Genomic DNA, 72,089 nt, shown 5'->3' on the forward strand with positions numbered 1-72,089 from the left:
CGTAATGTAATCAGTTTGTGACATCATGAACAGTGGATGACCGCAAATAGTATGTTACTTGACAATGACGTGATATAGTATATTACTCAGTAATGAAGCGCTGTGACTGAACTGACCTTTTATTAACACTCAGGCCGTGATCAGCGGCATCAGAGGTACAAAATTATTTGAACAACATAATACACATACGTATAAATATAGATTAGATACAAAAACATCTTTGCCGAGCATGCATGCATATTTATACAGATGCACTAGGGTAGAAATATATGTGCAATTCGATAAGGGGGAAAGGAACTTGATAGGTTTAAACAATGCCATGGTGATTTTACAGAATTTGGATAATTTTCTCAATGTTCCTAATCGTGAATTATTGAAAAGTAAATTCATTTTATACATATTGGTTTCGACGAAGGAGTATCTGTAAAAAAATGTTTTCTTTCGTTTTCTAAAGATGGACAAAAAATAAATAATGGAATTCATCACCTTTGTCAGATAGTTTACAAAGTGGACATATTTTTTCGTTTAAAGCTATTTTTCTCAATCTCCCAGTTTCAATATATAGATTATTGTTACAAGTTCTTAAATTCGCCAAACGTTTTCCTGCAGTATACTGAAGTAATATTCAAAATTTGGCATTTTTATGATACTGTACATTATGCCTTTTGAGGACACTGATGATCAATGTCTTTTATTTTTTCATGGACTAAATGTTCCAGATAAGTAGGATATTTAAAACGTTGTCAAAACAAGATGTCCAAGTTTGTCCAAAGCTCGTTTGAAATATGTAATCCATTTATATTTACATTTTCAAATAGGTCGTCATTAAATAATAACTTGCATAATAGAAAGGATAACTTAGATGATTTCCCGGATAGTTATTTTGCCCCATTTTGTCCCATGTACCACGAAAGTTGAAGTCCTTATTCGTAAAGATAAAATATCATATGGCTTCAACTTACCAACTCACCAGCATTACAAATTGCAAACATACACGTGTACAAATATCGGAAAGTTCTTAATTCAATTGGATCATATATTCGGTCATCCATTTTGAACAAGTTTTGCTCTCACGAAACATGACCCCCTGGGATGAATCTGTCCAGATTTAATCTTTTTGTCAGTTTGTTTGCTGTTTGACGCCGCACTCAGCAATACCCTGGCTGTATGACTGTTGAGTTTTGATTATTACCCCAAGGACAGCCTTGAAAGTGGAGATGGGGGCAGTCGTCTAAGGCGTCGCGATTCGCAGTGCAGAGTTGCGTCCCTTGGGCACGCCAGAAACCTATGATTGTAGGTTCGAATCCCGGTTCGCCCCGATTCTATTTCGAGGTTTGTCAGCAGCACACCTGTGCTCGTGGGTTTCACCGAAGTGGTAAACGTCTGAGACCTGCAACACTTCGGGCTTTCCTCCCACATTAAGCTGACACGCCGTGATATAACTGGAATACTGTTAAAAGCGGCGTTTAACCCAACTCACTCACTCAAAGTGGGGATGATGTTATCCATACGTTGCTTTAGATTGTACAGTCAAACACGGTGAATAGGTTTTTTGGATTGTCTTCGGTTTAGTAACGTTTGTTGCTTGAACGCGTGCTGGAATGTTTTACAAAAGCTTTTAAAAGTCGACGACAAAGGTAAGTTCTCAGAAACATGTTCCATCACCAGACAAAGACTTGGAGTAAATAAGTGCATTAATCAAATAGTTTTAGACGGCACCTCAGAGAATGCACGGTCATTTTTAAACCAGATGACGTTGACATTAGACTGTGTTTACGAGAAGCATTTGGTATATTGTTAAACGTTTCAGCTCACCAATCTGTCATTAGTGGAAGTTATGGTAGTGAGTGAGTGAGTTAAAATTTAACGTCGCATCGGCATTATTTCAGCCATATAGCGACGAGACCAAGGTAATATATTTTTATTTAAAGTATTATTTAAAAACAAGTTGCGAAACATATTTGAGCATTCTATATTTAGAAACAAATTATGAAACATATTTGAGCATAACAATATTATATATACAGTTTTAAAACACGGGCTATAGCTATAGGCCACCAGTAACCAAAGCTTGGCCACCTCGCTGGGGATCATGGGGACTTACAGTACCTCTGCTTCCTGCATGATACCCCAGCAGGATTTACGTCATCACTTTAACCACTGGTGTTTGTGCACGATGCTAGCCGATATTAAAAAATACTCATCAATGACTTGGCTTAAAAACACTGGTTGATGATAGTTACATTATGACAGGTTTATGTGTAACACATGGGGGACAATATTTCTACGGTATTTTAACCTCCTGGACAGAGGAAGTAATAGTATCATGCATTTATGTGATAAACGTGGATTACAGTGATAATGTAGATGTCATGATATCGAGCCTCAATGCTGGTGCAACTGGTGAAAGGAGGAATTTGCTTTAAAGACGTCAAGCACTTGAGATAAATGATGTCCCCTTCAGCAGTAATATGTGAGTGAGAAGGGTTTAACACTACTGTGAGCACTGGTCGAACATGTCACGGCTGTGGGAGCATGTTGGCAATCGTTCCTCGGGGCTTCGTTGTGATTAGACATCATAGTGCCTCATGTGTTAATCAATCAATTATTAATGTAAGGATGTTATTATATTCTCTTCAAAATATAAACTATACATCAGGATTGCAACTTGGTTTATTTTTCGAGTTTCAATTTCATAAATATTACAAATGGTGGAATGCATAGGTAAATTATTGCTGTACAATACAGGTGCAAAGGGGTAGGTGGAAAGTCAGTAACGATAATGGCCTCCTCGAGCTGCTATCACCTCATGGCAGCGACTGCCCAAAGATCCGATCAAAGTCCGAATAACAGCCCGGGGGATCTTCTGTCACTCCTGCTCTAGCGCCACAAAGAGTTCCTGAAGTGCCTGCATGCTGCATGCTTTTCAACTAAGTGCATTTTAGGTGAAATGGGGACAAGTTTTCTCAGAAAATTCTAAACTATGTTTGATAGAGTTATCGTCCTTTTTCAACTAGACGTTAAAAGATGGTACTTGTTGTTACCCTGTCTGGCGCTCGGCATTAAGGGGCTAAAACAAGGACTGGTCAGCACCGAGTCAGTATACTGTGTCTGAGTGGGGTATTCATGTTAAACTGCGGCATGGTATCTCAGTGAGCTAGCACTATAAATCGGCATCAGTCCGGACTAGTACATGCAGCCACACAAACACACACACGTACATGCACGTCGCTATGTAAGTGCAATAATCTTGGACGCGACGCTAAATCCCATTTCACCTCACCTCACCTCACCCACAGGAGTCCGTATCTAAAAATAGACGCCCTCATGCATATTCATGACCATCTCCACACGCGAGCCCGAAGGGCGAGAAGGAATGCAACAGAAAACTACTGCAGGGCCCGACTCGATTTTTCAACAAATTACTACGAACGATAGATTATACCCACACTGACACTACAGTTACCGATTGCTTTTCTAACTTGTGAACGGCATTTTCGCCAGTTTGGTACGTTAAAAACACCCACCTATACATCACAATTTAATTAAAATATATACAGGCATCGGACACGAAGCTGAGTCCGTCTTTCATACTTGCACGACTTCCGGAATGATACGGACTGAATGAAGACAAGGGAGCTAATCCCAACGCTATTTACCGCACGTGCTCACTGGATCCGATCTCACAACTGTTAACCGACGACTTGAAGATGAACTTGGAGCAGAAAGAAGCTTTGGATATCGCCCTATCCGGCCACAATCTGCTTATAACGGGACAGTGCGGCACCGGAAAAACGTATACGCTGAGGTGAGAAATTCATTGCATATTCTTTTGCTTGTAACGAATATTGAATACTAAGACCCTCTGTTTTCGTGCATTGCGAACAAAGCCCGCCAAATATACGGCCTTCTAAATTCTAGAACGCCGTGTTTTGTAAAATCGAGTAGAAGGTAAGTATTAATTTCAGTACATTGCAATGTTTCATTAGTATAGCATGCACTAGTGACATACACTTATCTTTCTTCATATTTCTTCATATATTTGAACCATCATAAACAAAACAAACACACATTTTGAATATATTTATATAATTCCAAAAATGAAACATACACAAAGAAAACAACAAAACACTTTGATTGTAGCTGAAGGCCTGTTTCATTGTATTATAATGACTTGTCATGAATGACTCTACATCTACATAAGAAGTAATCATAAACATGAAATATGTCACAAAATATAAAAAAATATTGAGACAATGTCAGAAAATATGGTATTAACTTATTGCAAGGGACGGAATAAATTTCAAAATAAACATTTTCTACATACAACAAAATTGAGCAAGCACCCTGAGATCTAAAAAAATGTTAAATTTTCACAACCTACTTTACTAGTTTACAACCCTCTCATTATACCTAAATCATAAATATGCCTAGCGGCATAAATGTGTCTAAATATTAGGAGATAACATTGATTTTGTTATACATCAAGTGCATAGCTGCACATAACAAACAGTAAGATGAGCTGGTAGTTAGGTTCTAAAATTATTTAATAATTTATTTATTGTAGTCGTTAAGTATATATATTTACTAGCTACCTACTGTTTGTAACGGTGTACATGGTGTAAAAGTGTAATATGACGACTAACTAGCTACAATTGTACGATACATGTACTACAATGGTAATGTCAGTGAGCATGAGAAATGTGGCTACTGTTAACAATCCATAGTTGTATCATGATATAATATTTATACTAAGTTTTCCTATATGCTGACTAATTCCCCCAAGAAAACCAGCACGCCATTTGGGCGGTTTTGTTCATCACGTAACAGTCCATAATAGTTGGTACAGTCCATGCAGAAAATAGAATACTCACTGGCAATTATAATACATAAACAATATTAGTAATGATGGAAAAACTGACATTACTTGTGGACCAAAATGACTGATAAAAACACAGATACTTAGATATGTTAGTGGACTAGCATTGTTCATTGCACAAAGATTATTGATAAAACAGACACTAGCTACAGTTTTTAATACTGAAATGGCTTTGTTGAAGTCGCACAAAAAATATGTGAAACTCCCCAGATATTTGTTATAGTCAAAAGTAGTCAACTGGCTTTATGGTCCAATGATAACTGATAAAACTGCAGGTATTTGCACTACATTTTATAATAATGAACTGGCATTGTTCATAACTCATAAAACAATAGATACTAGCTACAGGTCATAATACTCAGCTGGGATTGTTCAGCGCACAAAATAACTGTTAATTAAGTGGAAAGTAATAAACAGGTATTAGCTACAGTTATAATACTCAACTTACATTGTTGAAGTCACAAAAACAAAAATAAAAAACCCATATATTTGTTATAGTCAACTGGTATTAAAAATAAGATATAAAACTACAGTACATGTTACATCTTATAATACTGAACTGGCATTTTTATGGCACCAAAAAAACTGATCAAACAACAGGTCCTAGTTACAGTTGATAATACTGAAGAGGAATTGTTCATGGCACAAACATAAGTGATAAATTGCTAGGGAATTCTTTTGAATATTAGTACTGAACTGATTACATGTATTTGAAGACATAAATGGACGATACTGGAACCATATACAGATATTTGCTACACCCAATAATACTGAAATGTCTGATTTCATTAAATGTCAAAGCACCTTTTACAAATTTTACATTTTAGCCTAAATGGTCATAAATTTGTGATTACTTCACAATGAAGAGTCCAATGTTAAAAACAAGTTAACAATACTGAACAGGCATTGAAGTGAATTTACAGTTATAGTATTGTCATAACAATACTTAACTTATATCAATACAATAAAAAACACTAAAAAATAACAAGACTAACATGTTAACATCGAACTGACTGTTCAGGAGATAAAAACACTTGACACTGATCCATGAGAAATAACAAAATGGAATGTCTTTTTCGTTCCAACCCGTTCTATCCACAATCTCAATCATGTGATTCAGATCATGAAGATAGCAATAAACAAGTTATCAACATAACACAAAAAAACTGTTCACAAACCAATATAAGACTATACACTTGCATGTGGCATATCATAGAGTAAACAATAATTTGGTTGGTACCAATGTCTATATCATTGTGGTAGGTGAGTATTCATGATAATAATTACAACCATTTTCTTTTCATGATCAACCTTATAATTGTCCGAGCACTTTGTGCCACTGGGTTTAACAGTCAGAGATTAGATTGTGGAGGCTCCCACAAATCTGGAGCCTCCACGCTCCCAGTTCAAATCTTTTCCAGTAAGGCCCAATCTTTGTGATTTCTGCATGATTAAAGACAGGTATTTACAGAAACATGATCAACCAGGCAAATGATCAACCAGGCAAATGTCATCTGGTTGCATTGTAGACATAAAATTTTGCCAATTATGTGACTACCGTAGATGTATCCATAGGAGAAAATGTGGTAAAATATTAGCCTAAAATGCCCCAAATTGGCCAGGTTCACAGCCAAAGTTGGTACAATCAGACAATTTTCAAGTAACCAAGCATACTCTTAAATTAAATATTAACCATTTTTCTCTCTGTTTCAATTATTTTTATCATAGTTCCAAACTCAGTGTTGGTGTGGGAATGATTAAACGGTTAACTTTGGAAGTGTCCACACTTCCACTTTCACCACTGATTGTCACTTCCTGTTTTGTTAAATTTCATGTAGTTTCCCTTTTTATAGCCCATATTGCAAAATAATCATGGCCAATTCATGATTGTAGTGTCACCCATACTTACTGCTTTATGCTGGATTCCCATTTCAAACCTTCACTTGCTTTTTTAAGGCATAATCAGGAAATATCTGCAGATAATGCTATGTCCAAGACTGTTTATGACTGGAACATGGAGGCTTCCAGGTGGAGCTTCGATGCTCCCAAAGTAGACCTCCTTAAAAACATTCCCACACCAACAATGATTTTGGAACTATGATAAATGCAATAGATAAAGAGTGAGAAATTGGTGAACTTTAGTGTAAGAGTATACTTGAAAATTATCTGACAGGGCTAACTTTAGCTTTAAAGTCAGGCAATATCTGCCAATTTGAACATGTTTTTGGCTGAATTTTACCACAATTTCTCCTTTCCAGTCTGATCTTGTCACATAATTGGTACAGTTTTTTGTTCACATTGCAACCTGATGGCATTTGCACGTTTTCCTTGAAGCTTCTGTAAATAATTGTCTTTATTCATGCAGAAATCAGAACAATACATAACTGCAGCATGAAGTTTCAGCTTGAAATGAGTCAGTTGGTCTTTGAGCACATTTTTCTCTTCTTAGACGGCCGTAAAGGCCCAGGTGTTGTAGCTCGAAACATGTGTGATTTTGATCCACTGTTACATTTGTTGGACACTGTACTTTGGCCTATACAGACAGCATTCACAGCAGGGCCATATTGAGACAGGGTTGGATTATTGTTCAAGCCATGGCACACACCTCGCTGTTGGCAAAAGAAATTCTCCACCAAGTCTGAATTGAAATAGCCTGGATTAATGGTAGCGCCATTTGGTATCAGATTTTCACACACAGATATGAAGCCAACCAAGGAGGAGTTAAAGTCATCTCTTGTCTCTCTTGTTAAGAGGTGTTTCTGATTTGGATGTTGAGTAGAACTTGTAATCTGATCTTCCCACCCATTGAAGAACTTTAAGGCTTGTCGGACATGTGTTAGTCTCTCGTCATGAAGGCTTTTGACGTGCCGTGTTGTATCATGAAACAAATCCACAAGGGGGCTGGTAATCTTCAATAGCTCAATAGTACTGTTAAGAGAATCACCATCAGGAAGAGACCTCTGATACAACTGCATCAGGTACAGCATGTTCTTGTCCAGTACATCTGTAGCTAACTTATTCCGCATCTTGTTGGCTGCTGTTAGTTCAATATGTTCTGTGGTTAGTTTATAATGTACCCGTAGTCCATTTTGGACATTGAATCTAAAGGCCCCTTCCCAGTGTTCCCAGATGATGTGCTCGGTGTTAAGCAGAAGGTAACGTCCTTTTGAAGACTTGAAGTTTAGTTTGCTGGACTCCAGGCCATTTCTGAGCTTTTTGAAGACATGTTTTATATCTTGACACACGGATATTTGGTGGTGATCAAAGGTATTCGTTGTCTGAAATAGGTCTTGTCGTAACAGTGATGGTTTGGTACCAAGAAGCATGGTCTGAAATGCCCTATTAGTGGAAGCTCCATCCAGCATGACATAATCAACGATGAAGTCGTGATCACCCAAGGCCTCTACAATCTTCCAAAAGTTGAAGTATATTTGATGTGACAACCCTGGGTTGGTACCAAAATAAGCTACTGGCCATCTAAAGCCATACAAGCCATGAAATACAAATTGCAGGACATGTGTTGCCATTTGTACACTCTTTTTCTTCTTGATGAGGATGTTTATGTTGTTACATAATGGCCCGACATCAACTGCACCAACAAGGGACCAGTCACTCCCACGACGGACAATCTGAAAAAGAATCCCATGAATGAGTGAATAGCAGAAACATTCTTCCTGGAACAAGTAAAATTCCTCTTTAGCATGATCATGGTTTCAAAAAAAAGCTCACTCAGTTGTTCAGAGAGTAATAATTGTAACTCATGTGTCATAAATAATTTCATTATCAAAGTTTTTTGGTTATATTGCAGTGTTCTAAAGTTCCAATCCCGCTTGGCTGTATCACTCAAACACTCTAGTTGTGCAGCCATTCCCCCTTGCAGTAATTGGCCAATGTGATTTCTGTGCTAATTATTGAAAATGGCACTGAAATTAAGAGAAAAGTAGCTTTGGGGTCTGTCATTTTATTCTTACCTGCAGATCATCTTGAATTTGCATTTCGTCCAGGAGCAAACCACCATGACGACCAAAACCCTCTATTCCATTCTTCTTGGCTTCTTCTTCCATCCAGGTAAGATGCTCCTCATTAATTCCTGGAGACTGCTTGACAGAATTCTTGTAATATTGAAGAAGGCGCTGGGATGGTAGGACAAGGACGCCACTTCCTTTGAAGTCGCTATAAGCCTTAGGAGATTTACAATACATAGATAGGCAGATCGTAATGACTTTTGGATCCCATCTCCGACGATGTACATCCAATCCTGTTCTTGCATTTTGAACCTGAGATTCCAGTAGTATTTTGAAGTTTGATGGCGCATTTGGTAGTTCTGATTCTAATATTTTTAACAAATCTTCATGATCTTGTGGAACCAAGTTAATAGTTGGTAGGAGGTCACTGGTTTGATCACAGTTTGCTTCACATGGTTCAGGCAGAGGAGGAGTGTGACATGGGGTCTTCTGACTTTCAGTTTTCACCTTGTGTGCTTGTGCATTGTTAACGATACACTTGGCCCTCTTTAAATATCTGTTACATTTGGCACATCTTTCACCAACAGACAGACAGTCAAGTACAATGTTACAAGATTTGGACCTGATGTGAAACGTGTGGGAATTTTCATCATGAACAAGGGACCAAGATTCCTTCACTATGAATGATGGTTTATATGAAGAACTGTCATCCACCACATTCCCTTTGCACAGTCTGAATTGTTGTGTGGCATAAACAAGGTCATTAATACTTTGATTGTTCCTGGATGGATTGCGTTCAATGCCATGATGCACATGATCTATGACATGACCTCTGATGACTAGTTGAAACTCTTCCTTAAATATGAATTCTGTATATTGGAACTTCCCATTGATTAAGGTCTGCAGAGGATACTTCAGGTGCAATTTCTGATTGTTGGATAAAACAGTGCATTCTTGTGGAAGTTTTACTAGATCACTACATGATTCTCTCGGCAGGTTATATCTGATTCCTAAATTGTATGTTACACATTGGATTCCATTTCTGTATTGTCGCCGTCTTTTTACATCTTGAAAAACTTTTGTGATTACATTAGAAAATTTGTCTTTACACAATAATCTCACACTTGAGTCTTTACTACAACTTTCTGAATAAAGATGATGTAGTTGATCAACTGATATGCAGCCTTCTTCTCTATATTCAACTGTTTTTGTTAACCTAAAAGCAAAGAGAAAAGTACAATGAAGCTTAATGAAAACTAATATAACTGTCAGACCTAAAGTAAAAAAATGTGTGTTTTAAGCAAAACTGAATGGCCACTGTGCATAACTAAACTTATTAAAAACATTGTTTAAATCAAGAGATTATTCAGAATGTCCTCCAGCATCACTGGTAGTATATACATTTAATGACCATGTGTCAATGTGTAATGTGATAGAAAGTTTGTTGAACTGCTGTTTGTTGAATATCTGTATGCACTGATATTATTTGCACATAAATATTCTAATTTGGGCTTTTATTTATACAAAAGAACATGAGCAACACTATGGTGTGTTAATACATTGTTAGCTCACCTTGACAAATTCAACATGAGTTTAGTGCCATGATGCTCTGATTACAAAACAAGTGCCATGGTTATGTAAAATGTCTTGTAAATGTTACAAGAGCTTTCTTTGTTAGAGGGGTGAGCTTCAGTCTTCAGTTTTTACATTAGTCTTAATTTTCAAATACAAAATCAGGTACAAACTTCAGGTTGAATACAGCTAAGAAAGAGATTTGAATTATTTTGAAAAACATTAACATTTTTGGTTTGGTTTGTATTTTCATTATCTGCATGAATGAAACTAAAGTTCTGTTTGCTTTACAGGAATATCATCAAGGCTCTCAAGTCAGCTGGACGGAAAGTGGGAATAACTGCTGTCACAGGTCTGGCCAGCAAACAGTACCAGGATTTGGGAGGAGAGACGCTGCATCACTGGGCTGGGCTGTTTGATGGAAGATTTTCCAAGGAGGAGGTCCTTACTAACGTACTCAACAATGATGCATATGGGAATTGCCTCAAAAACATAACCATTTCAGAAGTTCTCATCATTGATGAAATAGGAATGCTCAGCGCTAAACTGTTTGAGGTTCTTGAATATGTATGCAGTCATTGCCGCAGTAAAGAACATTGGTTTGGTGGCTTACAGATCATCGCTTGTGGAGATTTCAAGCAACTTCCTCCAGTTCCTGACCACTTTCATAATGATCCAGGACTTTTCTGCTTTCAGTCATGTGTGTTCAAACATATATTTCCTCACCACCTAAATTTCCAAGAAGTGGTTCGCCAGGCTGAAGCGGATTTGATTGTTGCCATCAATGAACTCTGTAATGGACGCCCATCGGAGGAAACTCATACTTTAATGAAGAATCTCAATAGACCACTCAACACAAACAAAAGACCAACCTTGCTCTTTGGGACAAATTTTGATGTCGAATATGAAAATCAGATGGCACTGCATGAAGATGGGGAAAACATAAGATGTTATAGAGCGCTGGACTCGGGTGAGACACTGTTGCTGCAGCGATGTCAAGCGAAGAAGAACTTACAGTTGAAAGTGGGAGCACCTGTTATCCTCATAAGAAATGTGAAACATTCTTTGGTGAATGGTTCAAAAGGAACTGTTCTTTCTTTCACAGACAAGGGTCCAGTTGTTGATTTTGATGGCCTATGTGTACTTGTTGAACCCCTCAACTTTGAAATTTATGACTCTAACCAAAAGAAAGTGCGAGCCAACAGAAAACAGATCCCTTTACGCCTTGCCTTTGCTTTGACAGTACATCGAGCTCAGGGTATGACCATCGACCCTCTCATAGTTGATTGTGAAAGCTATTTCCTTCCGGGACAACTTGGTGTAGCTGTAGGGAGATGCATCAGCAAAGAGGGTCTACAGGTGAAGAATTACAGGGAAGATGTTGCATCAAAACAACACACAGATGAAGTTTATCATTTCTATGATGCGCCCTTTTTTCCAACAATGACTGACCTAACATGCTGCAAGAAGGACAGAAACTACAATGAAATGAAGGAAACCGAAAGTGGAGATGATAGTGATGGTGACGATAGGGATGTGGATGATGCTGCTGAAGATGAAGCTGAACCATTAGTTGCGCAGGCACCTGCTGTAGAAGTTCCGGAACTGGCGGAAGATGATAAGACAAGAACTCATCTGCTGCTGGTTGACTTTTTGAAGACTGTATCAAAAAGAGATAAGCAGAAAATTATTCTGAATCCATTGGCAGCAAATCTTCAACAGCACTTTGTTGTTTTGGAACGTCAAGTCAATAAGCTCCTCAGTCAGCAGTCAGGTACGATTATTGACAAAGCTTCTCAGTGGCAGGAGGCCTGCACCAAGTTAACTACTTTTCTAAATTCTCCAGAGCACCTGTCATTGTGTAAAAACCTCAGTCATTGTGATGAAATAACTGTTGAGAAGAAAATATCCTCAAAGTTGACAATGTGGATTATTGAGCGAGAGGTGGAAAAACGAGCAAGCATTGTCACTTCTGAACAGAGAGAGAGTAATGTGGTCGATGTAGAAGATACGACAGAGGTAGCGAGGGCAAAGATCAGACATCTTGCGGGGGCTTGCATTCATGCAGTCAGGAAGCGCCTTCGTTCTTCAGTCATGACTAAACTGGATTCCTTGACTAAAAAGTGTCGTCATAAAGGTAGCATGGATTTCCGAAAACAGAAGCTTATATCTCAGCTGAGAGTGTCGGAAATGGAAGTGAAAGAACAAACAAAAGATCAATCCAGCCTGTCAGAAATAGACTTTAAACAAGGTCAATCAAGGGGTTTAATGTATGTTGCCGACAGTACCTTCAACTTCTTCTTAAAACTCCACAAATCTGTGCAGTCCAATATCACTGTGAACATACTCCATCTACGTCATGATGATATTCATCGTTGTACAAAGGAGGCAGTACTCTCTGATCCTGAACTATTCAGTGACCGGCTAAAACTGTTTGAAATTGATGACACCAAATCAGAAGATGATGACTATGTTCCAGTTTTTCATTCTCTTTTACACGACCTATTTGTTGATATTTGTGACCACTACTTGAAGATTAATCTTGTAGACTCTGTGAAATTATTTAAAGCATTATTGCCGAGGAAGAAGAAACAACCATTAAGATCAAAGATAGCTGCATTCTCTGATAAACCAGGCCCATCTACATCAAGGAAAAGGAAATCCGAGAATGACACTACACATTAGAATGAGAACTATTGATGTGTCAATTGAACCCGTGACAAAGTCTTTGTGAGAGGTTGTCAATGTGTAATGACTTTCATTTCTCTATGATGGTGTTCTCTTACAGATCATCGCTTGTGGAGATTTCAAGCAACTTCCTCCAGTTCCTGACCACTTTCATAATGATCCAGGACTTTTCTGCTTTCAGTCATGTGTGTTCAAACATGTATTTCCTCACCACCTAAATTTCCAAGATTTGATTGTTGCCATCAATGAACTCTGTAATGGACGCCCATCGGAGGAAACTCATACACTAATGAAGAATCTCAATAGACCACTCAACACAAACAAAAGACCAACCTTGCTCTTTGGGACAAATTTTGATGTAGAATATGAAAATCAGATGGCACTGCATGAAGATGGGGAAAACATAATATGATATAGAGCGCTGGACTCGGGTGAGACACTGTTGCTGCAGCGATGTCAAGCGAAGAAGAACTTACAGTTGAAAGTGGGAGCACCTGTTATCCTCATAAGAAATGTGAAACATTCTTTGGTGAATGGTTCAAAAGGAACTGTTCTTTCTTTCACAGACAAGGATCCAGTTGTTGATTTTGATGGCCTATGTGTACTTGTTGAACCCCTAAACTTTGAAATTTATGACTCTAACCAAAAGAAAGTGCGAGCCAACAGAAAACAGGATTTGGGAGGAGAGACGCTGCATCACTGGGCTGGGCTGTTTGATGGAAGATTTTCCAAGGAGGAGGTCCTTACTAACGTACTCAGCAATGATGCATATGGGAATTGCCTCAAAAACATAACCATTTCAGAAGTTCTCATCATTGATGAAATAGGAATGCTCAGCGCTAAACTGTTTGAGGTTCTTGAATATGTATGCAGTCATTGCCGCAGTAAAGAACATTGGTTTGGTGGCTAACAGATCATTGCTTGTGGAGATTTCAAGCAACTTCCTCCAGTTCCTGACCACTTTCATAATGATCCAGGACTTTTCTGCTTTCAGTCATGTGTGTTCAAACATATATTTCCTCACCACCTAAATTTCCAAGATTTGATTGTCGCCATCAATGAACTCTGTAATGGACGCCCATCGGAGGAAACTCATACACTAATGAAGAATCTCAATAGACCACTCAACACAAACAAAAGACCAACCTTGCTCTTTGGGACAAATTTTGATGTAGAATATGAAAATCAGATGGCACTGCATGAAGATGGGGAAAACATAATATGATATAGAGCGCTGGACTCGGGTGAGACACTGTTGCTGCAGCGATGTCAAGCGAAGAAGAACTTACAGTTGAAAGTGGGAGCACCTGTTATCCTCATAAGAAATGTGAAACATTCTTTGGTGAATGGTTCAAAAGGAACTGTTCTTTCTTTCACAGACAAGGGTCCAGTTGTTGATTTTGATGGCCTATGTGTACTTGTTGAACCCCTAAACTTTGAAATTTATGACTCTAACCAAAAGAAAGTGCGAGCCAACAGAAAACAGGATTTGGGAGGAGAGACGCTGCATCACTGGGCTGGGCTGTTTGATGGAAGATTTTCCAAGGAGGAGGTCCTTACTAACGTACTCAGCAATGATGCATATGGGAATTGCCTCAAAAACATAACCATTTCAGAAGTTCTCATCATTGATGAAATAGGAATGCTCAGCGCTAAACTGTTTGAGGTTCTTGAATATGTATGCAGTCATTGCCGCAGTAAAGAACATTGGTTTGGTGGCTAACAGATCATTGCTTGTGGAGATTTCAAGCAACTTCCTCCAGTTCCTGACCACTTTCATAATGATCCAGGACTTTTCTGCTTTCAGTCATGTGTGTTCAAACATATATTTCCTCACCACCTAAATTTCCAAGATTTGATTGTCGCCATCAATGAACTCTGTAATGGACGCCCATCGGAGGAAACTCATACACTAATGAAGAATCTCAATAGACCACTCAACACAAACAAAAGACCAACCTTGCTCTTTGGGACAAATTTTGATGTAGAATATGAAAATCAGATGGCACTGCATGAAGATGGGGAAAACATAATATGATATAGAGCGCTGGACTCGGGTGAGACACTGTTGCGGCAGCGATGTCAAGCGAAGAAGAACTTACAGTTGAAAGTGGGAGCACCTGTTATCCTCATAAGAAATGTGAAACATTCTTTGGTGAATGGTTCAAAAGGAACTGTTCTTTCTTTCACAGACAAGGGTCCAGTTGTTGATTTTGATGGCCTATGTGTACTTGTTGAACCCCTCAACTTTGAAATTTATGACTCTAACCAAAAGAAAGTGCGAGCCAACAGAAAACAGATCCCTTTACGCCTTGCCTTTGCTTTGACAGTACATCGAGCTCAGGGTATGACCATCGACCCTCTCATAGTTGATTGTGAAAGCTATTTCCTTCCGGGACAACTTGGTGTAGCTGTAGGGAGATGCATCAGCAAAGAGGGTCTACAGGTGAAGAATTACAGGGAAGATGTTGCATCAAAACAACACACAGATGAAGTTTATCATTTCTATGATGCGCCCTTTTTTCCAACAATGACTGACCTAACATGCTGCAAGAAGGACAGAAACTACAATGAAATGAAGGAAACCGAAAGTGGAGATGATAGTGATGGTGACGATAGGGATGTGGATGATGCTGCTGAAGATGAAGCTGAACCATTAGTTGCGCAGGCACCTGCTGTAGAAGTTCCGGAACTGGCGGAAGATGATAAGACAAGAACTCATCTGCTGCTGGTTGACTTTTTGAAGACTGTATCAAAAAGAGATAAGCAGAAAATTATTCTGAATCCATTGGCAGCAAATCTTCAACAGCACTTTGTTGTTTTGGAACATCAAGTCAATAAGCTCCTCATTCAGCGGTCAGGTACGATTATTGACAAAGCTTCTCAGTGGCAGGAGGCCATCACCAAGTTAACTACTTTTCTAAATTCTCCAGAGCACCTGTCATTGAGTAAAAACCTCAGTCATTGTGATGAAATAACTGTTGAGAAGAAAATATCCTCAAAGTTGACAATGTGGATTATTGAGTGAGAGGTGGAAAAACGAGCAAGCATTATCACTTCTGAACAAAGAGAGAGAAATGTGGTCGATGTTGAAAAAATAACTGTTGAGAAGAAAATATCCTCAAAGTTGACAATGTGGATTATTGAGTGAGAGGTGGAAAAACGAGCAAGCATTATCACTTCTGAACAAAGAGAGAGAAATGTGGTCGATGTTGAAAAAATAACTGTTGAGAAGAAAATATCCTCAAAGTTGACAATGTGGATTATTGAGTGAGAGGTGGAAAAAGAGCAAGCATTATCACTTCTGAACAAAGGAATGTGGTCGATGTTGAAGATACGACATGGTTGGAAAGAGGTGGAATTCAGATGGTGCAAGGTCAGGAGAGTGAGGAGGATGTGGAAGGATTTCATAGCCACAGGACCGCGCTTCTGTCTGGGCAACATGAGAGTTGTGTCCTGGAGCATTGTCTTGCAGGAGACGGACACCCTTGGTCAGCATGCCACACCTCTTAAGCTTGATAGCGTCCCGCTATTTCCGCAGCAGTGAAGCATAATAAGCTCCTGTAATTGTGGTACCCTTTGCCAAGAAATCCATCATCACTACTCTGTGCTGGTCCCAAAACACCGCGAGAATGAACTTGCCTGCAGAGGGTTGGACACGTGCCTTCTTTGGGGGTGGTTGACTCCACATGCTTCCATTGCATTGACTGAACTTTAGTCTAAGGATCATAGTGATAAACCCATGTTTCATCCTGTGTGATAAGTCTGTCAAAAAAGTTTGCCTGGGTTTTTTTGGCACATGTCCAAAAGATCCTTTGAGCAATTGACTCGTTCCTGCTTTTGGAAAGGTGTGAGCAACCTGGGAATCCATCGTGCAGACACCTTATGCATGTTCAAATTGTCATGGATTATTTTTCCACAGACCCTACACTGATCTTGACATCTTGTGCTTACTGGCGAACAGTTATACGTCGGTCTGCCAAAATGGCGGTCTCCACTTGATGGATAGCGTCCTCATCAATGGCTGAATGGGGGCGACCAGGAATGGCAGCTGTTTCCACAGATGTCCGACCACACTTGAACTGGCGATGCCAGTGTTTAACAACGTCATATGATTGGGCATCTTCCCCATAAGTTGCTTTCATTTCATCGAAAGTTTCTTTTGGTGTGCGACCTTTCAAATATAAAAACCTAATCACTGCTCTGTATTCTACTGGCTCCATTGTCACACCCTACTCGATCATAACACCTGTAGGGGGGCACGGGTGGCCCAGTCGTCTAAAGCGCCGCGATTCGCTGTGCAGAGTTGCGCCCCTTGGCACGCCAGAAACCTATTATTGTGGGTTCGAATCCCGGTTCGCCCCGATTGTGTTTCTAGGTTTGTCAGCACCATACCCGTGCTCGTGGGTTTCACCGAAGTGGTAAACGTCTGAGACCTGCATCACTTCGGGCTTTCCTCCCACATTAAGCTGACACGCTGCGATATAACTGGAATACTGTTAAAAGCGGCGTTAAACCCAACTCACTCACTCACTCATAACACCTGTAAAAGTGGTAAGATTAATAGTTTGGTGCTGCAAATTAAGACATAACCCATAGATACATGTATCATTACACATGTGAAATTTCAACCAAATATGATAACCCTAAGTGGTTAAGGGGAAATCTTTAATGAACACCCCTCGTAAGTACTGAATATAGATATATTTATTCAGGTGTAAATTATTCCCTCAGTTCGCCTTGTATTGTCAACTTTACATAAGAAATTAGCAATTGGGCTATAGCTTGGATAGTGTTGCATCAGCTTAATACATTTTTTGAATTTGGGATTTAAATAGAAATGCTGGTGAAGATATGTTTTCCAAAGATTGTTGTATCTCACAACATAGAAGCATATGATATTCATTCTCAACAAATACGTTTGTTTTCGTTGAACAAAATTAACATATTTGCAAAGTGGAATATTGCTATGTCTCAATAGTACTTAGTAATCAATTAGTAAGTTGAAATTATTACCAATCATGAATTATGCTTGATTAGGAAGTCTTGAATAGTCTAAATGTATGTTCTTCACTAGTATTTCACTGCTTTAGTCGTATTTATTACATTAACTGTGTACTGTTTTCATGATTGAAGAGTTATTCGCCCTCATATGGCTTAATATACAGGGTACCAATGTTGCAGCTAAAGTAATTTAATAATCCACTTTCTGTTCTCACACAAGCAGATAACTTGTTGTACATGTCACCTAGTATGTTCAGTATCTTTCCCATTAAGAATGTTTTCAGTTGATTTAATGCCACATCCATTATGATGATGTGATGTGTTTTCTCATTCAATTCATTGTTTATTATCGATAAGGGTGGTCGGGTAGCCTGGTGGTTAAAGCGTTCGCTCGTCACGCCTAAGACCCGGGTTTGATTCCCGACACGGGTACAATGTGTGAAGCCCATTTCTGGTGTACCCCGCCGTGATATTGCTGGAATATTGCAAAAAGCGGCATAAAATCAAACTCACTCACTCAATTATTATCAATAAAGATTCATAATTTGAACATTTTTTTTGACAGTGTATACATGAATAATAATTATGCACAATGCATGAAAGCGTAGCCCCACTGAAGAAGGATGCTATTATTAGTTGTGAAACAGACATAAATGTTTTGGCCAGATATGATGTATGATACTTTGATTAACGCAATTCACAACATTACTTAAGTCATGATCAAAGGCAGTATTTTTTGGAAATGATTACAAAATAACCATTATTGTATTCTTGAATAAACATTTGTCTGTTGAACTTTAATTTTTTGTTTGTTTCTTTGCAGTTTACATAAAATCTCAGAATACTGTATCTATACAGTCGGTTCAGCTAGTTTGACTTCAGTGCCGTTATGTTCTATTTGGACATGTAAATGTTGCATTGCATTGCCAGTAAGGAAAGTATGATAGTAAATTGGGCCAGCACAGACATTTAGCTTGTTTAAATACTACCTGGTATACAGTATACTGTAAAATAACAGATTTGCATGAATAATTTGTATAATAATGTGAAAGGGGAAACTTAATAAGGGTTAGTAAAGGGGTGTGTATATAGAGACAGAAAACATACATATTTTGGGTATTTATGTGAGAATAACACTGCTGACTTAAATGTTCAATTATTTCCAACTGTCAAGCTGTGAACGTAGCCTACTGTAGTTGTTGTGGCATGTTTTGTTCGGAACCACAACTCCATTTGAAAGAAGATATAGAAGATCTTATGAGCGTGAAAATAACGTCAGTCATTATTTGTTTCCAAAAGATCAACTCATACATTGTCATCGTATTGTATCGTGTAAAATATAGGAATCAAACAGGCCTGTCCGAGTCCCTGTGTGTATGTGTTACAGTGCTGTCGGGTAAGCACCTAAGCCTGATAAAACTGATTTTATTCCCAAAATTGAGACAAAATCCCAATCTTTTTGGATAAAATATTTAAATAGCATCTGGTTCATAGCATTATAACAATTTACAAGTATCTTTATGTGTAGAATTTGCGAAATCTCCAACTAAACGGGGGCAACCCCCCTGTTTTCGTGATCGCCGGAAGTGTCAAGATCAACGAAATATTGCCTGCTACTTCGTAGTTACTTCAAATAACTGGTCCATGTTGTATTATTTCAAAGAAGGAAACATTCATGGGTAGATAACTGATGTTCAATAATTTTTTGGATTTTTTTTTATTTGCGTAAGCGGCCTTTCTCGTAACCCCCCTTATCGCCACTAAGCAAAACCAAGTTCGACGTTCTATCAGATCGCGATTTTATCCATCCGATTTTCCTTTTTAGTGAAATAAACCTTGTTACAATACAAAAAGATATTGTCAGATGATTTTACTTGTAATTCATTTTTAACGCGAAAATATCAAAACGCAGCATTACCCGACACGGCTGTAAGTCAGTGGTACAGAGAAAAATATTCTTTGCGATTGAAACAAAATGATGTCTTGACATCACATGCAATACGCTAGTAGTGTATTGAAATGAATTCTAGTGTAACATTTTGTCACTTACCAACTAATGACATTAGTGTTTTCAACCATTTACAAGAAATAGACATCGATAACGTCATTTTCACATTACGCGGACTTTTCGTAGATCCAGTACAGAGTTGCCTCCCTTAGTAGCGGTGAATTATATATTTAAAAAAATATATCCAGATATTTGCTGTTGCCATCAATAATTCTTATGACATGAAAAAATAATTTATTTCATTTTGTAGAAGAATATATTTTTTAGATGTAAAATTCACTCACCTTCAAATTGTCTCTTCATTCAGTCCGTATCATTCCGGAAGTCGTGCAAGTATGAAAGACGGACTCAGCTTCGTGTCCGATGCTTGTATATATTTTAATTAAATTGTGATGTATAGGTGGGTGTTTTTAACGTACCAAACTGGCGAAAATGCCGTTCACAAGTTAGAAAAGCAATCGGTAACTGTAGTGTCAGTGTGGGTATAATCTATCGTTCGTAGTAATTTGTTGAAAAATCGAGTCGGGCCCTGCAGTAGTTTTCTGTTGCATTCCTTCTCGCCCTTCGGGCTCGCGTGTGGAGATGGTCATGAATATGCATGAGGGCGTCTATTTTTAGATACGGACTCCTGTGCCTCACCTCACCTATTTCAACTTACTGTGTGAAGTGGGGACGTTTTCTGAGTAACTACCTAAGTTACTTGAATAAAGAGATACCTTTATTTAAGGTATATTTAGAAGGGGCCTTCTGTGTGTATTAATTCAAATGGAAATAGTTTTTTACGTCCGATGACATTTTCCCAAAGACAGTTAACCATGATTCTATAACAAATGTTTTTTCCTGAATATGTAGACAGTTTAAAAATTATATAGATTAAATAAAACAAACATTTAATTTGTTGAATGAGCTGTGTGAGATTTGACGAGTCGCCACATCTCGCTGGCCCGTGGCAGTTGTACCAGGGTGACCTATAGTGACTCTGGGTAGAAGAGTGAATGTGACTTCTACAACTGTTCCCTCAACACATACAAACCATATATCGACCTACAAACAGTTCTTCATACAATAAAATGTCTTTTCCGTCTTATGAAGAGTTACAGTGACCAAGTTAGAGACTAATGTGGAGGCCCTGTATGTTACCAAAGAAGAACACAATCAGCTCCCGAAGCCCTGTATCATCATGGGCGATTTAAACGGTCATAATCCCCTATGGGGGAGTACTAATACCGTCTTATTTCATTAACTAGCTGTGTTTGTAAAACTATTGGAGCGCATGGTTAACAATCGATTAGTCTGATACTTGGAGACCAATAACCTCCTCAGTAAAATCTAGTGAGATTTCCGAAAAACCAGAAGTACCATTGACGATTTGGTGCATTTAGAATCATTTATTTAAAATCCCATTATCAACAAACAACATATTGTATCAATCTTTTTCGATCTAGAGAAGGCATATGATACAACGTGGAAACATGGTATTTTAAAAGATTTGCATGAATTTGGATTGAGGGGCAGATTACCTCAGTTTATATCTCAATTTTCAAACAACAGATAATTTCAAGTACGAGTGGGCTCTACCCTGTCTGATCATTTCAATCAAGATCAGGGCGTCCCTCAAGGCAGCTTATTATCAAACACACGTTTCTGCATCAAAATTAATTGTCTTACTAAAGTATTGAAGAATAGCGTTGATGGTTTACTTTTTGAGGACGATTTCAACATTTCTAGTGGTAAGAATATGAATACATTAGAAAGACAGCTAAAGCTCTGTCTTAACAAAATTCAAAAATGGGCGAACGAAAACGGCTTCAAATTTTCTAAATCCAAACGAAACTCTATTTGCTGTTGTCGTAAATACAAACAGAATAAGGATCCAGTTTTATTTTTAGATCAAGGTGATAGAAGCGGCCAAATTCCTGGACCCCACATTTGACCGTCATCTGACATTCTTACCACACATCAAATATCTAAAGGCAAAGTGCCTGAAGGCTCTCGACTTGTTGAAAGTCGTTTCAAATCCCGAGTGGGGAGGGGATCAGACCACCCTCCTTCACTTGTACAGATCGCTAATTGTCTCCAAACTGGACTTTGGTTCAATTGTCTATGGTGGAGCCTGCAAAAGCAATTTAGAAAAATGGGACACTATACACCATCAAGGCCTAAGGCTCTGTCTTGGAGCTTTTAGGACCTCTCCTGTGGACAGTTTGTATGTGGAGGCTGGTGAACCTTCACTCGAACAGCGTCGCATTAAACTTTCACTGCAATACATTACAAAATTGAATTCAAATAGATCAAATCCAGTATACAATTGCGTTTTCCACCCTCAGTATGAAAACCTGTTTCAAAATCTTCTCCAACTTGGAATCCGAATTTAACTACACATCACTGCAGCTAAAACAGATCTAAATATATTTTTAAATATATTATTACTGTTCCAAGTTGATACAGTGTATTCGTACTGTAATAATTCAGTCACGATTAAACACTAAGTTTGCCCACGGTTGAGCCTTTTTAAGACGTTCTGTGCCCCATTACGCATTTCCATTGGCCAAAACTTTTTAAGGGCAATATGAGCTATTACATCCATCCATATACGAGTGTGCTAACTATTCCGTCATTTCGACTTCTTGGAACAAAATGTATTCAAAATTTAAACATTTCTCATATGCATTTTTGGGGGACTGTCATAATTTAACCATTGAAAATTTAATAATGAAAATTGAAGAAAATTATAGACACGTGTTGACTTAGTGTTTTATAGTTGAAGGGAAGAATATAAACAAAGGCAATTAAACTATGGATTAAAAGGTCAGTAACTTCCTATTATATTTTGCAGAGAGGACAACCTCATGATATACATTGTTGGACAAGAACAGAAGTAGGACATGAAGGTCATGACACACTGCTCCAATGGAAATTCAAAGAATTGAATTTTGAAGATTCCAGCTTATGTTTTTGATAAGCTACATACACGATGTGAATGTGAGTATTCCACAGCATGGTGACAAAATGATAGAACATTTGATGGACCTTATTATTCGCCATGTTTGCTGGGAAGGATACATGAACATATTCAAAACGTAATAATGCACATGTAAGAAAGAAATGCACACGTGTTAACGTTGAAATAGTGTTACATAGTTGAAGAGGAATATGAATATTTCTAAATAAACCAAGGATTAATAGCGCAGTAACTTCTACTATCTCATTCTCAGAGGAGCACCTGATATACATTAATTGAGGAGTCCTATACATCTGTAAATCCTTCTGCTTGCAATGTACCTGATGCAGCATGACGATGTAGGTTATTGCCATGGGAATTATTCCGGACCAGATTTTTCGCGTTCTTCGCTCTGAAAGAGAATTAAAAATTGACTTTCACTTCTGATTAGTTCATTGGAGAATGAACCTTTATACAGTGAGGGCCAAACTGAATGAATATTGGAGCTTGGAGGTTTTTGCGGACAGATAGTGTTGTCTAGTAATTGTCTGCAATGGGTCCTTCATGATTAAATTGCTTCGTTAATTATTTGCTGAAAACAACTGACACGGCTGTATGAAGATATTCACTAGGTACGAGGCGACTTTTCAAGGTAGTCGTGTCCATTCACCCATAAAGGGTCTTCCCCGTATTGCATATATTTATTAGCACTGATTTATCTCAGGCTAATAGGTCAAACAGACACTGAATCTGTGACATCAATGCAAAACTGGTGAAACGTATTACTCTGTTTAGTTCACTGAGAGTGGAATAAAATACATGTCCTCTTAAAAGGTGAGTCAATTTAGAAAAAAATACGTACCAGTTTTACGAGTTTCGACCCTGGCACAGGGAAAGTTGGAATATCACCAGCTTGTCTCTTCAACGAACTGCTGCTCTGATGACAGTCTGATATATATAGGCATCATTAGAGAGTAATATAATTCCACCAGGACTATATTGTTCATCAATGTTTTCTTAATGTTATAGGTTTATAACGGTACATATAGTTAAATGAATGTGACCTGTAACTGTTACAGCCAACATAAGGATTTATATCGTCCAGTCCAATTTAGCAGGGACAAAGGAATTATTACATATTTCGGCTCACGTTCTTCAAATATTGTCGTCTACGATCTACATGCCTTTGGACTTTATACCTGTGATGATCCGGGGTAGAATACGTCTTCAGCAACCCATATGCATTTTAGCTGCAAAAGGCGACTAAGCTTGTCGTAAGAGACGACTAACGGGATCGGGTGGTCAGGCTCGTTGACTTGGTAGATGCATGTCATCGTATCCCAAATGCGTGGATCGATACTCAAGATTTCAATCACAGGATTGTCTGGTCCAGACTCGATTATTTACAGACCGCCGTCATATAGCTGGACTATTGCTGAGTGCGGCGTAAACAACATATAAATAAACAATAAACACTTTGGCCTTTAACTTAGGTTACGCTGACATGCCATGATATACTTAATGTACTAATGTGTACATTATCACACTTGTTTTGCTTTTGAACAATACCTTATTGAAGTCACAGTGTATCAACATATTGTTGGGACAACACGATAAGTAGCCTGCAATGACAGCCATACTGATAATCGCATTCCAAACTCTTGAACACATTCATTGGTTTTCCATTGGTTGCAGAGGAATGATGCTGAGGAATGATGCTGAGGAATGATTGCTGAGGAATGATGCTGAGGAATGATGCTTAGAGATGCAGACACCGATGACATCGGACAAGAAGGCCACGAGATAAGTTCATTCGACACGGTTTTCATGTCTCGCATTACTAATCCATTGTTACAAACCTGGTTCATGCAGACCGTTTTTGTACTTTGCAAAATCTTCACTGAGAGTTTGGATCAAACCCTCAGATTTGTCCAGAGCTGAAACAGAAAACAACAAACACATGATGCTGATCATGCATCGGCACTCCTGAAGAATTTGATCATCGCAATTATCTTCATAATGGCGTGTACAACACTTACTTTCCAAATAGATGGGTTCATCCTGTGTCTGCCACAGAGGCATTATCTGCTTCTCAGTGTCTTCAACAATGTCCTCCAGAATTTCCTTCGCTCCACTTATAAAACCTTTCTGTAATTTGAAAACAATTAACTGCACATCTTGAGAGCATTCCTATCCACGTTCACCATTTAAAGGTTTGGCACGTAAACGAAAAAGGACTTGACACTTTACCAGCCATACAAGTGAATATCCAGGTTAGAATAGCAATCCATGCTTGTCGTTAGAGGCAACTATACTTGTCGTCAGAGGCGACTATCGGGTTCGGGGGTCAGGATCAGTTAATGAATGTCATCGTATCCCAATTGCGTAGGTCGATGCTCAAGATGTTAATCACTGGTCCAGACCCGATTATTTACCGATCAACGTCATATAGCTGGACTATTGCTGTAATGCTGAGTGCCCACTTAATGTTTATCACATGCAAAACGAGTTAATATGTCACCTTCAGTTGATCCAGAGACACTGTGATTTTGTTCTTCAGCTGCTGAAACATGTTACTCTTCAACTGGTCAATGGTGTTTGCCATGATGTCTTTCATTCTGTTGAAAGCCCCGGGACCTTCTTCTTTCATACATAGCTCGTATGCACCCTTCATTTGTTCCTTTGACAGAAATAGATTTAATCATAGATTATATTTATTGACATACAATATAATATATGTAATTGATTAGATACGTTGAGACATTTCAGGACACCTCATTTATATTAAAGAACAGGTCCTGACTTTAAGCTTTAGTATATTTTACACTATTTGTTTATTTTTGAGTGTGTGTTTGTTGTTTAACTCAGCAATATTGATGGCGACCTGAAAATAATCAAGTCTGGACCAGACAATCCAGTGATTGATATGAGGAAAAACTACCCACGTCACCGGAGTACGATGACATCCAATCAGCCAAGCCACAGAGCCTGACAACACTATCGATTTGGTCGCCTGTTATAGATTGCAGGTAACCTAGTCTAACCTGATATCCCCATGGTTATTTATATTTCTCTGTTCATAAAAAAACGTATTTGCTAAATGGTAACCGCGAAGGTTATCCTACCTGTACGAAGTCTGTAATCATGTGCGTTACTGCTCTTTGTTGCCTGTCTATTGTTTTCTCCCAGAGTGAATCCAGTCTTGTTAACTGTGAACAAATGAGTATATATTTATGAAGACATTTGGCTACATATGAAATAGGCTGTACATAACAACTATGTTATAATTATTATTGTCAACATCAACAATAAATAAATGAAACAAGGTCATGATAAAGACTGTTAAGAAACATAAATGTTGCTATTTCATTAAATCGACCAAAAGAGTCGGGAAGATCTGGGTAGAGAATAGGTCAACCCATTCTTGCCGTAAGAGGTGACTATGCTTGCCGTAATTGGCGACTAACGGGCTCGGGTAGCCAGGCTCACTGACATGTTTGATGCATGTCATCGTATCCCAATTGCGTGCATCGATACTCATGATATCAATCACTGGGTTGTCTGTTCCAGAATCGAATATTTACACACCGCCGTCATATAGCTGGTATACTGCTGAGTGCAGCGTTAAACAACAAACAGACTACAAATCATGAAACTAAAGAAATATATATTATAATACTTATATATCTTACTTTTCCAAGTGTATCTGTCTTCAACTGAGTCAGATCTTTTAGAAGTGTTGCGTCACTGTCACCAAGGGATTTCATGATGGCTTCTGTGAAGCGAGTTATGGCGATGGAAGCAGGTTCTTTTATTTTGCTTTGCACAGTTACAATCCATGCCTGTTCACTGAAACAACATGTGTTTATGAAATGAGGATGATAGTTTCTTTTAGTGTAAGAATTAATAAACGATCGAATCATCTGTCTACGGCACATGTTGTCCACACTTACCTGAAACGAGGCGTCCATTCCTTCGAGAGAATCTTTACAAACGGATCTGCAAGGTCTTGATTCATATTAATGATGTATCCAATCCCAGATGATCTAAAGATTCCCAATCGGCGCACAGTTGCCTTGTAGGTGTTGCTATGCAACCCTCCCTGTCCTCTCTGTCTCTTGTTTACCTTATTAAGGCATGTCACAATATTAGAATTATTTAAAAGGTTTAAAACAAATATTACATGCTTTCATTGTATTTTAACTTATTCTCAAAGCAGCAACCTTCTACTAATAACCTAACTGCTTTATGGTGCCTTTAAACTTTAGGTTTTGGTTTGGTTTGTTGTTTAAGACCGCACTCAGCAATATTCCAGCTATATGACGGCGGTCTGTAAATAATCGAGTCTGGACCAGACAATCCAGTGATTAATATCATAAGCATCGATCCACGCAATTGGGATCGATGATAACATCAACCTTGTCAGCGAGTCTGACCAGCATGGGTTGCTGAAGATCTATTCTACTCGGAAAATTCACGGGTTTTAAACTTTAGGATGAAATACAGTAACTGCATATAGCAAATACAATACAGTGTTCTTCTGTGCAACTACATTCATGATATGACTTACATTCCGAAAACTCTCATATCAACATGTATTACTTTAACCATGTAAGATGTGTCTTCTTAAGATCAAATAAATATGACCAATGTGAAAACGTTTGCTTCATATATTGATGAGTGTTTAATTTCCCTTTCATCACGACATGTATTGTGAATGGTTTATATATTTCAATCAGGTGTCTTTTGTTTGATGTCGATAGCTCAGATACCAGAATGCTAAGCAGACCTACCGGTCTTGCCCACAATTCAACTGCGTGTCTTGCCCGTCTTATCGCTTCCTGTGTTGCTTCATCAAGAGTTGCATCCAGGACGGCAAACCATGACGACTGCAGGTGGGAGTCTAACTCATTTAGTATTAATTGTCCTTCATCTCGTAATGTGTCAAGATGACGTTTCAGCTCTTCCTTCAGGGCCTGAATTAAGAGATAAGAAATATGTATATGTACTTATATTTACCTTGTCTGCTCGACGTCCGTTTGACATCTATTGTTTCCAAAACCTATTGATAACATACTTGCTTTATCTTTGGCACAAGGAAATATTGGTGGACCTGAATCTAGTTCAAGTTGGTTTGGTTTGTTGTTTTACGCCGCACTCAGCAAAATTCCATCTATATGACGGGGGTCTGTAAATAATCGAGTCTGGACCAGACAATCCAGTGATTGACATCATGAGCATCGATCCACGCCATTGGGATCGATGACATGCATCAACCAAGTCAGCGAGCCTGACCACCCGATCCCGTTAGTCGCCTTTTACGACAGGCATAGTCGCCTTCTACGGCAAGCGTGGGTTGCTGAAGAACTATTCTACCCCGGATCATCACGGGTCGAATCTTGTTCAAGAGCCAGCTGAATCCATCGCTCACATTTAAGTCATTTTTGCTATATTTCTACATATATGTCACCTTCGTCTGGGTGTAAATGTTGAAACTGACGTTTGATACGGTGCTGACAAATCAAGATATCTGGAACTCGAACTCGAGATATGTGGGGCCTGGCACATCTAAGGAATCGAACTGCAGCGCCATAGACGGCAAGGGACGTCTTTGCCCTTCACACACATGACAAAATTGTGTCTCCATTTACTTGTTGTTGAGAACAAAGTTTTGGCTGTTTCTGTTGCGTGCTTCTGAACTTCGGCGACATTTTTCGACCATAACTGCTGCCATGTAATATTTTTAATCACTTATAAGTAGCAGAATTATAGTATCACAGAATAGTATAGCTAACCTTCCTTCCTCTTTTTGAATTGATCAGATACATCAGTATGCCATATATGATTGCCTGGAAATCATTTTGCAGAGACATCCTGTGTTTTTTCTGCTTTTCCCAAACTAGCTCCTGCAGATAGGTTCTTAAACCAGGGATTTCGGTATCTTCTGTTGACAGAAACACCTGCAATAGTAGGGAAGTATAAAGCATTTTAACGAAACGCCTGTCATACAGAATTTAATCCCTATTGTCACGATGGTGTGAGTAAATGAGTTGGGCTTAATGTAACATTGTTTGACGCTCGAACAAAAGAATTCAGCATCTACGAATGAAAGAGAGGATTTGGGGGCAGGGGGAACACCACTAATGGACTTAACGCATTCTACCCATGTCGCGAATCGAACACTGTCCATCTTGTTTACTTACTGGTGAGTAAGGATAAGATACATAGATAAAGAACTTCTATATTACAATTAGGGCTTATACAAAAACTTTAAAAAATAGGACTAAAAGGACAAATAATCAACTACATTCAGGACTTTCTAAACGAACGTAAAATAACAGTGGGGATAGACCATACTCTATCGGACCAGTGTCCTCTAGAAAATGGCACTCCCCAGGGCAGTATCCTCAGCCCCACACTCTTTAATATAATGATAAACGATCTCTTCGAGGGTCTATCCCCTAAAATAAACACATTCAAATTCGCGGATGATGGAGCCCTCTGGATCCGCACTAAAAGCATTAAAATGGCCCAAAAGTTACTCCAAAAATCTCTTAATAAAATACAACAATGGGCTGACAAATGGGGCTTCTCCCTTACCTCAGAAAAAACAACAGGAATAGTATTCAAACATAAAAACATGAAACCCGCCTCCCCAATCCTCCAGCTAAACAACCAAACAATCAAATTTCAAAAACAAACCAAATTCTTAGGACTTATTTTCGATGAACATCTCACCTGGGATGCTCACATCCAAAACCTCACAACTAAATGCAGTAAAGACCTAAACACCCCAAGATGCCTGGGGAGCCTCCAAAGATACCCTCCTCTCTCTCTACATATCACTAATTAGATCAAAACTAGACTACGGCTGCGCCATATACAACACCCTAAACAACTCCCTATCTAAAATACTTGACTCAATACAATATCAGGCTCTCAAACTAATTACACGCACCCAACATGGCACCTCCTACACTTCACTTCAGGCCTTAACAGGAGAAATGCCACTAAGTCTACGCAGGGAACAGCTAAGCTTAAATTTCTGGGCCGCATCCCAATCAAACCCTCTAATCCAAAACTTTATAAACCAAAATATCAGCCCCAAAAACCAAGCTCTAGCTCGTAAACACCCCCTACTTACCCCAATATCCCAAGGAATAACAAACTACCTAAATGAACACCAAATTAAAAATCTTAAACAAAACTGCAAACAATCAAATATCTTCACCCCTAAACTTAAAATACCCAAAATAGACACAACACTAGCTAGCCAAATAAATAAACAAACCGACCCAAACATAGCTAAAACCACCACACTAGCATACATACACGAAAATTAGCCAAATTGCTGTCACATTTACACGGACGGATCTTCAGATCCGACCTCCAAACACACAGGTTTCGGAGTCCATACCACACAACCAACTAAAACCACACAATCCTTCCGACTCCCAAACAACCAATCAATATTCACAGCAGAACTAATGGGCATGGCCTCAGCCCTCCATAGTCAAGAATCCAAAAACCACAATAAAATCCTAATACTTACCGACTCCCTAAGTGGACTGCAAGCCCTCCAAAACAAAAATACCAAAAACCGACCTATATTAATAAATCTTATACTTAAAAGCTCCAACGACCTAACTAACGCAGGCAAACAAATAACCTTCTTGTGGATACCCGCCCACGTAGAAATATACGGTAATGAAAACGCCGATAAGGCAGCTAAACTATCCCTCAAAATCCCAGAAATAAGCTTAAACTTACCCATCTCAAAATCAGAAATTAAAAGCGTAAATAAGCAAACAATCATCAAAAAATGGCATAACCTATATCTAAACTCAAATAGCCAAATCAAAAAAGTACTCAGCAAACTACTAACCAAACCAAAATTCTCCATCCATCCAAAAAAATCGACAGAGTAATCACTAAACTCCAAACAGGACACACCAACCTAAATAACCACCTAAAAAAATTAAAAAAACACACTACAGGTAACTGCCCACACTGCAAACAACTAGAAACCCCAGAACACGCACTCATCCACTGCACACACTACCTAACACATCGAACCGCATTACAAACCACCCTCAATCTAAACAAGGCTCTCACTCTAGAAGCAATACTAAACCCACAAAATAAACCAGAAAACGTAGCCTTAGCCGTATTCTTAATCAAAACGGAACTAATAAAACGCATCTAAAAACACTATAATCTAACAAATCAAAATCACATAAAAACACAAACAAACATCCATCCATACCCAGCTCCCTTAGTTCTCCCCCCAACCCCATCGGCATCTATTCCAAATCTCAAAATTCCCAAATTCAATATAAGCAACCCCTAAAGCCCCCTCTTGGATTGCACACACCACTTTCGCCTCTTTCGGAAACACATTAAATGGCCTGGCCGGGCCCGTGTGCGAAATACGCATCAGTCGGAAAGCGCACATTAAATCTCCAAAGTAAGTAAGTAACAATTAGGAGTGACGTTTTGGCGTAGGTCGCTCCTAATTGTAATGACGAAGTTGTTCATCTTTAAATCTTAATCTGACTTAGTACTTCAACTTCTAAATGCCCCTTTAAGAAGTTACTCACTGGGGGCTTGTCGTCATCGTCGTCGTCACAAATGAGAAGGTTGCTTAGATTGATATAGTCACTGGAACTGACACAAAACACCTTCAGGTCAAGGGGATAGTCTTGATCATGAGGAGTAGACTGGAATTAAATAGAATGAGTGGGTAAGGTTTTATGCGACTTTGAACAGAATTACAGTTGTGAAGCTGTCTACGTTTGGGCACAATGGAAAGCTCAGCTGTCTTGTCATAAGTTTTTCTTAAACACGTGAACTAAAAGAGCATGATAACTATCCCTGGAATCTCTATATATCTTCTTCAAATAGTTTATTTCTAATCTGCTCTTTTCGAGATGAACACAGTAGATTATTCATTTTATACGTTCACCTAGGACAGGAATTCTTTCTTAAAATTTTGTAATTAATGGTACTTTTGTGTCACAATTGATGTTTCATTAATAATATTAATTCTCACCGGGCTTGATATTTTATGCAGAATATTATTCCTGACAAACTCGTTCCTTTTAACAGCACACGTTGATGTTTTCTCTCTCTTGAACTGGTCTTTTGCCGCATGAAGACGTTGTTTCTAAAATGTTGTAAAATCATCAACTTCTGTACGTGTGAACAATTTCAACATAGCAATTCAAGTATCGTTTCTTTCTTTGGATTACATGAGATTACTTTTTAACAAGAACGCAATTATATAGTGATTGTCAGGTTTATAAGATGAAAGCTAATAATGAATTTGTACACAAACTGGAATGCAAAAGATTATGAAGAAACACACCCAGGGATTGGGATCCTTGCAGTTTTGACTTGAACCGTATGTTCCCGTGCTTTTTTCAGGTTAATAATTTACTTGCCTATGCATGTGTTGCCTGCACCGGTGGTGCAGGATACGCTCACCTTTTCGCGAACACCTGGTGTCATCAGTATAGCGATAAACACATGCTTATGATAAAGTTGGCATCGTATAATGGAACGATTATGGATGCTTTGTCACTTTAATTTGAGACTATGAATTTTATACAAATGCATGTAAACAGACAAACCTGCTGGATAAGAGAGTTTTCTTCAGTTTCACTACTGCAACCAACCTGAAATTAACTCATTGTAGTTTAAATTATACATGTATTTTATGAGGTATATCGTATTATATCATGCATTAACACGATGTACCAATGTGGGAAATCGAACCCATTTTTTAGGCCAGAGTTGCGAACGAATAGTCTAGCGACATCGGACCACGGTTTCACCAAGTGTGACCATTAAATTACCATGTTTGCACATTGAGTAAGCGAGAATTCAAGTACACAACAAAATAGTTGAGTGCTTGCGTGCGTGCTTTCTTCTGTGCTTCGAAGACCTACTCCCATTCGAATATTGGAAGAATGGCTTCTTGAGAGAAATATTTTCAGTATATCTAGGATACAAAACGGCGGAACCTTGACTGAGTATTGTAAAATTCAGTAACATCAACTGAGCTTGAGATTTGGCGCCATTTTTGTCATGTTCTATGACGACTGCCTACTGCACAAACAAAACTTCCTTGGACTTCAACTATGGAAGTAATGACGACAAAGAACGCTTGCGTGTTGGACATTATGTGTACTTATATATATTGCGTGGGAATACTTTAAGGTTACACATTTAGAAAGTTGTGTCAAACTGGTTGGTGGTAGTTTATGCGTTTTGGGGGAATTCTAGAAATGGCGGTGATTATGTTTTCCAAGTACATGTACCTGTAAAGACTTTTATAGTTTTTACCTGTTTGTCCCTCTTTAAATCTGCTAACTTTTGTTGCAAGACTTGTTCCTCCTTCTTGTATCGCTGACCTTCGGCTGTCCACTCTGCTGCCTGTGGTAACTTCAGTGTTCTGCGAAAGAATATCTCCAATATGACACGAAGTCTACAAATACGTAAATCACTAATTGAGTGAGTGAGTTTGATTTAACGCTGCTTTGAACATTATGTCAGTAATATCATTTATGGGTAAGCCCAAACTGATGAGGGTCTTTGCTATTCTGCGAATAATCTCCCCTCGGTAATCGTTCTAAGTTCTAACAAGAATAACGTTGTACTTCAAATGGGATGCAACTATCATGATGTAACATTTATACTTAGTTATCCTATAATAATTAGATCCACATCAAGTGCTTTTATGAGTTATCATGGTGTAATATTTATTCATCATTTCATATAATTAAAGTTTAGTAAGTAAAACTTATCATCAGGTAAAATGCATATATAAGATATCAGTAGTTTCAGTTATAGCTTTTTAGACAGATGCCATCCTAAGGTAATGGGAGCGCATCTCCTAGACATACTATTCAATAAAAGTTATGTCTACATACAGTAAACTACGGTTATAACGAACACGCTTATAACGAACTAACGGATATAACGAACTAACTTTTTAGTCCCGACTATATGCTGTAGCTATGCTGTATATATGTTTATAACGAACTACGGTTATAACGAACTAAAATTAGTAGTCCCTTTGAGTTCGTTATAACCGTAGTTTACTGTAGTTTAATTGATTTGAAGCTTTTAGATAAATGCTACCCTCAGGTATCAAGATTCCATCTCCCAGACAAAAGATATGTCTACATAGTCTTAAAGATTACCTTGAACTATTTTATTTAAATCTGTCATCACCTATATTAGAATAGCATTCAGCAATTACTTCAATTTAGACTCATTAAGGATTAGCCGCCATACAAGCTTGTCTATAGTGCATTAAGGATTAGCCCCAAAACAAGCTCGTCTAGTGACACCATAATCTCTTTCAAAGCACCCAGTAACTATGTCAACAAGGTTAGTGCCAGTCCAACAGGATTAACAGGATTAAGTATTCCCCTCGGTCTAGCCATTCATTAACCATAAGGCACAGCCCATCGTGTATCAACCAATCATATTCCATTTTATTGTTCTAATTTTTGTTAAATACATACAGAAACCAAGTGTTAGGGCAGAGAAGGGGTTTGTTGCTCTAACCAAGCAGATCTCTCTCCCACAGCCTAGAGGGTTGTACCGACTCTCTTAGGCACCCAGAGCTATATTCTAAGATACTGTAAATTGCTCATTATTAATTGTTCTTGTAAATAAAATTGTGATTAGTCTCCTGTGACTCTGTCTCTTTGCTGACTAATTCCCCCAAGAAAACCAGCACGCCATTTGGAAGGTTTTGTTCATCCGAACATACCATAATACAACATCCAAACATTTATCAAATGTATTTACTATATTTAAAACTAGAGTCTATTTACTGGATGACATTAAAAAATCAGTATGTTTTATTCCTAAATAATATACAAGAGACACCAAAACATAAGACTAATTTCAAAATGATGTTCAACTTACTTGATGACCTCTGACGGTTTGACATCATCTGTGTGTGTACAGGCTACAACTGTCTTAGTGTGGTCCATCAACAACTGACGAAATAGTTTGTCCCCTAAAGTATGCTTGACTGTTTTGTTGTCAACAGCTCTCTGAATTTTCGTAACGATCAGCAGCACATCACAGGTTTGCATGTACTGCAAGAAGGCAATGTCACAATATGTATAAAATATACAATATACAAATTTGTCTGAAGAAGTGGTAGTCACATTACACACACATCTGCGATCCCTACCTTTCTGGCAACATTTTCTCTTGCTGGGTTTGAATCTCCGACTCCAGGGAGGTCAACCAAGTTAACGCCGCTCCGACACAGGCCTGAATCTGGTACTTTCAGAACCACTTGTTTCACTAATGGCCAGAACTGACGTTCATCATCAGTTGTCTCACTGAATGTCCTGATCTTGTCCTGTAGGTCTCTTGCCTAAACATATCATACAAGTACTGTAAATATTCCTGTGTTTTGTGTGCATATTTATAACGAGTTTATCCTTATGGACCCAGACAACTGCCCTAACACAACTTTAGCAATGCTGGAAATTGTTGATCCAGATTGAAGACTACATTGCGTTGGTAAACACGTCGTTCAAGTTCGTCTCATAGATGTCCAGTGGGGTTGCAATTAGGTCTTGATAAGTCATATAGCTAATCACTATCAGTGAAACAACAAGTTAGTGTACACTACATGATGATAATAATAATAATAATAATAATAATAATAATAATAATAATAATCTCGATTCGTAACATAACATGATTTGCACATTCACTAAATTTCTGTGGGATTAATTCTTTGTATACTCTGAATGATCATTTCAATTAATCCTACAACGTTTTGTCTGACGGCATGTCGTTTTCCACGTCTTCCTGTAACATGCAATGGCATCTCGTGTTCGCCTATGCAAAATTAGATAACCTTAGACCACTTATTGAGTTTTTTCCGATATTTAGCAACCTGTCGTACCTCTCCTCGACCTTGTCATGTCTACTTCCTGCCCTTTTTCGACTACTGTAATATTAACACAAAACAACATATGTGAAAACTGTTCCTCGTGTGCTCCCGTGGTTGTCATAAATTGCCCTTTTTCTATACTCATTTTCAGGACCTAAAAGGATACTCACATTTGAGTCACCCATTTGCATCACAGTTCCAAGCTGTTCAAGTATGTCTTTATTACGTTCTAGGAGGATACCAAGGTCCTTAGATTTAAAGTCACCATACACTGCAGCAACCTTTGCATGAGCTGCATCGCACACACCAGCATCCTCCTCGTTGTCACTATCGCTCTGATCCAGGTCATGCTTTAAAACATTGAGTTCTTTCTTCCATTCCTAAATCAACCAAGAATTAAATCAATTGTTGATTAAAATACTGATTAAACTTAGTTGTTTGTATATTATGTTGTAGCTGACATTTAGTTTAATTGTACATTAATGAATTCGAGGGTAGTACACGAATTACCTATTATTTCTTAATCCTTATGAGCTCCCCTTTTGAAAGAATGCACTGATCTCAACAACCGATTTAGAAAACCACAATGAATGATTGTCGATAGACGTCAACAGTCTTCAGCTATGTTGCCGTTTCTTACGTGGTGTCATTCCATACTATAAGGGTAACGCTATTTTTCAGAATATTATCATTTGCAGAAGCCCGAGGTCTTCCATTTACTGCCCGACGAAGGAGGGCAGTTGAAAAGACCGAGGGCTTCTGCAAATGATAATGCCCTGAAAAATAGCGTTACCGTTATTTTAGCTAAAATGGATGGAATTTGTTATCAAATAAAAAGAAACAACAATATCGATTTTGAACCATTTACTGCAATCAACAGGAATGTCACTGACCCACTTTTACAAATATGGAAACGCCATAGAACAAACCAGATGACGTCACTATTGAACGTTACGTCACCTATACCTATTCCATGACGTCACCTAACAACGGGCGTGATAATTGCCCGTCGTCAAGTAATATGAGGGCATTATCAAGTTACAGTGGCCCGCTCATTTCTGATAATATGCGAGCGTTTTTTATGATAATTCTATCCATTTTAGATATAATTCACAATAACATTCGAGTGACGACAACAATGTCGTACGGATGATGTAAACAATATACTGGTGTGCTTGATATTTGCCCTAAGGAACATACATGTATGATATATATGAACTCTGTTATTTCTAACCTGTTGGTTAGAAGTGATGTTATTCCACATGCCACATACTTACTGCATATCCAAATTCAAAATGACACATGCACGAATTGCCGGATAATGAATGAAAAGGATAACTTTCATAGGCATTCTTTGTCCATTTTTGTCGACAGACGGACAAATGAGGTGCCGCAGCATAAGTTCATTTTAGTAAGGTGAGCTACACGGTTAAATGTCTGATACCTCTGCAGTGAGAAACTCAATGTCCGCTTCAAAATCAGAGCTTGTTTTGTTTTCTTCTATTTTTATGACCACCGATGTACATGCTCTTCCCATTCCAGCCGTAGGCAACAGGGACGGCTGATCCAACAGGGCGTTCAACAGGGAGGACTTGCCTGCCCCAGTGTCTCCATATACAGCTACTGTAATTTCTGGAGGATCACCTTGTTGCCTTATCTTCTCAAGATCTTTTCTGAACAAATGTTTACAGAAAAAAATAAAACAGTGAGGATAAAAATGTAATATTACAATGCATGTAAGTTAATAAGCCATGTTCCAGTTCTGTGAAATTAGAGTGACATCACTTTGCAAAACCACGTGACTACGGGCAATCCGTCAATACAAACCGCTGTCAAACTTTATCAGTTTATCGACCGCTATTCGAATGTTTACGGAAAGAGGAGACGAAGATGCCTCGACACCACGTTTGCTATGGCTGATGTAAGTCAGATAACAGGTCGATACCTCCGTGGTCTAGTTGTAGAGCGTCCGGAGAGCGGGAGGTCCGGGGTTCGATCCGCGGCTGCGTCATACCAAAAGACGTTAAAAGATGGTACTTGTTGTTACCTTGTCTGGCGCTCGGCATTAAGGGGCTAAAACAAGGACTGGTCGGCTCGGTGTCAGTGTGGGGTATTCATGTTAAATTGCGGCATGGTATCTCAGTGAGCTAGCACTATAAATCGACATCAGTCCGGACGAGTACAAGCAACCACACACACACACGTGCATGCACGTTGCTATATAAGTGCAATAATCTTGGATGCGACGCTAAACCCCATTTCACCTCACCAGAAAACAGGTACAAAGATCGCCAGGAGATGTAAAATGTCAACGTGAGGAGTATTTGGGGTGGGCGAGGGCATGTGGTTTTGATTTTAACATATTTTATCGCGAAAACTCAAACATGTGACGCGTGTCGGAAATGGGTGTACGTGAATTAAGTTTTGAGACATAGTTCCTCCAAGATTAACGCTTATTTTGATTATAAGCACGTCGTGCCTTGGCATTAGTAATTTTAACAGAATTCAAGTTGTGAACTGTAGGATGTCGGCGAAAATATTTTTCTGCTTTCTTCCTACACTTTCTTGCTTGTTTGCAATCATAGTTAAACCATGGTTTACGAAGATGAGGAGTTGCAGAGGACTTAGGAATTGTTTTGTCAGCAATATCATTGAGTTGATTCGATCAGGTACATGTATGAAGTTGTCAGGTTGTCATATATCAACACATAAACTTTCATACAAGGACCAGTTGGCCTTGCTAAAATTCCATCTTGATGAAGTAAGGTCATCATCTGATGTTACAGTTTTTAAGACAGTAGGGAAGTGATCACTTCCACAAAGGTCGTCATGCACAGACCATTCAAATTCATTGTAAATGTTTGAATCTGTGAGGGACAGATCAAGGGCAGAATAGGTTCCAGTAGCAGGATGTAAGTGTTTGAATCATCATTAAATAGACATAAACCATTATCAGAAACAAAATCTTGAATAACTCTCCCCTTGTTGTTTGTACTTGCACTTCCCCACAGAGGGTTATGCCCGTTTAAATCGCCCATGATGATGCAGGGCCTAGGGAGCTGATCATATAGATTCTGTAGATCAGACTGTCGAAGAGCAGATGAATGTGGGATATACAAAGAGCACAAAGTAAATGCAATGTACAAAGTAATACGGATAGCTACAGCTTGAAGATTAGTATTTAAATGTACAGGACTGTGAATGACGTTCTGTCTGACTAAAATAGTAGAGCCTCCGGTCGCTTTATCACCTGGAGGAGAAAATGAATGATGACAGTTGTACTGCCTGAGATCAAACATATCAGTGTGCTTAAGATATGTCTCTTGGAGACATAATGCTGATGGGTTATAATCTTGAACTAACAATTGTAAGTCATTAAAATTCTTTCTTAGTCCTCTGCAATTCCATTGAAGTATATTAGGCGAATGAATCATGGTGGTTCAATAGGGGATCTCTCACGCGAAAGTGAGGAGGAAGAACTCCTACCAAAATTCTCAGACGATGGTGTTACTTCCATGTCAGAGCACTATAGGAGTTTTGAAGAGGTACCTCTGAAGGAGAGGGATTCCTTGGTAATTGTTTTTTACCTAACTTTTTTCTTTACAGATTTGACCGCTTGACACTTGCAGTTGTTGTTGGTTCAGGTGGAGTCTGACTCGCTGCCTGAGAAGTTGAAGGTGGTGCTGTTGTTTTTGCATCAGATTTGTCATGCTCGATGGCAGGAGCAGTTGCCAGGGGTCGATCAGACTGGACCCATGTCAACTCTGTCTGACACGAGACAGATGAAGATTGGACTGGCTTTGAGACAGCAGCAGAGTAATTTAGTGTCGATTGAGGTGGTGATTGAGACTTAAACAGTTGTCTAGCTTCTCCAAAAGTAATGTTTTTTTCACACTTTATCTTTAGTATTTTTTATTCATTTTGTCAAATAGGGCAGAATTTGGAGGAAGCCATATGTTTGCCATCACAGTTCGCACATGTGAGGGCTTGTTGGCAATCAGTACTCTTATGGTTGTCGCCACAGCGTTGACAAACCACAGAACGATTACAGGACTTAGAGCCATGGCCAAAATGTTGACATCTAAAGCATCGGAGTGGATTGGGGACATACACCTCCACTCCGATGTTGACGTATCCAGCTTTAATTGATTTTGGGATAGAAGATCTGGCAAACGTAAACAATTACGTATGTGTTGGTTCAAAAGTTGAATCGTCCTTCTTGCGGGAGAAACGTTTAACAGCAGATACTCCTTGAGTGTGAAGCTCTTCAGCAATTTCTTGTTCAGACATGTCCGACAAAGAACCAGTCCTGTCACGGACAATGCCTCGGCAGGAGTTGAGTGTCCTGTGTTCAGAAACAACAACCTCAATATTGGCAAATTGACTGATTGATAACAGATTGATTGATTGTTGTTTCCTTACACATTCAACAAGAAGGGAGCCAGAGCGAAGTCGTGTCACGTTTTTAACCTCTCCACAATATACTTGAATGGCTTTAGAAATGGCAAAGGGGTTCAGTTTGATGGGTTCATGATCTTTAGCCTCGATCACAAGGAAACGAGCCCAAGAATCAATATTTGCAACTGTCTCATTAGATGAGCCTAATTCTATATGTCTACGCTTTGAACCAGGATGATTAGACGCCATGGTGAAAGAAAAGTATTCAGCAACCCTGCTCCCTACCCACCATGGAGTGTCAACAAGGACAGTGTTACATTGCACCGGATATCCAGAATGCAAACACCAGGGGTACAGGGTTGTTATACTCCAGCAAAAAAGACACGAATAGCTATATTTATCTACCAATTCAATGTCAGACTGGTTCTGCTCTTGACAAGAAATTGGAGACATACATTACTCGGAGGTCAACATCACCAGATTGGCCCATGAGCCACCGCCTTCTGGCATAAGACTCTAGGCAATTAATTCCATGACAAATTGTGAGTACATACAAGTTTAACATGACCAAGACCAAAATATACATCAAAATACAACACAGGTGTGCAGATACAATTCTACGCACAGGGCCTGGCATGACCAGCCGATTGATAAGACCGGGCCCATCTTACCACCCGTCTAGGCGAAGTAAGGGTCGAAGTAGTGTGTTGGGCAAAGGAACGCTATTCCAGGAACCAGTGCCCTCAACTACCAGACTCCCGTCCTCCGCCGACACAGGGACGCAACCCACGGCAAACAGGTTGCCCATTTAAGTCGCCTCATACGACCAGCAATGGGAGGCTTTGGAAATATTCTGCCCTTGTTCCACACGGGGGATGAGCTATTAGCGCTACCCAGCACTCACCACGAGGAGGTAAAATGAAATGAAGTGCTGTGGTACACATGTGCATGTAGTCTGCATTATGACTAAATGTGTCAATAAACGCAATGATTTACGAGAGTCCAATGTATGGACACTGGGTGTTTGTGTTGTAGTCAACACATATAACTGTGATGGAATAATGACACTAGTGATAAAAACGAATGATACAGGTTTTTTTATCGATCTCAAGCTCATTAAAATCAGACTTTAGTACTCGCTACCGCTAAACAAAGATCTGAAGACATCCCATTAGTGGTCACGTCAGAACGACCTTTCATCCGACCAATCAGAGCGTTTCTTACCAGATTATAAAAGTGACAGTCTGAATGTGATTTCTAATCATGCAACCTCGAAAACTGTAACACAGGGTATTCCGAACGATAGTTAAGGGTCCAACGACTGAATCCATACAATCTATACCATCTATTAGCCATACCAGAAGGTTCTTTTGTTCAGGTTTCAAATTTGTAATTGAGAATTTATCAAAATATGTTTTGAAGCGTAGTCGCCAGTTTGCCATTAGTGCCGTAAAGTACGAGAAAGCTGCCTACTGATTGGTCATTCCATTGGTCGGTCGAAGTTCGCGCAAGGTCGTTCTGACATGACCCGTAATTGGATGTCCTCAGACCTTTGTTTAGCAGTAGCAAGAACTAAGATCTGATTTTAATGGGATTGTATCGATCTCGATCTCATATCCAGTTACACATATTATTGCAACTTTTGGATCTCACAAGTAACATTAATTGTATATGGATGTGATATCTTTGTTTTGTTCTTGATTTGAGTTTTAACTATTTTACAGTTGTTGTGGTTGTAATCATCAATCGCTTTCCACCTTTTTCATTGCAAGCAAATATTCTACCATCAGGGGTCCAAAATGAATACAATGAAGTGTCCTTGTTTAGATTTGGAAGTAGTTTCACCAAGTCATGGCGATATTTTCTGAGGTCCCCATTACAAATCAAATATTCTTGAGTGACCCTTTAGTTTCTTTTTTTTGCCGTGTAGACCTGGTTTTTGGTATTGTGAGCAACAAACTTAACAAAGACCTGTGTTTGCCCATTTACGATCTTGCCGATAACATGCGAGTAATCAATATCTACATCAACGAACAAGCAACAGTCTCGAGAGAGATCTAGACATGTAGACGCGAAGCTTCCTTCTGTGAAAATCGAGGCTTAACTGTGTGACACATTATTCCAATGTCCTTGTAAAAGGTAACGGTCACAGTTAGTGTTAATGTCTGAGAGTGTTTGATACGTGTACCTCAGATCGGTAATCTGACAGCTCTTTTCATATGTTGTCAAGCCCGCGTTCACGTGTCATAAGGGGCAGATAACTCTAAGCCTGAAAACTGGAAAATGGCTTAATCAAAACACTCCAGTAATGTGTGGATTTACAATTTGACTTATCTTTATCAGCAACTCTAAAAGATCACGTAATTTAACAATCATTACTAACAACCACTCATCACTTATTCAATGAAAACAATGAGATAAAGTCATACCGTAACGTTAATCCCGTCGGCCATTTTGACGTCGTATATGTTTTTACAATCACATCCCTTGTACTTAATGCTATAGCTTTATACGCTCCAATACTAAAACACAAATGAGTATAATTCAATGAAGGTTTCTTGTTGTGACACACTGACTGTCTAAAAACAAGGTATTTTTTAGGACTGAGCAATACCTTGCCTTCTGTACAATTGTACAGTCTCCTTCTCTGTTTTCCTCAGATGTTGCAGTTCCAAGTAAATGCAAGATCTCCTCACATCTAAACAGAAACTGTATTTACACAGTACATTGACACCAATGTGCTCCTGGAAATGAAGATTAATGATGTTCACATTTGGCTCACGCGAGTATCCATGTGACATAGTATGCAGTTAGGTATGGACATGATATGTGAGATACACACAGATTATATATAGCTTATACTTTGTTACTATTCGACAATTGCTAACATGAGAACTAAAAGTAGGACGATACATTTAATGTATACGATTTACAGTAGCAATAATTGTTTGGACGCGAGACTTACCGGGAGATGTGAGCACTCGACACAGGGGTGTTCATAATGCCCGCAACCAGGTCAATCCGAGAGTTTACAAATCTGAAAGAAGCACTAACACATCAAGAATACCTGTACATACCAGGTCATGAGTGAAGTTTTCTTGTGTAAATACTGACGATGAAAGTTTAAACTTTGCTTACTTTGAGAAAGATATACCTGATAAAACTATTTATACCCTCATGTGTTTCCGTATCGTAAATATTGTATATGCAGTGTGTATGCAGTAAGATCACAATAGGCCACATGTGTATTTTGTTTATATTCAAAAAATATTAACGATGCAAAACCACGTTCAATTAATATTCTGCGGGATAGTTAAGCTTTAGCATTTATACATCTACACACATGCATGTTGTATGAATGTAATTGCATACATAGACAGAATTACGCTCATTCTTGTTATATAGCATACAAAGTCGCGAGCTTCGTAACAGTGGTATCTAACGAGGACGAGTGTTGTACTCTGTTTATTACCCGCGTTAAATATGTTCTCAAGTGTATACATATAGTGTAATATAGTAATAATTATATAACTGGAGTAAGATTGAACACAGACTGTGATGAAGGACAGAAGGGAGAGTCTGACTGTGTTGAAGGACAGGAAGGAGAGCCTGACTGTGTTGAAGGACAGGAAGGAGATCCTGACTGTGATGAAGGACAGGAAGGAGAGTCTGACTGTGATGAAGGACAAGAAGGCGAGTCTGACTGTGATGAAGGCCAGGAAGGAGAGTCTGACTGTGATGAAGGACAGGAGGGAGAGTCTGACTGTGATGAAGGACAGGGAGGAGATCTAGAGTCTGACTGTGATGAAGGACAGGAAAGAGAGTCTGACTGTGATGAAGGACAGGGAGGAGTGTCTGAATGTGATGAAGGACAGGAAGGAGAGCCTGACTGTGATGAAGGACAGGAGGGAGAATCTGACTGTGATGAAGGACAGGAGGGAGAGTCTGACTGTGATGAAGGACAGGAGGAGATCTAGAGTCTGACTGTGATGAAGGACAGGAAAGAGAGTGTGACTGTGATGAAGGACACGAAGGAGTGCCTGACTGTGATGAAGGACAGGGAGGAGTGCCTGACTGTGATGAAGGACAGGGAGGAGAGTCTGACTGTGATGAAGGACAGGGAGGAGTGTCTGAATGTGATGAAGGACAGGAAGGAGAGCCTGACTGTGATGAAGGACAGGAGGGAGAATCTGACTGTGATGAAGGACAGGAGGGAGAGTCTGACTGTGATGAAGGACAGGAGGGAGAGTCTGGCTGTGATGAAGGACAGGAGGGAGAGTCTGACTGTGATGAAGGACAGGAGGGAGAGTCTGACTGTGATGAAGGACAGGAGGGAGAGTTTTACTGTGATGAAGGACAGGTAGGATAGTCTGACTGTGATGAAGGACAGGAGGGAGAGTCTGACTGTGATGAAGGACAGGAAGGAGAGCCTGACTGTGATGAAGGACAGGAGGGAGAGTCTGACTGTGATGAAGGACAGGAGGGAGAGTCTGACTGTGATGAAGGACAGGAAGGAGAGTATGACTGTGATGAAGGACAGGAAGGAGAGTCTGACTGTGATGAAGGACAGGAAGGAGAGTCTGACTGTGATTAAGGACAGGAAAGAGAGTCTTACTGTGATGAAGGACAGGGAGGAGGGTCTGACTGACGAAGGACAGGAAGGAGAGTCTAATTGTGATGAAGGGCAGGAAGGAGAGTCTGATTGTGATGAAGGGCAGGAATGAGAGTCTGACTGACGAAGGACAGGAAGGAGAGTCTGATTGAGATAAAAGGGCAGGAAGGAGAGTCTGACTGTGATGAAGGACAGGAAGGAGAGTTTGACTGTGATGAAGGACAGGAGGGAGAGTATGACTGTGATGAAGGACAAGAAGGAGAGTCTGACTGTGATGAAGGACAGGAAGGAGAGTCTGACTGTGATAAAGGACAGAAAGGAGAGTCTGACTGTGACGAAGGACAGGAAGGAGAGTCTGACTGTGATGGAGGACAGGAAGGAGAGCCTGACTGTGGTGAAGGACAGGAAGGAGAGCCTGACTGTGGTGAAGGACAGGAAGGAGAGCCTTACTGTGATGAAGGACAGGAAGGAGAGTCTGACTGTGTTGAAGGACAGGAAGGAGAGCCTGATTGTGATGAAGGACAGGAAGGAGAGTATGACTGTGATGAAGGACAGGAAGGAGAGTCTGACTGTGATGAAGGACAGGAAGGAGAGTCTGACTGTGATGAAGGACAGCAAGGAGAGTATGACTGTGATGAAGGACAGGAAGGAGAGTCTGACTGTGATGAAGGACAGGAAGGAGAGTCTGACAGTGATGAAGGACAGGAAGGAGAGCCTGACTGTGATGAAGGACAGGAAGGAGAGTATGACTGTGATGAAGGACAGGAAGGAGAGTCTGACTGTGATGAAGGACAGGAAGGAGAGTCTGACTGTGATGAAGGAGAGGAAGGAGAGTCTGACTGTGATGAAGGACAGGAAGGAGAGTCTGACTGTGATGAAGGACAGGAAGCAGAGTCTGACTGTGGTGAAGGACAGGAAGGAGAGCCTGACTGTGATGAAGGACAGGAAGGAGAGCCTGACTGTGATGAAGGACAGGAGTGAGAGTCTGACTGTGATGAAGGACAGGAAGGAGAGCCTGACTGTGATGAAGGACAGGAAGGAGAGCCTGACTGTGTTGAAGGACAGGAAGGAGATCCTGACTGTGATGAAGGACAGGAAGGAGAGTCTGACTGTGATGAAGGACAAGAAGGCGAGTCTGACTGTGATGAAGGCCAGGAAGGAGAGTCTGACTGTGATGAAGGACAGGAGGGAGAGTCTGATTGTGATAAAAGGGCAGGAAGGAGAGTCTGACTGTGATGAAGGACAGGAAGGAGAGTTTGACTGTGATGAAGTACAGGAGGGAGAGTACGACTGTGATGAAGGACAAGAAGGAGAGTCTGACTGTGATGAAGGACAGGAAGGAGAGTCTGACTGTGATAAAGGACAGAAAGGAGAGTCTGACTGTGACGAAGGACAGGAAGGAGAGTCTGACTGTGATGGAGGACAGGAAGGAGAGCCTGACTGTGGTGAAGGACAGGAAGGAGAGCCTGACTGTGGTGAAGGACAGGAAGGAGAGCCTTACTGTGATGAAGGACAGGAAGGAGAGTCTGACTGTGTTGAAGGACAGGAAGGAGAGCCTGATTGTGATGAAGGACAGGAAGGAGAGTATGACTGTGATGAAGGACAGGAAGGAGAGTCTGACTGTGATGAAGGACAGGAAGGAGAGTCTGACTGTGATGAAGGACAGCAAGGAGAGTATGACTGTGATGAAGGACAGGAAGGAGAGTCTGACTGTGATGAAGGACAGGAAGGAGAGCCTGACTGTGATGAAGGACAGGAGTGAGAGTCTGACTGTGATGAAGGACAGGAAGGAGAGCCTGACTGTGATGAAGGACAGGAAGGAGAGCCTGACTGTGTTGAAGGACAGGAAGGAGATCCTGACTGTGATGAAGGACAGGAAGGAGAGTCTGACTGTGATGAAGGACAAGAAGGCGAGTCTGACTGTGATGAAGGCCAGGAAGGAGAGTCTGACTGTGATGAAGGACAGGAGGGAGAGTCTGACTGTGATGAAGGACAGGGAGGAGATCTAGAGTCTGACTGTGATGAAGGACAGGAAAGAGAGTGTGACTGTGATGAAGGACACGAAGGAGTGCCTGACTGTGATGAAGGACAGGGAGGAGTGCCTGACTGTGATGAAGGACAGGGAGGAGAGTCTGACTGTGATGAAGGACAGGAAGGAGTGTCTGACTGTGATGAAGGACAGGAAGGAGGGTCTGACTGACGAAGGACAGGAAGGAGAGTCTAATTGTGATGAAGGGCAGGAAGGAGAGTCTGATTGTGATGAAGGGCAGGAATGAGAGTCTGACTGACGAAGGACAGGAAGGAGAGTCTGATTGTGATAAAAGGGCAGGAAGGAGAGTCTGACTGTGATGAAGGACAGGAAGGAGAGTTTGACTGTGATGAAGGACAGGAGGGAGAGTATGACTGTGATGAAGGACAAGAAGGAGAGTCTGACTGTGATGAAGGACAGGAAGGAGAGTCTGACTGTGATAAAGGACAGAAAGGAGAGTCTGACTGTGACGAAGGACAGGAAGGAGAGTCTGACTGTGATGGAGGACAGGAAGGAGAGCCTGACTGTGGTAAAGGACAGGAAGGAGAGCCTGACTGTGGTGAAGGACATGAAGGAGAGCCTTACTGTGATGAAGGGCAGGAAGGAGAGTCTGAGTGACGAAGGACAGGAAGGAGAGTCTGATTGTGATGAAGGGCAGGAAGGAGAGTCTGACTGACGAAGGACAGGAAGGAGAGTCTGACTGTGATGAAGGACAGGAAGGAGAGTCTGACTGACGAAGGACAGGAAGGAGAGTCTGATTGTGATGAAGGGCAGGAAGGAGAGTCTGACTGACGAAGGACAGGAAGGAGAGTCTGATTGTGATGAAGGACAGGAAGGAGGGTCTGACTGACGAAGGACAGGGAGGAGAGTCTAATTGAGATGAAGGGCAGGAAGGAGAGTCTGATTGTGATGAAGGGCAGGAATGAGAGTCTGACTGACGAAGGACAGGAAGGAGAGTCTGATTGTGATAAAAGGGCAGGAAGGAGAGTCTGACTGTGATGAAGGACAGGAAGGAGACTTTGACTGTGATGAAGGACAGGAGGGAGAGTATGACTGTGATGAAGGACAAGAAGGAGAGTCTGACTGTGATGAAGGACAGGAAGGAGAGTCTGACTGTGATAAAGGACAGAAAGGAGAGTCTGACTGTGACGAAGGACAGGAAGGAGAGTCTGACTGTGATGGAGGACAGGAAGGAGAGCCTGACTGTGGTGAAGGACAGGAAGGAGAGCCTGACTGTGGTGAAGGACAGGAAGGAGAGCCTTACTGTGATGAAGGACAGGAAGGAGAGTATGACTGTGATGAAGGACAGGAAGGAGAGTCTGACTGTGATGAAGGACAGGAAGGAGAGTCTGACTGTGATGAAGGACAGGAAGGAGAGTATGACTGTGATGAAGGACAGGAAGGAGAGTCTGACTGTGATGAAGGACAGGAAGGAGAGTCTGACCGTGATGAAGGACAGGAAGGAGAGCCTGACTGTGATGAAGGACAGGAAGGAGAGTATGACTGTGATGAAGGACAGGAAGGAGAGTCTGACTGTGATGAAGGACAAGAAGGCGAGTCTGACTGTGATGAAGGCCAGGAAGGAGAGTCTGACTGTGATGAAGGACAGGAGGGAGAGTCTGATTGTGATAAAAGGGCAGGAAGGAGAGTCTGACTGTGATGAAGGACAGGAAGGAGAGTTTGACTGTGATGAAGGACAGGAGGGAGAGTATGACTGTGATGAAGGACAAGAAGGAGAGTCTGACTGTGATGAAGGACAGGAAGGAGAGTCTGACTGTGATAAAGGACAGAAAGGAGAGTTTGACTGTGACGAAGGACAGGAAGGAGAGTCTGACTGTGATGGAGGACAGGAAGGAGAGCCTGACTGTGGTGAAGGACAGGAAGGAGAGCCTGACTGTGGTGAAGGACAGGAAGGAGAGCCTTACTGTGATGAAGGACAGGAAGGAGAGTCTGACTGTGTTGAAGGACAGGAAGGAGAGCCTGATTGTGATGAAGGACAGGAAGGAGAGTATGACTGTGATGAAGGACAGGAAGGAGAGTCTGACTGTGATGAAGGACAGCAAGGAGAGTATGACTGTGATGAAGGACAGGAAGGAGAGTCTGACTGTGATGAAGGACAGGAAGGAGAGTCTGACCGTGATGAAGGACAGGAAGGAGAGCCTGACTGTGATGAAGGACAGGAAGGAGAGTATGACTGTGATGAAGGACAGGAAGGAGAGTCTGACTGTGATGAAGGACAGGAAGGAGAGCCTGACTGTGATGAAGGACAGGAAGGAGAGCCTGACTGTGTTGAAGGACAGGAAGGAAATCCTGACTGTGATGAAGGACAGGAAGGAGAGTCTGACTGTGATGAAGGACAAGAAGGCGAGTCTGACTGTGATGAAGGCCAGGAAGGAGAGTCTGACTGTGATGAAGGACAGGAGGGAGAGTCTGACTGTGATGAAGGACAGGGAGGAGATCTAGAGTCTGACTGTGATGAAGGACAGGAAAGAGAGTGTGACTGTGATGAAGGACACGAAGGAGTGCCTGACTGTGATGAAGGACAGGGAGGAGTGCCTGACTGTGATGAAGGACAGGGAGGAGAGTCTGACTGTGATGAAGGACAGGAAGGAGTGTCTGACTGTGATGAAGGACAGGAAGGAGGGTCTGACTGACGAAGGACAGGAAGGAGAGTCTAATTGTGATGAAGGGCAGGAAGGAGAGTCTGATTGTGATGAAGGGCAGGAATGAGAGTCTGACTGACGAAGGACAGGAAGGAGAGTCTGATTGTGATAAAAGGGCAGGAAGGAGAGTCTGACTGTGATGAAGGACAGGAAGGAGAGTTTGACTGTGATGAAGGACAGGAGGGAGAGTATGACTGTGATGAAGGACAAGAAGGATAGTCTGACTGTGATGAAGGACAGGAAGGAGAGTCTGACTGTGATAAAGGACAGAAAGGAGAGTCTGACTGTGACGAAGGACAGGAAGGAGAGTCTGACTGTGATGGAGGACAGGAAGGAGAGCCTGACTGTGGTGAAGGACAGGAAGGAGAGCCTGACTGTGGTGAAGGACAGGAAGGAGAGCCTTACTGTGATGAAGGACAGGAAGGAGAGTATGACTGTGATGAAGGACAGGAAGGAGAGTATGACTGTGATGAAGGACAGGAAGGAGAGTCTGACTGTGATGAAGGACAGGAAGGAGAGTATGACTGTGATGAAGGACAGGAAGGAGAGTCTGACTGTGATGAAGGACAGGAAGGAGAGTCTGACTGTGATGAAGGACAGGAAGGAGAGCCTGACTGTGATGAAGGACAGGAAGGAGAGTATGACTGTGATGAAGGACAGGAAGGAGAGTCTGACTGTGATGAAGGACAGGAAGGAGAGTCTGACTGTGATGAAGGAGAGGAAGGAGAGTCTGACTGTGATGAAGGACAGGAAGGAGAGTCTGACTGTGATGAAGGACAGGAAGCAGAGTCTGACTGTGGTGAAGGACAGGAAGGAGAGCCTGACTGTGATGAAGGACAGGAAGGAGAGCCTGACTGTGATGAAGGACAGGAGTGAGAGTCTGACTGTGATGAAGGACAGGAAGGAGAGCCTGACTGTGATGAAGGACAGGAAGGAGAGCCTGACAGTGATGAAGGACAGGAAGGAGAGCCTGACTGTGATGAAGTAGAGGAAGGAGAGTCTGACTGTGATGAAGGACAGGAAGGAGAGTCTGACTGTGATGGAGGACAGGAAGGAGAGCCTGACTGTGATGAAGGCCAGGAAGGAGAGTCTGACTGTGATGAAGGACAGGAGGGAGAGTCTGACTGTGATGAAGGACAGGGAGGAGATCTAGAGTCTGACTGTGATGAAGGACAGGAAAGAGAGTGTGACTGTGATGAAGGACACGAAGGAGTGCCTGACTGTGATGAAGGACAGGGAGGAGTGCCTGACTGTGATGAAGGACAGGGAGGAGAGTCTGACTGTGATGAAGGACAGGAAGGAGTGTCTGACTGTGATGAAGGACAGGAAGGAGGGTCTGACTGACGAAGGACAGGAAGGAGAGTCTAATTGTGATGAAGGGCAGGAAGGAGAGTCTGATTGTGATGAAGGGCAGGAATGAGAGTCTGACTGACGAAGGACAGGAAGGAGAGTCTGATTGTGATAAAAGGGCAGGAAGGAGAGTCTGACTGTGATGAAGGACAGGAAGGAGAGTTTGACTGTGATGAAGGACAGGAGGGAGAGTATGACTGTGATGAAGGACAAGAAGGATAGTCTGACTGTGATGAAGGACAGGAAGGAGAGTCTGACTGTGATAAAGGACAGAAAGGAGAGTCTGACTGTGACGAAGGACAGGAAGGAGAGTCTGACTGTGATGGAGGACAGGAAGGAGAGCCTGACTGTGGTGAAGGACAGGAAGGAGAGCCTGACTGTGGTGAAGGACAGGAAGGAGAGCCTTACTGTGATGAAGGACAGGAAGGAGAGTATGACTGTGATGAAGGACAGGAAGGAGAGTATGACTGTGATGAAGGACAGGAAGGAGAGTCTGACTGTGATGAAGGACAGGAAGGAGAGTATGACTGTGATGAAGGACAGGAAGGAGAGTCTGACTGTGATGAAGGACAGGAAGGAGAGTCTGACTGTGATGAAGGACAGGAAGGAGAGCCTGACTGTGATGAAGGACAGGAAGGAGAGTATGACTGTGATGAAGGACAGGAAGGAGAGTCTGACTGTGATGAAGGACAGGAAGGAGAGTCTGACTGTGATGAAGGAGAGGAAGGAGAGTCTGACTGTGATGAAGGACAGGAAGGAGAGTCTGACTGTGATGAAGGACAGGAAGCAGAGTCTGACTGTGGTGAAGGACAGGAAGGAGAGCCTGACTGTGATGAAGGACAGGAAGGAGAGCCTGACTGTGATGAAGGACAGGAGTGAGAGTCTGACTGTGATGAAGGACAGGAAGGAGAGCCTGACTGTGATGAAGGACAGGAAGGAGAGCCTGACAGTGATGAAGGACAGGAAGGAGAGCCTGACTGTGATGAAGTAGAGGAAGGAGAGTCTGACTGTGATGAAGGACAGGAAGGAGAGTCTGACTGTGATGGAGGACAGGAAGGAGAGCCTGACTGTGATGAAGGCCAGGAAGGAGAGTCTGACTGTGATGAAGGACAGGAGGGAGAGTCTGACTGTGATGAAGGACAGGGAGGAGATCTAGAGTCTGACTGTGATGAAGGACAGGAAAGAGAGTGTGACTGTGATGAAGGACACGAAGGAGTGCCTGACTGTGATGAAGGACAGGGAGGAGTGCCTGACTGTGATGAAGGACAGGAAGGAAAGCCTGACTGTGATGAAGGACAGGAGGGAGAGTCTGACTGTGATGAAGGACAGGAGGGAGAGTCTGACTGTGATGAAGGACAGGAAGGAGAGTATGACTGTGATGAAGGACAGGAAGGAGAGTCTGACTGTGATGAAGGACAGGAAGGAGAGTCTGACTGTGATGAAGGACAGGAAAGAGAGTCTTACTGTGATGAAGGACAGGAAGGAGAGCCTGAGTGACGAAGGACAGGAAGGAGAGTCTGATTGTGATGAAGGGCAGGAAGGAGAGTCTGACTGACGAAGGACAGGAAGGAGGGTCTGACTGACGAAGGACAGGAAGGAGAGTCTAATTGTGATGAAGGGCAGGAAGGAGAGTCTGATTGTGATGAAGGGCAGGAATGAGAGTCTGACTGACGAAGGACAGGAAGGAGAGTCTGATTGTGATGAAGGGCAGGAAGGAGAGTCTGACTGTGATGAAGGACAGGAAGGAGAGTTTGACTGTGATGAAGGACAGGAGGGAGAGTATGACTGTGATGAAGGACAAGAAGGAGAGTCTGACTGTGATGAAGGACAGGAAGGAGAGTCTGACTGTGATAAAGGACAGAAAGGAGAGTCTGACTGTGACGAAGGACAGGAAGGAGAGTCTGACTGTGATGGAGGACAGGAAGGAGAGCCTGACTGTGGTGAAGGACAGGAAGGAGAGCCTGACTGTGGTGAAGGACAGGAAGGAGAGCCTGACTGTGATGAAGGACAGGAAGGAGAGTCTGACTGTGTTGAAGGACAGGAAGGAGAGCCTGACTGTGATGAAGGACAGGAAGGAGAGTCTGACTGTGATGAAGGACAGGAAGGAGAGTCTGACTGTGATGAAGGACAGGAAGGAGAGTCTGACCGTGATGAAGGACAGGAAGGAGAGTGTGACTGTGATGAAGGACAGGAAGGAGTGTCTGACTGTGATGAAGGACAGGAATGAGAGCCTGACTGTGATGAAGGACAGGAAGGAGAGTATGACTGTGATGAAGGACAGGAAGGAGAGTCTGACTGTGATGAAGGACAGGAATGAGAGTGTGACTGTGATGAAGAACAGGAAGCAGAGTCTGACTGTGGTGAAGGACAGGAAGGAGAGCCTGACTGTGATGAAGGAGAGGAATGAGAGCCTGACTGTGATGAAGGACAGGAGGGAGAGTCTGACTGTGATGAAGGACAGGAAGGAGAGCCTGACTGTGATGAAGGACAGGAAGGAGAGCCTGACTGTGGTGAAGGACAGGAAGGAGAGCCTGGCTGTGATAAAGGAGAGGACGGAGAGCCTGACTGTGATGAAGGACAGGAAGGAGAGTCTGACTGTGGTGAAGGACAGGAAGGAGAGTCTGACTGTGGTGAAGGACAGGAAGGAGAGCCTGACTGTGATGAAGGACAGTAGGGAGAGTTTGACTGTGATGAAGGACAGGTAGGAGAGTCTGACTGTGATAAAGGACAGGAGGGAGAGTCTGACTGTGATGAAGGACAGGACGGAGAGTCTGACTGTGATGAAGGACAGGAAGGAGAGCCTGACTGTGATGATGGACAGGAAGGAGAGTCTGACTGTGATGAAGGGCAGGATGGAGTGTCTGACTGTGATGAAGGGCAGGATGGAGTGTCCGACTGTGATGAAGGACAGAAAGGAGAGCCTGACTATGATGAAGGATAGGAAGGGGAGTCTGACTGTGATGAAGGACAGGAAGGAGTGTCTGACTGTGATGAAGGACAGGAAGGATTGTCTGACTGTGATGAAGGACAGGAAGGAGAATCTGATTGTGATGAAGGACAGGAATAAGAGTCTGACTGTGATGAAGGACAGGAAGGAGTGTCTAACTGTGATGAAGGACAGGAAGGAGTGTCTGTTTAGTTTCGTTAATCAGATATATTTCGGTTTGCCACTATATATGAATAAATAAATCAGTTGTACTCTGAAGTAAATTTAATTTCAATAAGCCAGTTTAAGTTTTTGATGCTCTCAATAAATCTGCTTGTTTCAAACTTCGAATGATTTTTTTTTCTTTTTGCTTTCAAGTAATTGGTCTAATTCCATTATTCTATTTGACAGGGACGCTAGCGATGACATCTTGGATCAATGGTATCAAAGCCACTAACGTGACGTCACGTCAAAGATGTAATTGCATACATGGCGTCATTATGTTGTTGTAACGTCACAAATGTTCAATTATGTTATCAACGACATTACGCGGCTAGACATGGGTTAACTTGTCTGCAGGCAGTGGCAAGATATGGGTTATCTGGCTGTGGACTCCTGATATGGACAGGATTTCGCTGTTGTCGGGGTGGCAAAAAATACCTATCAGGACAGATACATAGACTAATTGTGTTAACTGATAAAAGCTAAAAAGGCAATGTCTGAAATGGTTGTATATGAACAACCTAGTACAATACATGATTTAACCTAACAACTTTGATATATCAGTTTACAATGTACAGCGTAAGGCTTCACATCCAAAGCATGGTTCATATACCACCACGTACATGCCAAGTACATTTTTTGTCACTGTTTATAATTTCTTTTTGGTTTACATGTAAGTTTAAGCCTGTACAAAATTATATATATTGAAACAATTCTGTGTGATTAATTGTAATTCTGTTCCGTTTCGTTATTTGAGCACACTTTGTGATACCACACAAGGCAAAATAAGGAAAATCTTGACATCGGTATGATACCACACAAGGCAACAAGGAAGGAATTGAAAGATTAATGGTACCACATACGGCATTATAGGGAAAGTCCGGAAAGATTAAGGAAACCACACACAAAGAGAATCTCACCCGAGTGTCTTTGATATCAAATATATCAACACGAGTTGATAAAAGTGGAAAAAACTTGCCATCGAGTTTTTCTACTTTTATCAACTTTTACAAAGTAGATATCGCTTGATCTCACACAAGTGATATCTCCTTTGGAAGCCAGTTTTAGATGATAAAGTATGATAAGCAGAATCTGGAAAGAGTTTATTCCATACCTAACCAAACAGATAGTGCAAGCAACAAACAGCGAGATAGCAGCGGTCTGTAAATAATCGAGTCGGGATCAGACAATCTGGTGACTGAATTAAGCATTGATGTACGCGATTTGAATACGATGACATGCATACTTTCAGAATTTGGCCTGATTTAATAGGAGAATATTGACGTGGCTGGCGTGATAGTCCCTCAAAACTCCTAAATTGGGACCTAGAAAAAGAAAATAGTTTTCGACGAAATTCGCGAATTATTCTCGAATTATAGACAATCGTTAATTCATCGCGGAGTTTTCGCAAATTTACTGCAGAACACGAACCGAACTGATGCGTTGTGATGTACGTCTAAGTACACATGCATTGTATATGTATAACTTAAACGTTGACTCTGATTCATCTTGTCCTGTTTGTGCAAGAAAAGGATAAGTATCCAACTTATGAATGGTGGTCTAGTACTACGTATGTGCGTTAATTATGTCCAATCTGTGCTGTAACAATATATTAACGTTTTGCTGTGAGGGAGTGAGTTGGGTTTAACGCCGCTTTTAACAGTATTCCAGTTATATCACGGCGTGTCAGCTTAATGTTGGAGGAAAGCCCGAAGTGATGCAGGTCTCAGACGTTTACCACTTCGGTGAAACCCACGAGCACGGGTATGGTGCTGACAAACCTAGAAACATAATCGGGGTGAACCCACTATCATAGATTTCTGGAACGCAACTCAGCACAGCGAATCGCGGCGGCTCAGACGACTGAGCTACCCGTGCCCTCTTGACGTTTCGGAAGACATTCATTCACAACATGGTACTTTTCAGGTAACTTAACAAATAATGAAGAAAAGTTATATATCAGGGTATGTAAGCGACAATCGTATATCCCATAGTTATTACATAATCCACCTGTTATAGAGTTTAGGACGGTTGATGCTTACCTGTCGGAGAAGAATTCAACTCACACAACTGTAAGCAAACAAAAAAATGTCCTTGTGTATGAATGTGTGTGTACATGTTTCGGTGGTATTGGCGTTCAATCCCAACTTCCTTGTCTGGGTCATGTTGTTATCAGTGCAGATTAAAAAATGTAGGACATGTTAGCTTGCAATCGCTACACGAACAGCGTTTATCAGGTTTGACACGAGTTAACAAACAAATGCCCGGTTGTACATGCAGATCATATTGAGTACTAGTGCGGGAGGTATGAGAGTTTCCTCGTACACAACTGCTATCTGTTTGTTTGTTGTTTAATGCAGCACTCAGCAATATTCCAGCTATATGACGGCGGTCTGTAAATAATCGAATCTGGACCAGACAATCCAATGACTGACATCACGATATGTCTTCACGGGACTCCAACTTGCTGTTATTTACATCAACGACTACCAGATTACAGCTATTGGCGCTTTCAATCTAACGTAGTTAAGAGAGAGAAGTAGAGTGCGTGAGTGAGTGAGTGAGTGAGTTGGGTTTAACGCCGCTTTTAACAGTATTCCAGTTATATCGCGGCGTGTCAGCTTAATGTGGGAGAAAAGCCCGAAGTTATGCAGGTCTCAGACGTTTACCACTTCGGTGAAACCCACGAGCATGGGTATGGTGCTGACAAACCTAGAAACATAATCAGGGCGAACCGGGGTCGAATCCACAATCATAGGTTTCTGGCGTGCCCAAAGGACGCAACTCTGCACAGCGAATCGCAGCGCCTTAGACGACTAGGCCCCCCGTGCCCCCCGAGAGAAGTAGAAAAGCAGCAGCGTGTCCCAATGGATCATATGACTTCGTCGAAATAATTGTAAACAGCAATGAATGAAGTTTTGAATAAAATTAATAACATAGACAACAAACTTAAGTCCAGATATACAATAAACATTCTTTATAACCAGATAGTTTAATAACGGAATTACCATGCGTACTTTGTCAAATCCCTCCCGCCAAACTTGTTTTAAAAAAATTGGATGGGAATCTAGTAATTAATTCATCATGTACGACAGCCAAATTTAATATAAACGGGGAAGAAATCATCAAAATTGTACAACAAATAAATTATGTAAAGTTGATAAGACATTATTTCTGCATTATAACAATAACAATTTTGTTCACTGATATCCTAATTAGTTCTGATTATTTATCTTTATATTTTGAACATGAGTAAATTATTTGATAAAATTTGTGTCTGCATGGCTGCATGCACAAAATAAAATTAAATATTTAAATCTATTTTTAGCGTTTTATAACGATGTTTAACCGAGATACATGTTCCGTAAGATGTAGGGTAATGAAGTGTGGTTAAAAAGGTAATGAAGTAATAATTTTAGGGCTACTTTCTGGTGGACGTCCTGTTCAAAACACTGACATAAATAACGAAATAAATTATGCAACTACAAAGAAACAGAATAAATCTTCCGATTTGCGCCAGTATCTAAGGACTTTGTTATATACTTAATGGAGTAATTTGTACTGGAAAATGGATAAATTGTGAATTTCTCGCATGCCGCCATTTTCTTGGGATGTTGCACGATGTTTCCGTTCGTTAATTCGCAAAATGTCAACGTATACATATACTTACTTATATTTAACAAATGTACTTTGCAAATCAGGAAAACTGACATAATTCAACGTTTATATGTGACGGTTTGGAAGGCTGATTAGTCGATTCACGAAATTCTCGTAAATCTGAGAATCTCCTACAGTCTCGCGTGAAACTGCCGCTTGGTCTCGCGCTAGTGATCGGTCTCCAACTTGCCCTAAGGCACGTCCCTCGGTACTCTGGTCTCTGGTCGAATGTACTGTTATCGACGTCCAGCTGTACATAAGTGCTTGGCACTGAAATACGTTTGTGTCATAAATACTAAAATACATACTCAATCATACTATCTTTAAGAATAAACATAAGTAACCTTACCAAAAATAAAAATTTGGCCGCCGGTCTCTATGAGATACTAAACGCATCTGTTATAGCTCAATACAACGGTACATCAAGCTACATTCAACCAATGCGTTTCGAACATACATGATACAGGAGTGAGTGAGTAAGTATGGTTTTACGTCGCTTTTAGCAATATTCCAGCAAAATCATGGCGGGGCACACCAGAAATGGGCTTCACACATTGTACCCATGTCGGGAACCAAACCCGGGTTTTCGGAGTGACGAGCGAACGCTTTAACCACTAGGCTACCCGACCGGGTGAATGAATGAATATTGTTTTACGTCGCTTCAGCAATTTTTGCAGCTATTCACGGCGTGATAGTTGGAAAAGAACAACGAAAATACCCCCTGGTTAGGACTTAAGGAAGCTCCGAAACTGATGGCAGGTTTGATAGCCGTTGTGAGTCGTCACCAAAACGCAAAAGAGAACAGTATTTAAAAACACGTTATTACACGTGCAAAGTACGAAAACTGCAACGTTATGGCATTCAAAGGCAATCCCCATAATCGCTGTTGCCGCCTAAAAGGAATAGCACTGAGGACGCAATGAGGAAGGGGAGCGTGCCGTAATCCTTTCGTCATATGGGGAAGGCTCATGCCACTGGTCGGCACATGTGCCGTTAAAAATGTCAGTGAGCTGAGTGAGTGAGTGAGTATGGGTTTACGCCGAACCCGGTCTTCAGCATGACGAGCGAACGCTTTAACCACAAGGCTACCCGACCGCCCTGTCAGTTAGCTGACCCACATCACTATGTTATTGTTTATATCCCCTTTCAGCAACAGCTGTGTTGTGGCGCGACTGTCCTTCATCTGATAGAACCGTTGTTCACGAGACATAGACTTACACAGGCTTTCCCAAAAGCATTGACAAAATTTCTGTGTCTAATTATAGTACTTATTCACATATATTATACTTATTCACATGTTACATTATGTGTCTAGTACATACTAGCTAGTATATATCACCCTGGTCATTCATATAAACTGAACTGCAAAAGAAACGTCACCCCAAGTAGTGAGTGAGTGAAAAGTTGTCATTTAAATATCTGGGTAATTTTTGTCAAAGTTTCTAAAATTTAACATTACCTTGTCCGGAAAAATGAAATTTGATGATAAAAAACAAAGGAGATGACAATAAAACCGATCGCCCAAACGTATCACGGCAACGGCCAATTTAACCCGATGCACGTGAGTTCCCTGCAAATTGAAATGCACATGCGTTCCCCCATTTCTTGCCCTTTAAAAATCCACCCAGATCGGATAACATTCATTTGTTATTGAATTGCTACCACATGCCAAGATTGACAAGAAATCAGCGACACCCAGCCCTTGCATGATTGCAAGCCGGCAAGTAGCCAGTGCATTTCAGGTCCACCTAAGGACCATATACAGGCACCCGCAAAAACGGTACCAGACCACAACACTACAGATGACCGACCAAGTAGTGGAAGACCAAGGGTCACCAGATCGTCAGATTGTGCGAAAGCATCTTCAAGATCGCTTTGTTACTGCTGCAGAAACTGCTCGACAGACCATGGGGACGATTGACGAGCAGACACCTCCACTGTCACAGGCCACACCGAGCACCCATGTCGGGAATCGAACCCGGGTCTTCGGCGTGACGAGCGAACGCTTTAACCACTAGGCTACCCGACCGCCCCGATAGGCATTTAGAAGTTGGAGTACTAAGTAAGGATTAGAATTTATGGATGTACAACTTCTTTATTACAATTAAGAGTGACGTTTCGTTGTAGGTTCTAACACCGTCATCAAGCAATATACAAGAATATGTGTTCTTTAAATTTGGCTAAATTTGTCAATAATCGCCAACACCTGAACGGATGATGTAAATCCGGCTAGGACCCATGCAGAAAGTTAAAGTACTGTAAGTCCCCATGGTCCCTAGTATGGTAATCTACCTCAGTTGCTGGCGATCTATAGCCCGTTTTTATATTGTTATGTTGTGTACAGTGCTATTCTTTTAATGATTACATACTAGTTTTAAATATTTCTCTGTCGTAAGTCTAGTTATTTTACTGCCATTTGTTGGCAGGTTTTTATACGTTTCAAAGTATTTTTACTCTTTAACCCTTGATAGTCACGATATGGCTGAAATATTGCCTATGTGACTCACTCACTCACTCACTTACCTTAATGGAGATTGACGCTATATGTTTCTTTTAGTACTCATAAATGTAAGTGGATTTACACCACTCAGTGTCCTGGAGTCTTGAGCAATAGAATACAAGGTGTTCTTTTGACCACTTGTTGATTTCACACTTTCTACCTTTGTCTACAGAATGAAGACATATAGCACAGAAAAGAGTTCGCCACGTGTAAGAGTTTATTTGTTAAAGTTGATGGAATATTCAAGTGCAAACTGTGTCCTGAATCAACGTCACGACGGTTCAATATCAAGGAAGGACAAATAAACAAGCACACACAAAATGCCGTGTAAGTTGGGAGTATGTATAAATTGGTGTTTGTTCTTAAACTAATAATGAGTGGTGCGTGACATTACGTAAATGTATAAAACCGTGTCCGTACACAACCTCAAAAGCACAACGCAAGTCATCTGACATAATAGTCCGTATTTGTGTCCTTGCAGATGCGTGGGTGTTAAGCTGCTCTTTGGATTGTACTCCCAGACAAGACCGGCGCAATATTTCCACTGTCCGTGTGGTAAACTCTTCCTGAGAAAGTTCATTTTTGTTCGATAGACGACCACGGTTTGCCTTTTTGTTCTGAGGAAAGGACTACTGCAGAGTCCCCTAACGTCCAAAAAGTGAAGAGAGAGCAAGTTCCAAAAGAGACATGTTTTGTCTGCAATGTAATCATCTCTAAGAAAAAACATTTAAAGACATGCGGAGACCCACAATGCACGTTATGAAGTGAAAAACAAGTCATGCCAACGTGGAATATGCATTGATAAATACCCTGGTCTCTACATGATCAGCAAGTCTAGCATCGGTCTAGATTACCCTTTGCACGTACAAATGAACGCTGTCACACAGCAAATGCAATGTGAACATGTAAATTGCAATGTAGCTTTGCGTGTTGCAGCAAGGGTAATGTAGGTATTTATCAGTGCCCTCATTTGCAATCAGTTATGTTTGCAAGTGAATACCCGAAAGAAGTACACCTCAAGTGAGAATATGCTGAAAATCTTTGTCAACAGAAGGTAGTACACTCTGCTAACATGCAGGTTGTCCCGAAGCTTGTAGACACTGGAGAACAAAGACAAATACATTTCGTCGTTTTATGGGAGCAGAAGCACTCTGTAAACAGCGTTTATTTCTCTGTGTATGATGGAACGAAGGAATACTGGGCTAAACTCGGTCGCGCTGTCGTGACATTCAATAAGGAGAAAGGACAGGTGAATTGTGTTTGCAGCAAAACCACCATATCTTGCGTACACAAGACTCTTGTCAAATAGTATTTGGCCCTGGAACACCCAGAGTTGCTGCACATTAACTACATGGGAAACAATTATATTTGTAGTGAGCATAAAGGGGTATGTTGGACATCATCCTAGCGAGGAACAACATCGGTCACCATTGAAAACCGAACCTTACAAGATTCTGGAGGCAGCTTCTGCAAGACATATCCACAATCTGGACAAGGTGCACGTATAATGGCAAATTATCTAACGTCCAGGAAGAAAATACCACCAGATTTTAAAGTTCTGGAAAATGCCCAATTAGGACATGTAGAAATATTGTCACCCATCGAAACACATTGTGTAATGTGTGCAAATGGAGGAGAACTTGACCAGTATCTGGTTGCCAGAAAGGGGAATAAAAATAAAGGTCATGTGTATACAGGTATGTATGGTGACCGTATATACCTTACTACAGTTTATGCAAACAAATGCAAATTACGAAAGTGTTGTACAGTTAGTATCTTACATGTACGTTGATAAATAGTATACTTTTGTTATACATTGGTTTGTGAATGACCATAGAATTCTTTGTATTTCATCTAGAAACCGAACCCTGAGATGCACCTTTAAAGGTATGGTACTTTTGACAATAATAAATGAAAAACCACAAAAACATTTTAATAATCATAAGAAATTTGTGAATAATAAATTTCTATATAATTGCATTTACTGTTGTGAAAGAGGGAATACTAGAGTTATTATATTATTAATTTACAACATATTATTGCAGCACAAATGTGTCGAAAAGTCGAAAGTGACATGCGTGAGTATTTGTTTGAAGACCAACCTCATATAAGAATTAAGACAGTAGACATGAAGGAGTAGGGTGACCAACAAGTGAACATACTTGCTGATGATCTCGAGGAGCTGAGGACTGTGGAACAATCAGAATTCCGAAATGTGGTATGAACATTCATATATATATTAACCTACCGTTACAGTTGTAAATATATACTGGCATAACAATTAGACTAGCGAGTTTCAAACATATATTCAGTGATTAATTGTTGGATGTACATGTTTGTTTGTTTTTTAACGCCGCACTCAGCAATATTCCAGCTATATGACGGCGGTCTGTAAATAATTGAGTCTGGAACAGACCATCCAGTGACTGACATCATGAGCATTGATCCACGCAATTGGGATCGAAGACATGCATCTACCAAGTCAGAGAGCTTGACCACCCGATCCCGTTAGTCTTCGATTCTCTTACATGAATGGACTGATCAGGTTTATGCGTTTAGGGTCCAATCTCAACACTGGCGTAAATGTGTCACCAATAACAATATCAAAACATAATTTTGATGACGTTTGTATTCCATTGGATTTGTAACTAAATATGTGTCTGTGTACACTTGATAAACGGTATACCTAGGAAAGTTTTGTCCTTTTTGTTGGGAAAAGATAATTGAAGAAGATGACCCCTGGCTGTACCGACATCCAACGACTGATGCAGAGGATGTACCTGAAGAGTTCAAGAGACCTGTGCTGACATCCAACGACAGATGCAGGGGATGTACCTGAAGAGTTCAAGAGACATGTGCTGTATTTCCAACGACAGATGCAGAGGATGTACCTGAAGAGTTCAAGAGACATGTGCCGTATTTCCAACGACAGATGCAGAGGATGTACCTGAAGAGTTCAAGAGACCTGTGCCGTATTTCCAACGACAGATGCAGAGGATGTACCTGAAGAGTTCAAGAGACCTGTGCTGTATTTCTAACGACTGGTGCAGAGGATGTACCTGAAGAGTTCAAGAGACCTGTGCTGTATTTCTAACGACTGGTGCAGAGGATGTACCTGAAGAGTTCAAGAGACCTGTGCTGTATTTCTAACGACTGGTGCAGAGGATGTACCTGAAGAGTTCAAGAGACCTGTGCTGTATTTCTAACGACTGGTGCAGAGGATGTACATGAAGAGTTAGAGAGACATGTGCTATATTTCCAACGACTGATGCAGGGGATGTACCTGAAGAGTTCAAGAGACATGTGCTGTATTTCCAACGACTGATGCAGGGGATGTACCTGAAGAGTTTTAAGAGACATGTGCTGTATTTCCAACGACTGATGCAGTGGATGTACCTGAAGAGTTCAAGAGACATGTGCTGTATTTCCAACGACTGATGCAGGGGATGTACCTGAAGAGTTCAAGAGACATGTGCTGTATTTCCAACGACTGATGCAGGGGATGTACCTGAAGAGTTCAAGAGACATGTGCTGTATTTCCAACGACAAAACGCTGGAGAGGAGCAGAGCAATATCTCACCTCAAGGCTGTTGTAAATATATCTCTATTGTGACTTCACGAATGTTGTCAACGCCCATTAATTTGCCGTTGTTTGGAAATACCATCTCAACACTCAAATACTCAGTTACATGTTAAATTTGCTTACAGATAAATGGTATCTTCCTACTACAGTGACATTTGGCTAAACCAAAGTTGTTATACATAGTTCTGCCCTAATGGTTGTACGGGTGACCGAAACATCACAAAAACTGCTGTCACTCAATTCATATATTTTTCAGAAACGACCATTTCCTCAAAGTGGTGGAAGATTCATTTTCTACCATGCCAGAAAGCATTTCTTGACTGAGTGAGCGTGATGTACGTGGATATCAGTCTGCCAGTAATAATTTAAAGGATTTGTCACCATATTGAAGGGGAAAGAAAATGCCGAGGTCATGCAGGTCGAAGTCATGTAATACTTTAAAAACCGTCACTTCCGAAAAAAGCATCTTGTGTACACATACTACTTTTGCGTTTTCAACATGTATAGTCGAACCCTGTTTTCTCGAATGTACCGATATGTCGAACCTTGTCTGTTGTCGCGACCGCCTGTACAAATACATATATATGTACCCGGATATGTCTAATTAGAGATGATATTACATATCGCTATCTCAAAATTTAACTCATAATAATTAATGCTTGCCACTTTAACAGTTTTGAGAAGCGCACATAAACATCTCGCATAGCTGTGAACATTTCTCCAACATACGTGTAGTATATTTCCTCACACATCTAACACTGCTGGAAATGGAACCAATTGTTCATACACGTATGCAGTTACTATTTTGTCCAATTGTAATGTATGTAACTTTTAGAATACGTTATTTTGTTTCAGATTCATGACAGATTGGAATTGCCCTTATCTAAGAAACAGCGCTTTGAGTACATAAGAGTATGGCTATTACAAAAAAAGAGGATGGGGATGATACTAGACTAGTGAAGGGTTGATATTACAGTGAGTGAGTGAGTGAGATAAGAAAGCAAGCAAGAAATGTTGTTTTACGTCACACTGAAACGGTAGCAAAATTTGATGTTTGTGCTTCAGGGAAGGCCACAGAAAACTTCTTAAATAGAAATTAGCGTAAAACAGTTGATACATTATCCACTTGTTACAAGGCTGGGTAAGTGAAAGAGAGGTAAATGTTCCAATGAACAAATAATTGTAACTTGTCAATATCAGACGTCATTTAAGTCATAAGATATACACGGAAAGTAGAGAATCTCGTGCGATATGCTTTCAAGAAGATCTCTTTTAATTATGCCAAAATGTTTCGTTTTTACACAGCTGACACATACCTGTACGAAAATTTGCCAAACCACGAAATTGCAGCAAATAAAGAACTGTGTAAATCAGGTACTAAATTAAATATAAAAGTCGAGTATGAACCCTGTAACGGTATTCAGCTAGAAATGGTAATAAGATATTTTAATAGCGCTTTATTGTTTCTTCTCATTAATGGTGAGTATTTCTGAGCTCCCTTGGAGTATGGAGCGAGTACCATGCTTTCCGTTGAGAAAGGCCTTTGTTTATCCGCATTCCGTCAAGATGTTTTACGGATTTCAGGGAATTTGACAACTGTGAGTTCTCTATATTCGAAATTCTGTAAAATAAACATCATGAATACTCAGTCTCTGTTCAGAGTTTTCGAAAACATTATAATCCCTATTCACTACCAGATTGTATCACTATTTAGTAAAAAATACATTATAAATATAGGAACACCGCCCACTTCCTGGAATGTACAAGCAAAACAACCGAAACTAAACAACACATGAACACACAAATACCACTTCAGAAAGTGGTCAAATGTAACAAGTGTCATATTTGGGACAACACTTCCTTAGTAAAGAAAAGATTCTCGTACTATTTTGGGGTTGAGTACCACTCTAGACGCCACCCATGCAATTTCCTAATATTCATTTAGATAGATATATATATTTCTTCCCAAATTACAGAATTTCGATTTTTACTGACTCAAAACAAAACATGTCCAGGACAAAATATTCTACTGAAGTAATAGGCGCATTTTATTTGGTCTTCGTTTTATTTCGTGTTTAAGAAAGGTGGGTGTTATAAAGTGAACGGTTTTGCTTTCAGAAAAGCAGAAACCGTGTAACCGGAATTGAAAAATCGGAACTGCCTCCCCACACAAAGACCAAGTACGTTCGAGTTATGAAAAAAGCGCAGCTCATGTCTTCAGAAGAGAGTTCGGTCGACGAGGATGGCAACCGGGTCTTCAATGTGAGAAGGAGGGAGTGGGAGAGTCACGAAATGAGGGCCGCTAAAAAGTAGCCGACGAGACATTTTGTAAAACAGCCAAGACAGCAGCGTCCGTCGTACCACGGACGAGACGAGTGACAGGTGTCACATCTGCACCACCTCCTGCCTGATTGCAGAAAGAGGACAGCTGGGTCAGCTCAGCACTGACATACCATGGAGTAGTCTATCGTATCACGGACGAGACGAGTGACAGGTGTCACATCTGCACCACCTCCTGCCTGATTGCAGAAAGAGGACAGCTGGGTCAGCTCAGCACTGACATACCATGGAGTAGTCTATCGTATCACGGACGAGACGAGTGACAGGTGTCACATCTGCACCACCTCCTGCCTGGTTGCAGAAAGAGGACAGCTGGGTCAGCTCAGCACTGACATACCATGGAGTAGTCTATCGTACCACGGACGAGACGAATGACAGGTGTCACATCTGCACCACCTCCTGCCAGGTTGCAGAAAGAGGACAGCTGGGTCAGCTCAGCACTGACATACCATGGAGTAGTCTATCGTACCACGGACGAGACGAATGACAGGTGTCACATCTGCACCACCTCCTGCCAGGTTGCAGAAAGAGGACAGCTGGGTCAGCTCAGCACTGACATACCATGGAGTAGTCTATCGTACCACGAGACGAGTGACAGGTGTCACATCTGCACCACCTCCTGCCTGGTTGCAGAAAGAGGACAGCTGGGTCAGCTCAGCACTGACATACCATGGAGTAGTCTATCGTACCATGGACGAGACGAGTGACAGGTGTCACATCTGCACCACCTCCTGCCTGGTTGCAGAAAGAGGACAGCTGGGTCAGCTCAGCACTGACATACCATGGAGTAGTCTATCGTACCACGAGACGAGTGACAGGTGTCACATCTGCACCACCTCCTGCCTGGTTGCAGAAAGAGGACAGCTGGGTCAGCTCAGCACTGACATACCATGGAGTAGTCTATCGTACCATGGACGAGACGAGTGACAGGTGTCACATCTGCACCACCTCCTGCCTGGTTGCAGAAAGAGGACAGCTGGGTCAGCTCAGCACTGACATACCATGGAGTAGTCTATCGTACCACGAGACGAGTGACAGGTGTCACATCTGCATCACCACCTGCCTGGTTGCAGAAAGAGGACAGCTGGGTCAGCTCAGCACTGACATACCATGGAGTAGTTTAGAAGATAGATTTTGACAGATAGAATCATCATCATTCACATCCTCATCAGAACATGCTTGCTTACTTACTTACTTACTTACTTACTTACATTAGGAATTTAACGTGCGCTTTCCGACATATGCGTATTTCGCGCACGGGCCCGCCAGGCCATTTGGTGTTTGGTCGAAAAAGGGTATGTCCGAAAAGGTGAGGCAACCTAGGTGGGGCTCTTTAGGGTTGCTTACTTAATTTGGAGAACAATTTTAGATTCTCTTTCAGAAAAAATCCTCCTTGGGGCACTTATTGCATTTTCCTTGCTCAAGAAAATCTACATGACATAGTTGTAACCATTTTCCTTAATAAAAATGTAACCACACAAAAAAACAGCGTTATTGTATGATATATGACCACCCCAACGGGGCCTTACCCTCTACAGGCGACACAGGCCAAGGGGAGTGACTCTCTCCCAAATCACTTTTCCTTATGTCATCAGACTGTATTGTGGACAGACGTACTTCTAAGACTGCTGAGAATTTAACTTCGTCCTACTTATCGTGGAATATTGAAGACATGGCTCAAACTGTATGTGTTGTATTTTTCCCTTTCTTTCTTGCAAAGGCGTTATTCCTCGCATTTTTTGGTTTTTATATGTTGTACCTCGGGCGCCACGTGCTCGTTTCACGTATGGCGGCCGCTGTGTAGCTTATTCTGTTTTGGTGAAATTCCATGTTCGGGCACAACCGACATGGCCAGGTTGCAAGTTACGTGTGTTTTTTCCGCTCGGGGTGGGGGAGGTTTACTTCGCTCCCTTTATATGTTACAAATGTATACACGGCCTTGGCTCTCAATATCGCGTGTCGCATTTTCGTTACGCATATGTTGTGTTGTAATTATGCATGTATCTTTCTGCATTTTCGCAATTCGCACTGATACATATCCCGGGGGCAGGCATACGTTCGGCAAAATCTGACAACAGGGTTCATTGCCTGTTGCCTAAAGTTCCCGTGGGCGGCCGACTCTTTCTCTTCCTGACGGACTGGGTGAAGGTGTCCTCCAATCCCTGAGACAATACCCTGGTTCTACCACCTTTAGGTGTAATTACGTCGCATGCCCCTGGTTCACGGTTCGTCTGATCTCCCGTCATAAAACCACGATGTTTATTTACCTGGAGCCTCAGACAGCGCTGACGTTAAACGTACATGGCAGTAAATGGTTTGACAGTTGTTTGACGGAATCCCCCCCCCCCCCCCCCCCCCCCCAACTCCCCCCCAACTCCCCCCCAACTCCCCAACTCGTACGCAAACATGACACATAGGGGGATTTGTTATATTGCATAATATATACATCAGACGTTACGAACACTGACACATAATGATAATTTTACACAACTTCTTAAACTATACCGCCCATGATAAAATCTGAATGTTTCTCGAAGAATAATTGATTCACTTTGTTGTTAAACATGATAACTGTTTACAAATATATACATTAATCTGTCGGTTTGGAACTATTATCCTTTTTTGTAATCAGAGTAACAAAAAATAAGTTTATTATTTATTATATATAGTTTAAACTCAATAAATAATTCATAGTATTTTTATTGTTCAAATTACAAATAAAACATATTTTAACCTGTTCCTTCTAACCATACTTCCAAACAATTCCAAACCATTCCAAACATTTCCTGTGTTAGAAATATGTTTGGAAATGTTGCCAATCCAATTTTGGAATGGACGCTCCTTGGTCTTGTGATGCACTGTGTCAAAGGCCGCCACACTTATCCTCAGATCTGACGATTACAGAATACCACTATCACATGAATAACTTAACTTAATTAATATTAATATAGAAAACGCTTTAGGGCTTAGAACACAACCTTGTCGTAATACAAATGGACAGTGCCAAATATATGTAACATATTTAAGTGGTTTAACAAGCGTGTCAAAGGATCTTTTAGATAAAAAAAGGTAACACTTAGTTCACCCTTTTCCATATTTCCAATGTTGTAGATATATGTTTGTACATCTAGTCTAATACCTCCATCAGCGATCTGGATGTATATAAAGTTCAATTTAGTGTCGTCTGCAAGAACTTCCATATATACGTATGCGTAATGGACACAAGTCCCATTCGATATATCAACGTGAATGGGTAAACTGTTTACTTGAATAATTGTGGCATTTTTGCTTTTCCCTGAGACCCAAAGAACGTGAGTATTTCTACTGGTCTTCAGCAACCCATGCATGTAGTAAAAGGCGACTAACGGGATGCATGTTATCGTATCCCATTTGCGTGATCGACGCTAACGATGTCAATCACTGGATTGTCTGGTGAAGACTCGACTATTTACAGACCCCTGGTCAATAACCGGAATATCGCTGAGTGTGGAGTTAAATAACAAATAAAAATGTATTAGTGGCCTTAAATGTTGCTTCACGCTATGTGGAGTCCGAAGTAGAAGTTGCCTCAAGTAGCATATGCTTGTCGTAAGAGGCGACTTACTTGAACTGGGTGGTCGGACTCGGTGACTCGGTTGATTGAGTGTCACAGTACCCCGAGTGTGTTAATATGTGTTCTTGCCGTGGCTACTTGAAGCAAGTATACCCAACACACCTTTTTGATTACAATGGATATATTATATGTTTTTTATTCTGTTATGAATAAATGTCTTTGTTATTATGTACCCCATAGTTTGAGTTCTTTGTGTGCACTGGGGGCACGGGTGGCCCAGTCGTCTAAGGCGCCGAGGTTCGCTGTGCAGAACTGCGTCCCTTGGGCACGCCAGAAACCTATGATTGTGGGTTCGAATCCCGGTTCGCCCCGATTATGTTTCTAGGTTTGTCAGCACCATACCCGTGCTCGTGGGTTTCACCGAAGTGGTAAACGTCTGAGACCTGCATCACTTCGGACTTTCCTCCCACATTAAGCTGACACGCCGTGATATAACTGGAATACTGTTAAAAGCGGCGTTAAATCCAACTCACTAACTCACTCACTTTGTGTGCACTTAATGCATGGGTATGGTGTTATACGCTTCAACCAATGTTACGGGTATGTCACTGCGGCGTGACGTGCCAAAACTTGATTGAGACACTGAGCTACCTTACTGCTATTATGGACATATTTTCTTCACACGTATTACATTAACAAATATTAAAGTGCACACTATCATCTGTCGAGACAGGACTTACAAAAGGCGAAATCAATTGTGCCGAATGTACTATGATTCATAATATATTTCAGCCACGTTTTAAATCGCAGCATGTATGTTCCTTTAAATTGTGGCTAGATTTGTCAATAATCGCCAACAGCTGAAGGGATGATGTAAATCCGGCTGGGGTCCATGCAGGTAGCAAAAGTACTGTAAGTCCCCATGGACCCTAGCATGGTGGTCTACCTTAAGCTGCTGGCGATCTACAGCCCGTTTTTATATTGTATCGTCTGTATTGTATCTGATTATTTTATTTAACTAGTTTTAAAACTATAATCTGTGATATATTGCTGGTTGTTGTATTGTCCTTCGATGACAGCTTTAATATATAATATAAATGCATAACATGTTCAAGTCACGATATGGCTGAAATACTGCCGATGTGACTTTAAATGTTAACTCACTCACTGATTCATAATAATTCTTCTTTGAACTTTGTTTCTATGTTCATGTGTTATCACCGTTAAGATAGTCATAATACGGACCTCTGTCTAAATCAGACTCACTTTCGGCCCCAAGTAAAACGTTCATTTCGCCCGGAAAAACAAAATGACGCAATGATGTCCAAAGAGACATTCCACTGAAGCACACAGTACACATTGAACGTCCCTTGCATGAATGCGTGATGCGAATGCGACGGGGTAATACTCTCAAATGTAGGGAGGCAAAAGAAATGTCAAAGCTTTTTATACATGGGTTACGGTGTTCTCAGCATTCCAGAGAATTTTACTGCGCTCGTCCTTACGGTAGACTACACAAAATGCATGGTGATAAATGATGATTGAATATCGACATTTGTTTGTTTGTTGTTTAACGCCGCACTCAGCAGTATTCGAGCTATGTGACGGCGTCTGTAAATAATCGTAAATAAATCACCTATAATAAAAGGCGACTATGCTTGTAGTAAGAGGCGACTTTCGGGATCGGGTGGATCACTGGATTGTCTGGTTAGACACGATTATTTACCGACCGCCGTCATATAACCGGAATATTGCTCAGTGCGGCGTAAAACAACAAACAAACAAACATAAAATCGACATGTCCGACATTATAGACGGCGGTCTGTAAATAATCGAGTCTGGACTAGACAATCCAGTGATTGACATCATGAGTATCGATCTGTGCAATTGGGATACGATGGCATGCATCCACCAAGTCAGCGAGCCTGACCACCCGATCCCGTTAGTCGCATTTTACGACAAGCATAGTCCCCTTTTACGGCAAGCATGGGTTGCTGAAGACCTATTCTACCCCGGATCTTCACGGGTCATTATGTTCTGGAGGAGGGGTGGAATGCTGGAATTTTTTCGGGAACAATCTGGAGGCCCCGACAATTCCCGAAGAAAATATTTATGCAGCACATTTGTCTGCCATAAAACTTACATTGTAACGAGGTGTTTTAATTACTAAAATATCTGGTTTTGGAGCTGTAGCTGGAAAGTAAGTATCTAATCTCCAGACAATGTCCAAAGCTTGCCGACAGTGGAACCCCCCACCCCCCTCCC

The 72,089-nt window shown here is 41.0% G+C and overlaps 3 protein-coding genes across 3 annotated transcripts; 1 reads left to right on the forward strand and 2 right to left on the reverse strand.

Moving 5' to 3' along the window:
- Window positions 1–3,634: 3,634 nt before the first annotated feature.
- LOC125383642 lies at window positions 3,635–13,118 on the forward strand. Its single transcript, XM_048402280.1, has 2 exons — window positions 3,635–3,808; window positions 10,710–13,118. Exons 1-2 carry the CDS (start codon window positions 3,711–3,713, stop codon window positions 13,099–13,101), a joined length of 2,490 nt encoding a protein of 829 aa, XP_048258237.1. The 5' UTR covers window positions 3,635–3,710; the 3' UTR covers window positions 13,102–13,118.
- On the reverse strand, window positions 7,056–9,162 carry LOC124136148. Its single transcript, XM_046501966.2, has 2 exons — window positions 8,851–9,162; window positions 7,056–8,508 (listed from the first exon to the last, which is right to left on the reverse strand). Exons 1-2 carry the CDS (start codon window positions 9,079–9,081, stop codon window positions 7,294–7,296), a joined length of 1,446 nt encoding a protein of 481 aa, XP_046357922.2. The 5' UTR covers window positions 9,082–9,162; the 3' UTR covers window positions 7,056–7,293.
- Window positions 13,119–20,755: 7,637 nt separating the features above from the next.
- LOC124122163 (nuclear GTPase SLIP-GC-like) lies at window positions 20,756–56,322 on the reverse strand. The gene is made up of 22 exons (XM_048402278.1): window positions 56,234–56,322; window positions 43,355–43,426; window positions 42,819–42,911; window positions 37,436–37,664; window positions 36,162–36,371; window positions 35,275–35,463; window positions 35,001–35,176; window positions 33,405–33,513; window positions 32,690–32,734; window positions 32,110–32,223; window positions 31,658–31,777; window positions 28,853–29,017; window positions 27,851–28,033; window positions 27,011–27,183; window positions 26,750–26,906; window positions 26,183–26,266; window positions 25,579–25,737; window positions 25,097–25,205; window positions 24,917–24,994; window positions 23,920–24,005; window positions 23,399–23,469; window positions 20,756–22,229 (listed from the first exon to the last, which is right to left on the reverse strand). Exons 2-21 carry the CDS (start codon window positions 43,387–43,389, stop codon window positions 23,437–23,439), a joined length of 2,547 nt encoding a protein of 848 aa, XP_048258235.1. The 5' UTR covers window positions 43,390–43,426; window positions 56,234–56,322; the 3' UTR covers window positions 20,756–22,229; window positions 23,399–23,436.
- Window positions 56,323–72,089: the final 15,767 nt, after the last annotated feature.

This window comes from Haliotis rufescens, unplaced genomic scaffold, assembly GCF_023055435.1.
Source record: "Haliotis rufescens isolate VD_foot unplaced genomic scaffold, xgHalRufe1.0.p SCAF_25, whole genome shotgun sequence".
NCBI classification, from domain to species: Eukaryota; Metazoa; Mollusca; class Gastropoda; order Lepetellida; family Haliotidae; genus Haliotis; species Haliotis rufescens.

Excerpts from the sequence above, each read along its gene's own strand:
- LOC125383642 (XM_048402280.1), top strand. The coding sequence starts at position 3,711 with ATGAACTTGGAGCAGAAAGAAGCTTTGGATATCGCCCTATCCGGCCAC. Across the intron at positions 3,809-10,709 it reads GGAAAAACGTATACGCTGAG|GAATATCATCAAGGCTCTCA; the intron begins GTGAGAAATTCA and ends TTTGCTTTACAG.
- LOC124136148 (XM_046501966.2), bottom strand. The coding sequence starts at position 9,081 with ATGTATTGTAAATCTCCTAAGGCTTATAGCGACTTCAAAGGAAGTGGC. Across the intron at positions 8,509-8,850 it reads AAATTCAAGATGATCTGCAG|ATTGTCCGTCGTGGGAGTGA; the intron begins GTAAGAATAAAA and ends ATTCTTTTTCAG.
- LOC124122163 (XM_048402278.1), bottom strand. The coding sequence starts at position 43,389 with ATGAACACCCCTGTGTCGAGTGCTCACATCTCCCG. Across the intron at positions 42,912-43,354 it reads TCGAGTGCTCACATCTCCCG|TATTGGAGCGTATAAAGCTA; the intron begins GTAAGTCTCGCG and ends TTTGTGTTTTAG. Across the intron at positions 36,372-37,435 it reads TTGAGTTTCTCACTGCAGAG|GAATGGAAGAAAGAACTCAA; the intron begins GTATCAGACATT and ends TGGTTGATTTAG.